At 39.5% G+C, this 50,874-nt stretch overlaps 1 protein-coding gene across 1 annotated transcript; it reads left to right on the plus strand.

Annotated features, from left to right (window-relative positions):
* Positions 1 to 30,730: 30,730 nt before the first annotated feature.
* Positions 30,731 to 49,108, plus strand: TMEM135 (transmembrane protein 135; the record flags this gene model as incomplete). The annotated part of the gene is made up of 9 exons (XM_009869953.1): positions 30,731 to 30,772; positions 32,258 to 32,404; positions 34,547 to 34,616; positions 39,704 to 39,871; positions 42,396 to 42,459; positions 43,106 to 43,182; positions 44,819 to 44,917; positions 46,453 to 46,520; positions 48,412 to 49,108. Coding segments are annotated over 9 exons (868 nt in total), but the record flags the coding sequence as incomplete, so codon positions are not given.
* Positions 49,109 to 50,874: the final 1,766 nt, after the last annotated feature.

Genomic DNA, 50,874 nt, shown 5'->3' on the forward strand with positions numbered 1-50,874 from the left:
TCCGAGTTTTGTGTCATCAGCAAACTTGCTGCTCTTATCCCACATGCGGGTCACTGATGAATATATTGAACAGCGCTGGTCCCAGCACTGACCCCTGGGGGACCCCACTAGATACAGGCTGTCAACTGGACTCTGCCCCATTGACCACAACTCTCTGACTTCTTCCCTTCAACCAGTTAGTGACCCACCTCACTACTTGGTCATCCAGACCACACTGCCTCAGTTTACCTGTGAGGATGCATGTTGCTCCTGATCCTCCAGTATGCTAGAAGACTGCAGAGTGGGCTTTCTCAGCTGTCAGTGAGTGAAGATCATGCTGTTCTGTCTAATTCCCATCTCCTAGCTTTTTTTGTGGTTGCAGCTTTTCATATTGAGATATGCTGATGCATCTGCTCCTTGGAGATACACGTGTCAAAAGTCAAAAACTTACTCTTAAGGTGGATGACTTCTCTTGTTGGGCTTCATTGCTTTTAAACTGAAACAAAACTCTTCTACATTAAAATCAGGTGGTTTCCTTTATCGTGTCCCGTGGATTAAGTAGAGCAAATGGTTTTAAGACTGTATGGGAAAGAAAGGAATACATTTCAATAAACGTGTACTGTGTTTTTCATTGACACTTTGCATGGTACATGTGCCAATTTGCAGGCTATAAAACAACTGAAGTAGAGATTTTAGTACAGTGTGTACACTATTAAAAATGTAACTAAGTAGTCTATAGAAACATAATTTTCTTTTGGAGATAAAACAACATCAGATATTGCAAATAGTTCATTGCATCTGCAGAATCAGTAAGTTTACTCTTTTGTAGAAAATAGTAACTTTTGAATATAACATGAAAAGATCAAATTTAATTTTCCATGTTTATTCACTTTTAGACATATGATACATAGGCTGCTGGAATTTCTTTAAACCTGTTCTTTCCAACAGTAAATCCTGTCCTTGTTTTAACAGATTGCCTTACATGTAGTGGATCCTGTTGCACAGTCTTCTCGAGGGAGGAAATGTCTTGCCTACAGACAAGAATTACAGCCGTACAATAGGGAGTATTTTTCCACCATTATCACTTTTCAGTGGAGATTCTTTTTCAGATACGTAACAGTGACTCAGTGAACCAGGAAGGTGTTTACCTGCAAGGTGATCTCTGGTGGTAACGGGAGAGGCTTTTGAGGGCTAAAATTTCAGGCGTCTCTGTCCAGAACCATCCCCAAAGGAAGAAAAAGAGGGTCTCCTCCCCTTCTTCAGGTTTCCTCTGTCAGTCACAAAGGGCTTTTGTCCTGCTGGCATATTGATGTGTCTGGGCTTTGGCTGGTGATCATCTTCCTTTCATACTTAAATGCAAAATAAAAGAGAGGAAATAGCTTCTGGTTCTCAGGCTTTGAGAAGAAACCACTGGTGGCTGCCGGGGACCTCGGTGTCCGGCTGCCCTGGGATGCCTTCTGCTGGCACCGGCGGTGCTGCCCATGGCCCGCGTGGCTCCCGGCTCCCGGGGCACTGGCCAGAACAAGGCTGATGTTACAAGTCAGATGATGAGAAAGCAATTGAGCTTCACAGATTCGATTTCTCTCTTTGATCCTGACTTTAAAGTGTCAAGGTCTGGGAGTGGTAGCATAGATTTCCGGCCACTTTAATCGTGGCGCTAAAAAGATCCATTCTCAGGATGTCGGGAATGGATTTCATTTCTGCAGGATTTCAGAATTATTAGATATATTTTGGCTATGTTTATCACCAAACATTACAGAAAGTTAGTTTTTTTCTTATTTAAAAATGTTTTTCTATAAGATTTTTATTGTGTGTATGCTGTATACTAAGGATTTGGCAGCTAACTAACCCTTTTGTGTGCATTTGAGACACTTTGTATCTTACAGACAGACTGGTAAGGGAGAAGATTTTAATAGCCTGCAGAAGGTCAGATACAGATTTGGGGCGTTTGTGGTCTTTGAGCCATAGAGTTCTGATCCAGTTCTTAAATCACAAGGCTCTCTCTTCTGCATTCCTGTTACTGGGCATCATTTAACTTTAAAACGTGAGGTGTGATACAGAATTGCTGTCAGAGAATTAAGATAGGAAGTAGGATAAAAGCAGCTGTGTAACAAGGTAGAGTTTTAAGATAAACACTAATTCAACAGCTGTGTTCTTCATTTACTTTTTCACCAGAATGGGGTACTTTTATGTTATTTTGGCTTTCTGAGAGAGTAGGGACATGCATTTCAGTTTCTGAATGTTCTCTTTTCTTTCTGACCAATTTTCAAGGAAAATGAGGGAAAAAAAGGGGTTGAACAAAAAACGGACTGCAACTGTAAAAGTTTCTATTTTAATTTTTTTCGTTACCTTATGCAGCGTTTTCCTGGCCAATGTCACATGTCAGTTAGGATTTGAGAGATGTGCTTTTGTAATATGGTGGAAATAAAGATGATTTAATGCTTTTGTAGTCTTATTTCTCCTTTTCTTTACTGTCCCAGCTTCTTGGCTTAATTTCTTCTTCCCAAGTGTTTCCTGTCAGTTCTTCCTGTTTTTACTGCTGCTCTATTAAAAATAGTTACCTACTTTTGCTGAGCTGAGGGATATGTCTGTGTAGTTGCATATTTAATGCAGAAAAAAACCCTCCTGGCATTAAAGAAGGAAAGAAGAGATCCCTTTAAGCAACAAGTACAAAACTTTTAAGAACAATGTGTTCATTTACAAAATGCATCTGGGAAAGGACAGTCACACCAAGATATACATAATAATTCTTAGGGAGTGGATTAGATTTCAGAAATCCCTGCCTGTCATTTGAATGTTACCTGTGTTGATATAACTGCTACAATCTTTTGTAGAGAGGCTGAGCTGCAGTTCTTGCAGACGCAATCATGGTCATGAAATACAAGTCCTAAACTAGTAACTCACACTGGTCACATGTTTCTGATTTGATAGCAGTCTGGGCAGAAAATCTCCGTTTCATGAAAAGCAGAAGGCAATTACATTACATTATAATCTGCATGTTTTGGCATGGATTTTAAAAATAAATAGTCTTTCTGTTTAGGTAAGGGTTGCACACAATTAAATATTTTACATGTAACTACAACACAACTTGAATATGTGTTTGTAGTCTAAAGACTACAGCCCCAAATAGGACTTTCAATGTATGACATATTTCATTTTAGAAACAGGCATATTTTTAATGACAGGCATTAGAAATACTTGGAATTCTGTTCCTGTGAGCTAATTGCTGACTAGAATAGGAAAATAAGAGCTACTTTGTGGTTAGATGCTTGTGGTCTTTCTTTTGGCTTTTGGCCCTAAGATAAAATGTCAAGGAAAAACACGCTAACGGATAGTGGTATCAATCAGTGTATCCTGGACATAATTTGAAGCCTGTCAGATGCCTGTTACTTTATAAACAGTGAGTTACATCATTCTTCTTCATTCTGCCTTCTGCTTATACATTATTTGGTTAGAGGAGTATGAATTATGTCACAGAAGATTTTCACAGCCATGCTTTGGTTCATAAAGTCTCAATTCCACAGAAAAAGAAACTGCTGCAAAAAAACGGCTCCTCCTGTGAAACTGAGACTTTCTGGGCCGTTTCAAATATTCTGAAGAGGGAGACATTCTTTATTCTTTTTCATAGAAACCATACTGGGGAAAGGTTTCTCAGCTTATATTTTTAGATTAAATAATCTGCCCTAGTCTAACCAGATCTGAGTAATTTAACAGCAAACTAATTCAGAACCTGACTGTGTTCTAACATTAATATCCAGCCATGGGTCTAATTGTCAGGCGAAACTATGCTTCAGAAATTCAGTGGCATATTTTTAATGGATTTTTAAGAAACTTGAATTTTACTTATGGTGTGAATAAAAGAATTATATAAATATATAGTAAACGTGGAAAAAAACCTGAAAAAGCATTGTTAAAACAGCTATATTAATAGTTGAGATTTTGCTCTAAAGAGTAAAAATGAATGCATTTTAGGTTAAAATTTGTGGGGATTACAGTGTGAATAATACCTTAAGGATATTATGAGAGATTTTTGTCTCTATAAATTTGAATGAAAACATATTTAATATTTTTCAATGAAATATTAAAGTAGTGTTTAGCCCAGGATGATATAAATGCCAAAAATTCTGGGATGATTCCTCAAATACACTCTTTGAAGACAGTTAGAAGAAAGAAGGAGTTGAATAACAGTGTGCATAGTTATTGGTCAAGAATGAATTGTGTCAAGTCAATCTGGCTTCCTTCTGTGAAGATAAGAAGCTTCATTGATTCAGAAGTAATAGAGGATATCTTGTATCTTCAGTAAGTCTTTAGACAGACTCTCATGTGACATTCTCATAAGCAAGGCCTCAAAGTGCGCTGTAGAAAAAGGCTCTTAGTTAATAACTGGCTGAAATACCCGAGTACTGAGTTTACTGTGAGAGTGCAAGTATCGCCCAGGGATAGTCAGTTCCATCCATAGTTTTAATATCAACTCTCAAGGCGCCATCCTGGTCATTAATAAAGGTGTTGAACAATGAGACTCAACCAGTCTTCCCATCTGTCTGGGTTTCTCCACAGACTTAATAAATACGTTTGGTAAATTGGAGAAATATTACCAAAATATAGGATGCAGATTGATGGAAGATTCTACACTTTGGAAGAAAGAATCAACTGTACAGATGGAGAATTTGGAGCCTCTTCCTAGGTCACAGCTCTTCATAGCAGAGCATAAGAGTTAGATTGCAACCTGAATATGAATCAGAGTATCAGAATGTGGAAAAAGCAATTATAATTGGGTCCAGTATGCAAGTGAAGTTAACATTCACCTCTCCTTAGTATCAGTAATATCAGCTTGAGTGACAAAATTCAGTGTATACATGGACAAATTGTGCAGAGCCCAGAGCAGAATGAGAACGATCAGACATATAGGGACCATATTCTTTAGGACACTTGAAATAATATTAAATGTTTTGTTTAGTCTAGAAAAAGTCTGGACTGGTAATAGTCTTCTCATGTATTCAGTGCTTCTCTAATGAGGAAAAGAAAGATGAATTCTCTCTTGGGTGAAAAATAAAAGAAATAATAGACTAAAATTGAAGTGAGGTAGGTGCAGGTTGGGAGTAGTTAATCTGAGAAACTTTCTATATTAAGTTATGTATCAATGGTAAAGCTGCAGTCTTTATTTTTGAATGGAGAATCATAGAATCACAGAATGGCCTAGGCTGCAAGGGACCTTAGAGATCATCTAGTCCAACCTCCCTGTCGTGGGCAGGGACGCCACCTCTCGACTAGACCAGGCAACACATGGGGACCGAGCGGGAATCGAACCTACGACCTTGGTGTTGTCATTGTTGTCAGCACCACGCTCAAACCACTGAACTAACTAGCACCCAGAATGGACTGTATGAAGTTCTGTTCCTACCTTCTGTAATTTTATTTAATTATTCTCTATAACTTGTGGTATAAGTGGAAGTGTAATTATGATTCTCTGAGACTGCATGTTGTTTCTGAACTCAGGAGGACTACTCAAATGGGCAAGCATTTGTTAATGGAGGCTGAATGGGTGGCATCAAACTAACATAAATTTTTATATTTGTATTATATTTTTTAAAATAACCAGATTTCTGTTGCCTGCAGGAACTGTTCGTGCACCTCAGTGTCTTTCTTGTACTGAGGGGCCCAAAACTGAACACGGTATTCAAGGTATGGCCTCACCAGTGCTGAGTCCAGTGGGACCATTGCTTCTCTAGTCCTGCTGGCCACACCATTCCTGATCGTTGGCTTTCTTGGCCGCCTGGGCACACTGCTGGCTCATGTGCAGGTGGCTGTTTAGCAGTACCACCGGGTGATTTTCTGCCAGGCAGCCTTCTAGCCACTCCTTCCCAAGCCTCTAGCGCTGCCGCGGATTGTTGTGACCCAAGTGCAGGACCCAGCTTTGTTGAACCTCACACAATTGGCCTTGACCCGTAAATCCAGTCTGTCCAGGTCCCTCTGTAGAGCCTTCCTACCCTCCAGCAGATCAACACTCCCACCCAACTTGGTGTCATCTGCGAACTTCCTGAGGGTGCCTTGATCCCCTCATCCAGATCCCTGGTAAAGACATTAAACAAAACTGGCCCCAGCCCGAGCCCTAGGGAACACCAAATAGACAGCAGCCTACAGCGCTTCAGGAGATGCTTGAAAGCAGAATGTAAAAATAAATAGGAGAGCTTCTTTCCGTTGGTTTTTCTGCATTTGTCACCTCCTGAAGCTGACATAATGAAACTGGAATTTGACTCATTCTGTGTTGTCACTCCATAGTACAGACTGACAGGTTGCTGATAATTTCTTGCTGATACATCTCTTCTCATGGGTGCAAACAAAGGGTAAGCCTGGCGTTGAAAGCCAGGCTTTCAAATCTGTTAAGATATTCAGAGCATTATTTGTGGCTTCTGATAAGAGTGTGAAAAATTTCACTGTGTTGTACTTGCTGTGACTTGGTGACAAGGCAGTGTCAGCTCAAGTTAAATCAGCACAACCTCCCCGAGCAGTACCAGTCTAGTATTATTAGAAATAATACAGGCTAAGAGCCTGCTGTAAATCCATTGGCTTCTCTAGACTGCTGTCAAAGCCGTTTAGCGTGTGTTACTAAGTGCTTGAGTTTGTTTTAATAACTGATGAGTATAAAGGGAAAGTGCAGGAATATTCAGTGCAGGAAATTCAGGTTTCATACCCAATATCCGTGCTTTACGGGTGTATAAGAAACATTTCCTTACGTTACCTGTTAAGCTGAAGTTGGAAGCGTGATCATTTACAGGGGACTTGCTGTCTGCGTGTATGCTCGGCTGTCGCTGGGAAGCACGCAGTGAGTTGCCCAGAGGTTGTTGCTGTGACTTACCAGAGCAGCCTGCTGATATTTCGCTGCGCTTCCACTCACTGTCTCTCAGCACATCCTTATTTCAGCCACATTTGATTCACAGACAGCTAATATTAATTTAAAAATATAAACCACTAATTTTAAAAATCGCGGTAAAATCATATACAGTGCACAATCTCGTGCATTTCTCTCATCTTAAATGGGCCTTGCAAAGAAATAGCATAGCAGCGATTAATAAAAATATGCTGAACATGCAACCTGGTACTCAGAATTACAGATAACACTGGGACTGATACACACATTTGCACACACAGGCACTCGTTGAAAAGCAGTTATCTAGGTTTCGATGAAAGGCATTAGAGAAAAAAATGAAGCATTTCTCAGGAAGGAAGAAATGAATATAAAATTAATTTTCTTTTGAGTGGTCTTAAATGTAGTCTCACTGAGTTATGTATCCAAACCTGAAAATGCCAGATCTTTCACCTCTCTTTAGATTCAAATTTTGAAGATATTTACAGGGAAAAGTGCATTTGCACTGTGCGAAATATTTTCTGTAACCAAGTAATTGTATCTTCTTTATATTAATGGCCAGGATTGCTCGAAGTGGTACATTAGATGTGAAATGGAGCTGTAAGGATCAAACTGAGCCTAAAATTTCATTTGAGGAAAAGCCCAGGGCAGGCAGGGCTGTGAACTCCGTTGTTCTGGAGGGGGCGAGGAGGCAGGTGGGCAGCAGAGCTCGTCCCACCCTGGGCTTTGCAGCACCCGCCTACCAAGTCAAGGTCAGGGCCAGGTTGGACGGGGCTTTGACCAACCTGGGCTGGTGGGAGGTGTCCCTGCCCGGGGTGTGGTGGTTGGAACGAGGTGATGTTTAAGGTCCCTTCCAACCCAGACCATCTGGTGATTCTGTGAAGGCAAGGTCAGGGACCCACTGAAGGCTGCGATGGAGCCTGGAGCTCCGGGTGCTCTGAGGCTGCAGGTTGCAGCTTCGGAAACGTGCCTGTGAAGCTCATTAAGGGGCCACTGTGTTAGTCCTGAAAAATGCTGATGGTCTCTGCCCTACATGAAGGACATGGGATGAGGCTTTTCTCTTGTGCAGAATAACAGGAAAAGCCTTTAACTTATTATTTATTTATTTGTTTGGAAAAAAGCCCACATTTATGTTAGTGAGCTCCTGACTGCAGTGATAGTTATTTGAGCTCTCTGAGCACTGGCAGTTGTAGTTACTTCCATTCGTATACGAGTTGTTTTTCTGTTTGTGTCTGACCTGCATGAGCTTGGTTTTGGCAAATTGAGAAAAAAATGCTCAAAGCCTGTTTGTCTCCCTAGCTACATACTACATACTACATCAATTAAATTGAGCTTTTCTGAGGTCAAGGATTTTTAAGAGTAGTGTTGTCTGATACAGTTAATTTATGAACTATTTATCAAAAAAATATCCCAACAAATTAAGACCTAGGAGATGATACTTTTAATATATTTTTAAAATTAATTTCATTTTAAACATACAAGCAACAGTGTGCAGCACCAGTGTAACTGCACAACTTGAATAAAATTCGATGTTGAAAGCCTGAAAGTCATCCAGCTGAGCACTGTGAAAAAACTAAATGTGTGTTCGAATTTTATATGGATTCTTCCAAGGTTATGAACATACATAGAAATTATTGTTCTGGAACAGATCAATGATTCATCTAGTCCTGCTGAGAAGTGCTGGTGAAGCATGCCAAAACTTAAATCAAGGTCTTGATCAGGATATCAAGTCTGTCACGCAATACTTAACCCAGCTGGAGACCTGGCAGCACAGCACAAATCACGGGTGAGTAACCTCTCCCCACCTCTGTCGTCCTCCGCCACAGGAGGTCTTAGTCCTTCATTAGCTTTAAAAGTCTCAGTGCCAGAAGGTACTTTCAGAGGAAATCCGTAATGGAGTGGTGGTCTTCTGGGTTGTGCCCAGCACGGGGAGCCCACCGCTCATGGGCAAAATGGGCTTGTGTAGGCAGGGGGGCCCAAAAAAAAACCCAGGTCTGCACCTGTACCCGACCTGCCCTCCCTGGGAGGGAAGGGGGCATCTCCTCGTTCTCGTACCTCTTCAGAGTCTCCAAGGAGTAGGAGTCGGACGTAAGATGGAAAAAGGGCAGCTTGTAGGAGGGAGAGAACTTGTGTCAAACTGCCCTGTGAACTACGAGTTAAAAAAAAATAAAATATTTTTTTGTTAAGTGATGTCCATATGTATTTCAGTCCTGCTAATTAACATGCAGGCCCTCTCCTTGGAGGAAGATTCTTCAGTAGTGACCTCAGGACGGCTGAGGGCTCCTCTTGCAGGGTGCAGCATGTCCTGCACACAGCTGGGCCAAACCTCACAGATCTGCTGTAGCTGCACGAAATAGGAGCAGTCTTCAGATGTGTGGCCAAGTCTGCCTGCAGTGAGGCCCCATAATATGTCAGCAAGTCTCCATATGGTTGGATGAACAGCTGGGCAGGGATTGTGCGTGTGAGTGACCCTCTCCTCTTGAAAAACTTTAAGGGATCTTCAGTTTGATGGAGTGCCTATTAAAATGTGATAGGGAGCACGTTTCTGAGTAGTCGGTGGTGTGAGGATTGTGATTCTTATATGGGATGGATGAGAGGAAATTTCCTTTTCCTTCTTGGAAGCAATTAGGAGAAAACATTAATAATGTTCTTGAAAGCCTGGCTGTTGTAGGTTGGGGAAATACGGAGGAAGCTGTGGGGAAGTTGTCCTGCTGGGGACAGACACTGGGCTACCCTGGATCCTTGATCTTGATACTTTGGGGATTTTTTCATGATTTTATGGCTAGATTCAGTTTTATTATTCATTTCTGCTTTGTCAGAGTTCTTCTGGCTTCAGCAGAGTTCTGGCAAAAAAATGTGATCTCACACAGCTGATTTTACAGATGGAGAACTGGCGCTTTTTTTTTTCTTTTTTAGGGCATGATTAAAATTAAATTTTTGATCTCTTTGTAAAGTTGCATAAAAACAGCACCATCCACACTTTTTATCCACACTTCCAGTTGCAGCAGTAGTTTTAATAACGTGATCCATTAATTTGTAATGAATAGACACAGGATATCGGTGGTGTACCCAGCAGTGTATGTAAGCAGTGTTGTCAGACACTACCTTGTGATTTTATTGTATAAGTGGATATAATTTATTAGTTGAGGAAAAGAAATCAGAAAAAAAAATATTTTGAAGATGAGCCAATTCATATATTCTTGGACATTACACAGACCACCCAGATTGGACAAGGTGCTTTATGCCTCTTTAATCTAAATAGATTTAACCAAGTCTTGAACTGCCTGCCTGAGTCCAACCAAGTGCCACACACTTAGAAAAGGAAAATCTCCCTTTTAATTTCCCTTTCTTTTCATATATTCCTTAGTGAAAGGCTTCCCAGCGAGTAAGCCTGATGAATTTCTGGAAGAAGGTCACAGCAAAAGATTTGTGTATTAGAAATGTGCTGTTCCTTGCTGAGAATTAGATTTACTTACTCTTGGTATAATTACGCTTAATCACTCAAGAATAAAAATAGGCACAATACTGCAATGCAATGGGCATGATCCTGCAGTATGATCCCTTTCTGAGCCTGTCTTTGTGTTGCCACAGTCTGGGCAGGGCATCTATCAGAAATTTTGATCCTCTAGTAAAGAACAAGCCAAAAAAAATGTGTGGAGGTGTGTGTGTGTGTATATATATATTTGTGTCATGGCTGATTGTGATTCATAAAAGTATTTGGTAAAGTTCAGTAAAACTTCACACTCTACCGTGTCACTTGGTAGAGTGGAGCACCATATAGTCTTCATTTAGAAAAAACTCAAATTTGGAAAAAAAAAAAAAATCAGGAAGAAAAGATAGGTTTCTCTCGTGCTGGGAACCTCATTTAGAGATGAACAATATGTGGATATCCCAAATATTCATGCTTTCTCCCATCTGAGAGAAGTAAGTAAATTTTTTGCTGGTAAAGGGAATAATACTGCCTAGATATAGATATTGATGAATTTTTATGTATAGACATTGACGTGCAAGCTGGTGTAATGTTTTAATTTTTCAGCTAACACTGGAAACTGAGACAGGTAGAGACTGAGGTGCAATTTATAATGTAGATTATATTTAGTTCATTATGGTGTTTGTATACACACCTGCAGTTAGTGTTTTGCATAGATGAGTTATGGGGCTTTTGATCAGGTCAGACATAAAGAGGTTGGAATAAATGATCTCTAAGGTCCCTTCGAGCCTAGGCCATTCTATGAATCTGTGAATCATAAAATATCATACTCACAGCTCAAATTATCATACTCATTAAAGCATTCATTTAGGACATTTTTGACGAACAAACTATGGCAGTTTTTTGTAACTTCATATAATTTCCTTGAATATTTTGCAAAAGTCAGAGCAGATCGCTGTAGTTCTGGTGTATCTGTTTAGAAAAATGTCTCATGTAAGTTTTAAAATGTTTGTTCGATGAAGTTTTAAGCAACAGTGCCATTTTCAAATGAAGCTGCTTTGTGCCTATGGAGCGAGACAGTCTGAGGAAAAAAGGGGGTAAGAAAATGATCTATGAGAGTCTCCAATTCAAAGTGTAATGAATTGCATTTAATATGCAACTTGTGAAAATCATATTGTGAACATATGTTAATAGAAACTTCCCACAAAAACAGATGACGAAATGTGAAAAAGATAAGGCTCCAGGAGAGTTTGTTTTTCTTAAGTGTATCTTTTTCACGTTAGCTTTTTAACGGACGTAATTTCTGTCAGGGGAGAGAGCTGTAAAAACTCACATATATTTGGTGAGTGTAATCCTGACCCCGCAGCCGTGTTTCGCCTGGTTTCCCAAGGAGGAGGGAGGTTTGCAGCAGTGCTGTCTTGTGTTCCTGCCAGCCTCCTTGCCAGGAACCTCTGATCCCGAGAGCTGCTGTTGGTTGTATTTGCAAAAGCATAAAGGTCTTGAAGATACAGAAAATTCTGCGCTTTTTTTGCCTTTTTTTTTTTTCCCATGACAGTAAGCAACTGTGTAGACAAGCCAGCTGTGGTGGTGATCACAGGCTCCCGGGTGAACCCCTCATCCTTTGCAGACCCCAGAGAATGGACGAGGGTGTTACATGTGTGGAATATGCTTGCTGTGCAGATTGCTGGGAAATCAGACTCAGTGGATATATTTGCTCCTGGAGGAACTTACTGGTTTAACTGTTAATGAAAAAAACAGAACTTATTTAACTTAATTGTTTTTAAACTCTTTGCTGCTCTCCTGTTGTTCATCCATAGCTGGAGAAGTTGAACGTGGATGATCGAAATGCCTTAAAACTTGTGTGGTCGATTGTAAATGACATTTAAAAGTCCTGGTATTTTTCTTGTCTCTAAAAAGACATAACTGTTTATGTGCACCCTTCTCAGTATAGCTTGCTTTCTTTTTAAAACTATTAATAGAAAAAAGGAAAAAAAGAGGATAACCATGATGTGCTGTGATGTGCTGGCAAGTTAGGTAGATGGCAATAAAATGCTGTCTTTATGAAGATACTCAAAATCTTAAGTTGCACGGGACATGAAAACTAATTCAAGATGCCAAATTTATTCAAGAATTGACCCACTTTCTCATAAAAATAATTCAACTCAATGAAAAACAAACAGAAAATGCTATGCTGCTTTTTATTTCATTGACGAGTAAAAAGTTGTTCCTCTGAAATCCATCCCCATGCTGGGAGCACACCTAAGGTCATCTTTACCTGTTAAACCCTGCGTCTAGTCAGGGAGCTGTAAAAGAAGTTTACAGAAACAGAATACAGGCTTCCCTGTGCTGACCCAGGGGAGGGAAAGGAGGCAGCAGCTTTCTGTGACAAAGTACGATCTTCTTTACAAGAATGTAGGTCTGTTGTTTTTAAATGTAAGAAAAAATCTGTGGATTTGTTTAGTGGTGGGGAGATATTTACTAAACTCAGAAAATGTTTAGTTCGGATTTTGACGGTTGAATGAATAAATAACAGTATTTTGAATGGAAGTTTCTGGTATCAAAACTTTGGGTGTACTTTGAAGTATCAAAGCAAACAGTTGATGACTATTGTTAATTCTTAATTTGAATGAATTTGGAATAACATTTCAATGTCAATTTTAAAGTTAAGTCCTTGTTTGCAACTGTGCAAATTCTGTGTATCGATGAGACAACAGAAAAATCTCGTGTACAAGCCTCAAACAAAAAAGCCTGGGCAACTTTAAAATCCAGTCAGAGAATCTGAATTCTCGAAGAGCGTAAGCATAAATATGAGAGAAGATAAAATACGTCTTTTCTCCATCGTCTGTCTCTACAGCTTCATTATACAGAACAGCAGCACGCTTTCTTTTCCTGCTCACAATTTTGTAACATGTGGAATCCTGTCCTGGCAAGGCGGGAGGTTTAGTGCAGAGGTGCAGGCTTACTCGGTCTTCTTCTCTGACACTGAGCCTGTGGAGCCTCTTGCATCTTGACAGGAGAAAAGCCGTTCTGCAGCCGATGTTATGGCAAGGCATAGGAACGTCTGGGTGCGTTCTCGATAAAAGAAAAAAGTCAGCTTGGTCATTAGAGAAAGCTAAAATGTGTCAGGCCAAATATGCAGAAGAGGGCTCTGTGGAGCCTCAACGCACAAGTATTCCGAAGCTTCAAGGCATGGGGTGCTTTGTCAGGGTTGTACCTCCAGGGTCGAGTCATCTCCTGGGCATCAGCTGTGTGTCAGAAAGCCTCTGAACTCTTGAGTATTTACACTGGGAATAGGAATACCCAGCATTTTTGAGGATTGCCTTCCAGAAGAATTTTTAAATAATGTTGACCTTATAAAAACATAAATTATAAAAATACCCAAACCCTATGGGAACTTTTTCTGAAACAGATCAGAGCGCACTGAAGCTATCTGTGATGCAAATTGCTTGTAGCCAACTTTCCTCTGCTAAACTTTCTTCTACATATTTTCTTCTGACCCGTAGGGATGGGTGAATCTGAAAATGAGGAAAGAATTAATGAAATACTCCAGTAGGATTTGGCAAGAGTAAGACAGCCGTTGGTAACTGTGTCCTTTCCAACTGTCCAAGTTTAGATGCTTCTGCCACTGCTCTTGAAGAGGGCATATCTCTGGGGGTTTAGACCTCACCGTTCTTAGTAGGATTAGAAATACAGCTAGAACAGGCTCTGTGATGGAATCCAGAGCTCTGATATGCTGGATTGGAGGTGGGACTTTTTCCCCTAAAACTTGACTGGATTCCATGAGTCAATTTTTGCCAGCACATCGTGAAACACATTCATCACTGATTGTCATATAACATTGTTTTGCAGGATAGAAATGCGCAGTTTTGTGTATTTTGAAATACATTTGTAAAAGAAATAGTTACAGTTAAAATTCTGAGCAAGTAAATGAAAAAAAAACCACATCCCAAATTGTCGGACTCCACCCTTCGCTCCATCACAGATAAATCAACAATGTAAAATATTTGTTTTTCTCTAGAACAAAGGTTTCACAGCTGTATTTAAAAGTATGTTGATGAGAGGTGATTCATAAAGTGAAGTAATCATTTTTATACAGTGCATTTGGCAGATTTCAGCCAAATTACACCATAAAAGAAATATTATATTTGACAGCAAACTGTTAAGTGATGTGAAATTTGAGAATGCAAACTGACTATCCAAAGACTTGTTTATGACTGTGCTGCTCTCTGATGATGCCCTTTTTTCCATATCCAGTTGTGGTCTGTATGTGTTTTTCCCATCTTTGTTGTAGATTTAAGCTTTAGATAAATTTCTAATGTCCTTTCATTGTGAAGTAAGTGATATTTGTTTGGTTAGGAAATAATCGGAGGCTATTATATTTAATTTGTCTGCTACAGCTTGTCTACTGCACAGAATTCTTACCCGTTAAATATAAAAGTAATTAAACGTAGAAAGTTTGGAGCTACCTTAAAGGTTTTTAAATTACATCCATTTTGCCTATTGTATTTCCATTTGAAAAGGGCATGTGCGAGTCACCAGACTGCTGTGTGTATAATGCTAGATGACTTTAAACTGTAACAAATAATTACAAGGATTTAATAGAATGGGGCAAAACCTCTTTATCCCCCTTTGCATGAGGCACTTGGGAGCAAAAGGTTGTGACCTACAGGGTCAAGAATACTGTGTGGAGTGTTTGAGGGTAGTTGATTTATCAGCCAGTCCCATTCAGTCTCTGCTTTCCCATTGAAGCTGTCCTGATGCTCTGCAATTAGCAGACACCAGTTACCAGGGATGCTGATGTTCCTTCTGGGATTTGTTTGTTTTGTTGCTTGTATAGAGTCCTGATTAGGGCTTATGAGTGTGGAATTCACTCGCAAGTGATTTATTTTCTATCTCTAGGATGGTTTCCAGCTGTTTGAGGATTTATTATTTTTTTCCTGGTAAATTGTGGTTTCAGATAGCAACCACTGTGGCAGACTTTGAGAAGTTAACCCATTCTTCTTGATAAACTTTTCTTTGTAGGATGAGAGAGTTTTATTTTCTACCTATTGTGTACTTTATTTCTTCTTTTATTCTCTTTCTCAAAAAAACAGTTCCAACTTTTACTGGTTTAAGCATTAAATGAAATGTTGATAGCAGATTTATAAGAAGCTATTGAATGAAATTAGAACTGAGGATGTTACCAAGTCTGCGTATTCTAGGAAACCCGTGGGATGTTTTACAAAAGAATGTGCCCTCGCTTAAGCTTCTCATTCAGAAATTAAACCCCTATTGATACATGGAAACAGACTCCTATTCATATGTTCCATATGATTTGTAGCATCCTAATCCTTGCCATGAATCCTTTCCTTATTCTCAGTATTGTAGACTGAAACACACCATTTCAAAACATGGCTTCTTCACATTTTTTTTGGAAAACGTCAGCTCTCAGTTGATTTCAGTTCTAATAGTCTCTTTTTCACAAGTGTCGTGGGTTTCCTAAATCCTGTCAGGGAGCAATTTATTTTTAGCTATTTAAAAACTTGTTTTCTATGAGTATATATTTAAAATTTGCTAGGAATCTGCATGTTTATACAGTTACATAATTTAATAAATCTTCTAAGTTTTTTCACTTTACTAATACTTACATTTTTTTTTACCTTCAACTATACATGTTTTGGGCAAAACATGTGTAATACTACTGGTTTTAGACAGTATTATATGCCAGTAGCCAGTGGAAAATGATGAATAAAATTAATCATTAGTAAGCACTTGGTAGGCTGAATGACCCTACTGCCTTTTTCATGTACTTAGTAATAACTTGCATAACTTTCTTGGCTTGTGATTGTTGTACTAACGTGAAGCTCTTGCTCTAGTTACGTGTGGGATTACAAGTGAAATTCTAAAACTATACTGATTTTTTTTGCAGTTGTCTTCTGCATTTTGTAACTTTATTATAAACATTCGGAATGGCAGAGGTCCAAGAACTGCCGTCTGCTATATGAAGCTTGTAAAATTGTTTACATAACAGTCATGAGTACATATTACAGTGGTAAAAAAAAAAAAGGCCAAGAACGTGCTATTAGAACTTGGATTTGTCTCCACCTAATTACTGCAAATTAAAAATTAAGCAGCCTCGTCTAATCTGCTTTCGTGGCTTTGCAGCAGCCTGTGAGTCAGCATCAGGTGCAGTGAGAGGAAAAGACGCGTTCTGGCTTGGGGAGAGATAGATGGAGAAATGTAATCCCCTGAAGAAAACTGTCCAAACGTCTGTAAACTGAACTTTTTCACTGGAAAGCTGTCAGAGCTGAAGACATAGTTGATGGTGCAAAACGTTTGGCTGCTGATTTTCTTCCTTTTCTTTTAATATGTGTAGTATCAGCAGGTCCAGTGTGCCAAAAATTTGCCTTTCTGTATTACACCCGTTCTTTAGTTTCCTGCATCTTGGTGCTTCTGATGGAATTAAAGGGACATGTCCCTGGGAATTCCTGTTTGTTTTCTCATTGTTACCAAAGCCTTATAAAGGGAACTCATCTCAGTAGCAAGATTGAGCCATAAAGTGTCTCCTGAGGCACGCAAAAGGAGCGGACCAACAGTTGCCCTGCTTAACCTGGGTGGGCACAGATGCTCTGGTCTGGAGGCTGTGGATGCTCAGAGTCCTTGGTCTATCAGTTACAGTTGACATTATTTCTTATGAAATGTTTTGGAAAAAGTGCCTGGCACAGGTAAGTAGAACAGTTAATTCCTATTGGCTGCACGTTTGTATCAAACACAGAAGTAGTGGCAGATGTACTTTTTGGCCTGTCTATGGATTTCACTACTAAGGCTGTTGGCTGTCTCTTAATGTGAAATAAAAGGACTTACACCATGACAGATTGTTTAGTTTTACCTCTACCATAAGGAAGCATCACTTTCTCCATTCATGTCCAATATTTGACTAACTTGTTCTTTAAAATCTCCAGTGATAGAGAGTCCATGACATCCACAATCTATTCCCATTCTTAGCCATTTTTATCACAAGATTTTTGAGTTTTTATTCTGAATGTAGCTTGATGTCATTTTGGTCTATTACTTTTTGTTCTGTCCCCCACAAATGCTGCAGAAAATAGATTATTCCCTCCACTTTGTAGCAAATTTATCCTCCCAGCTGCTTCCTTCCTTGTCTCCTTCTACCCCTTCTTCCCTCTTTTTTAGACCCAACAAGGCCAGTTATTTCAAACTTTCCATACAAATTACTCTTAATGTTCTCTTCTGGTTTCTCTTAAATGAATCCATCTTGAAGTGTGATACATGAGAAAAATTAGTTCAGCTGATAAACCTGATAAAGCCAGAGAATTAATTCAGTGTTTCTCAGGTCACAGCCTGTCTTCTACATCCCAGAGCAGCTTTTGCTTTTTATTCACTCTCCACAGTTCTTGTCCTGTGTTTGTGTAGTTGATTTTTTCTACGTGTATATATATAGTGCATATGCAATCGATGAATAGCATCCTGCTTTTTCTGAGCTTATCTCTTCCACTGGTAGCCCTTTTCTGCTTGGTACTATCTGCAAACGTCATAGCCACGTGCTTTTTGCTCTTTCACCTCTCTCACTGCTGAAATTAAGGAGTAGCGGTTATCCAGGAGAGGTCCTTGTGCAGAACCACTTTGTAGGTCCTTCCCATTCATCCAGAAGCTGCTGATAACTGCTCTCACTACTAGTCTAACCAGTTTTGTATTCATTCCAGATATCTGCCGTTAGATTATGCTTCTCTGATTGTTTTGAAAAGAAAATGTCACGTGCGTCGGGTCCAAAGCCTGAATCAAGTCAGTGGTGTATGACACATACATCTCTGGTCACAATATGTTGCCTAATGTCCAAAGGGTTTTGTTGGGGATTTTTTTTGTAAGTATGCGTTGATTGTCAGACATGTCCTCATGGTTGTCTTGCAGGTGCTTACAACGTCTGTTTATGTACGCTGGTTTCTCACAGTAGGCACCTTCCTCCTTAGGAAGCCGGTTGAATTGCAGCTTTGTCTAATGTCTCCTTCCCCAGACAGTATGATATTTATTGTTTAACTTCGTCTTTGCTAAAAATAGCTTGTCTAAAGCATCCCAAAGTTACGTTAGCGTTTTCGTTACTGCAGTCACACTGGTGGCTCATAATCAGACTGTAACTGCCCTCCTCTAGAAATGAGATGACTTGTTGCCAGAAAGATGAAGATTATGCTGCATATTTAGTAACTGACAAAAGCAGATGTGAACACATCACAAGTATGCTATTAGTTATGCTGGTTTCTCATGCTTATCCTGAATTTAAGCCTGAATAGCATCTTTTATTTTCCCAAAATAGCAATGGTTAGGCCTTATCTATTATAAAAGACCAACTTTCTGTGATTTTCCGATGGCATGTGAATTTTGCATGAGATAGATCACTGATGGAGTTCATTGCCGTTGACTTGGCACAGCAGTGCCGTGCAGTGCTTGCCTCGTTTTCTTTAATTATTGCTTTTCTTGATGGGACGAACTGGCCTGGGTCTAGCGTAACAGTGGCGCGGACAGGAGTGCTTCAGCTTGCGTTGTGAGCTAACTGTAGGTAGCTCCATGTGAGACTGCTTTGATCGTGGACCCTCAAAAGGAGTAGTTCAAGGGGACTGGAGTAAGGATATGGTCAGTAGCAAGAGACCCCAGTGCTGTTCTCTTGTAGGATACCTGACGGCCTTCCTTCATAATGATGAAGATCCTCATCTTCTGGAAACTGACCCTTTACTTCATATGTTGCAACAAAACAAGAACAAGTATGGAAGAAAAGCAAATATTCTCACATTTGTGCTTTTTATTGTATTACTTGGGAGCTTGCATGTATTTCTTGTTCACTGTTACTGGAGCAGTTGCAAAGATACTGGGTGTGATGATGGCTGTGCTTGATAGAGTGTAGAAGCTGATGAAAACTAGAGGTTGTCTGACCAAAAATGGGTCAAGTCATCAAGGATTTTGTGACATTTTTCTGTGTTTGCCTAGGCAAATGATTTGGGTTGAAACTTTGACTTGTAGAGGTAGAGCAGACTGGGGCTCTACTTTAGGTTCTGTCATGTCTTCATTTGGATAATGTTACCCAGCATTTCTGGATGACTTGTTTCTGTTTTGTCAGTGCAACTTACTCACCTTACCAAAGAAGTTTATGTTTTTAACGTGCAACTTTTGGCTTCCTAGTGTAGTGTCACATGTTTTCTGTCTCAGCTACTTGCAGATAATAGAAGTTTAAACTAGGTGAGAAATGATGAGAGGAGTTAATGGTTCTTTAAAATCTCGTAAACTGAACTGGGGCTATTAAGACTCACACTCATCTAATTTGGGAGCTGTTCTAGATTTTTATCATTCTCTGTATTTTTTTCAAAGGCAGACAGAAGCCCTGAACACAGTGTCATTTGCTTTATCCACTTATGTCAATTTATTCCTGCTAAAGTGTGCTTTACTTCTAGCTCCCACATTTGCATCAGGATAGCATATCATTGTCCTTCTGGTTAACTCCTGGAAGGACAAGGAGTAAAACTGCATCATTTTGATAGATACTGATTTCTATGGGAGTTACTTACACCCAGATTCACACAGCCTGAAATTTACTTAAGTGGCTTTATCTGTTGTGTTTTCTAGAGTTTTTTGAAGAGTTTTTTTGTAAATTTTGGGAAGTATTTTGCATTTAAAACTTTCTCTGCTTTTGTAAGAAATTCGATGGAGGTGAAACAAGGGGTAGTTAAAGTCCAAAGCGCCATTCCCAGTATCAGACATCACTGGCAACATCACCACAGTGCTGAAATCTGGTCAGTGGGTGTGAAATACTTGGTGAATCCTCTGTTTTAGGAAAAGGCACACGAGTTGTATTTAGATGCAATATTTTGGTGAAGCATTCTGGAAATGGTGAACCATCTAATTGCATACATATTTAGTATGTGGCACTGAAAAACAACGAAATATACTTTGTATATATAGGCTGTGTTAGCAGCAGAATTTCTCCAATATTATTTTCAGTGGTATAGTCACAGTATAATGTGGTTTTGAAGTGAGTGTGTTCTCTCATCTGTCAGGTGTCATGTCTGTGCTCTGCAAGAGAAGTACAAAAAATACTCTGTGATGGACCTTATTGCCCAAATTGGAAAGTAGGGCTAGTATTCCCTTGGTTAATTTTAATTCTGATTTTTTTTTTCTCTTATGTGTGAATGCAAAGAAGTTAACAGGTATCCAGAGCTCTCTGTACAGATGAAATGTCGTGGGAATTTTCTGTGTTTTCAGTCTCAAAATCTGAAAAAAACAACACTCCAACCTTAGAAAAACTACTCTCCAGTGCCTCTCCTAGAAGTTTTTTGTCTGTTCTGAGATGCAAACATGTACTCATTGGACTTCTCTGATTTGCTTGATTCAGTTCATGTGTTCATGCTTTGCATCTTGGAGATGCTAGAAATTACCCTGTGAAAAACGAGATAGTTAGTTGGTAATTTAATGAAACCCAGTCAACCCAAGGACTGGGACACTGTGATGGAGTTCAGACGTGGTGGCACTCTCGTTACGCTCATCGGAATTGGCCAGGCTTTGATACTGTCTCTCCGTAGTATCTGTAAATGCCTCTGCTGTATTTGCAGAACGAAATAATTGTGGTTTTATTGACCTTGTAAACATTTATGTCAACAGCAGTTAACTTCCTAGCAATATTTTTTGAAGGTTATTTTCATAAATATTCTTTCACTTGGTTACTTTAGTTAATTGTAGAATGAATTCCATGCTGCGTAATTATATTTTTCTTCATTTTTGGGGGGCATATTTTGTGTTTTACCTGGGTGATCACACACATTCTTGGTATGTAGACTTTTTTTTTAAAAGTTATTTGTTAAAAAAACACACACACCAAATTTGGAAGCATTCCCGATGTTCAGAAACCACATTTATGTGCTTACTAGAATAAGAAAGGACCAGAAGTTTGTCGCAGAGGTGACATTTTGCCCCTCAAACTATGACCCCGAGTTTCATTACTAGTGTTTCAGCTTTTGTCTATTTTTTTTTGTTATGCAATTTTCTATTTCAAATGCTGCACCTGGAGTGCAGCAGTGAAAATATGACCTATTTGAACAGCACTGCAGTAGTTTAAAATAGAACTATGCTGGAGTAAAATTTGGTCCCTTGCTAAAGTATAAGCCAACAAGGGAGTTACTCAGGAGTGAATTTCTGTGGTAGCACTGTGATTTGGTTCTCAAAATAGTGTTTTCTAAGGCTGTGCACAAATACATATTTACTCTGTGGTTCTTTGAGAACAGTTTTGATATTTTAGTGTATTTTCAAGACTTCCTGTGATACTTAGGAACCTCAGAGACATTGTCTACGCAGCACAGCATCTTGCTGGAGATCTGTTTGTAAACTCCAGGTAAGCAGGTAAATCTGCATGAGGTAGTCATCACAAAGAAATATTCTATAGCGAGAAATAATTAAGTTTCAGCAAACTTTGCAACATGATCATTTGACTTGGATGTGGCAACCAGCTGGTCCTGCTTATGGCTCAATACCGAGTTGTAACAGTGATTTCCACAACGTTCTGCCTTATAGACAATTAAGAGTATTTTGGAGTAACAGAGTGAAAATCCCACTTCAAGTCAATCCATTACTGATAATAACTCACTGCCTTCCCTCTGCAGCCTAACTTGGCAATGGCATAGGCATATTCAGAGTGATAGTTAATTTCTTTAAAATCTCGGTATAGCTTTTCATTTCATTATAAGTTTATTCTGATTATATATGTCAGTTTTATTAAATGTCAGAGATACGGGTAATATAATATAAAAATATAAAGGGATCAGCTCCTCTTAATCACATCTTCCCAAAATTAAATCAAAGCAAATGGCCAAACATTGCCCTGGAATCCAATTACAGGATCAGCTGCAGAATGCAAGTGTTGTACCCATTTCTCTTGAATGCTGGAGTTAATCAATCAGTCTCTATGAGAGAAGTTTAGCCTACTGAAATATTTAATCACCTGAAGATAGCATGAAGTCCGCTTACAGAAAACAATTCCAACAAGCTTAGCCTCTTTTCTCTTTCTTTTTTTTTTTTTTTCCCCAATCGCAGAGAGTCAGTAGAAAAAGCCAGAGGAGAACTTTGCAGTAGATGAATTTAGGACAGGTCTCTGTGTAAGATGGAATTGCTGCAAATGCCACCAGTATTTAACCTGAGCCAAACCCAGTATGGGTCAAAGATCATTTGCTTTTTAATCTCATAACAGTGTGTCCCCTTGGTGACAAACTGACTGTTCTCATTGTTCTAACAACAATGAGATGGCATCAGTGCAACCTCGGCCTCAGAGGTGGACATGGTTTTGTGCACACATCAAGGTACTTTTCTCTGTATCCTCATTTCCCTAGAGGCAATAAGACTTCCCATCTTCATGCCTTCGGGGTTTTTTTGCCATTTCCTATTTTTGTTTCTGTGCCTAATTTGGAGAGAGTGTTTGGGTTTTGCTGTAGCAGAAGGTTATTCTTTCTTGATAAAACACTTGTTAGAAAAAAGTTAAAATTGGGCAGTGGAAAAATGACATCACCTTCCAAAAATCAGCAAACCAATTGAACTCAACAGGTAAGTCATAGAATCATACAGTGATTTGGATTGGAAGGGACCTTAAACATGATCTAGTCCCATCCCACTGCCATGGGCCCTTCCAGTAGACCAAGTTGCTCAAAGCCCTGTCCAGCCTGGCCTTGAACACTTCCAGGGATGAGGCTTCTGCAGCTTCTCTCGGCAACCTGTGCCAGTGTCTTGTCACCCTCATAATGAAGAATTTCTTCCTAATACCTAATTTAAATCTACCCTCTTGCAGTTTGAAACCATTACCCCTTGTCTTATCCCTACACTTCCTCAGAGTCCCTCCTCTTCTTTCCTAGAGTTCCTCCACTTCTTTCCTGTAGCCCCCCTTCTTTATCCTTAACTTCACCATGTAGTCCACTCTTAATTTCTGTTTGCTGCTTCTGTTAGCTGTGTGAGGCAGGGGCTTTGGCAAAGGATTTTGAGGAGGCAGCATGGCCATCTGAGTGACTCACTTGGTGCTCCTGAGGCCACAACACAACGTTGTTGCTACACAAAGACATAGAAGGGCTGCATCTGGCTAAAATAGTAATAATATTAATTTTTTTCCTTGTCTTTAAGGTCTTTTAAGAGAAATTCAATTTACAGAGAAATGCACATTTCAGGAAGCACAAATCTCTGAAGAGTGTTATAAGTAGCAGGATAATTAACGTTGCTAGAAATCTCATTTCATATTTGGCATTAACACAAAAAACTTTATTTGCAATCAGAGGTGAAATATTGATCGATAACAGCTTTGGTTTACAGCCCTGAATCCAGTACTGTAATTTAACTTCAGCATGAACAGCTTTCTTTTCAATTGCAGTATCACATTCTTGCCAGAATTGCGAATTTTTTCTTCAAAAATGTAATTCCTTGGATTTACATGAAAGCTTATGAGACTACAGTTCACTGTTGACTACGCTGTTTGTCCTTTCCATTCACACTTTCTTTCCAAGTATTGTAAATGCTGCATTTAATATAGGTCTAGAAAAAATAATGTACTTCCTCTGCTGTGCTTCTTTTACTCTTTTCCTTGAATGTCGTTCCTACTTGCTCTTCTTTGTTCATTTACTTTTTTTTTTAAAATACAGTTTTATATTTGCTGCATGTAGTAGTCACAAAAATGTCGCCTTTTCAGAAGAACATTTTTTACTTCAGATACAGGCAAAAGAAATGTCATGGATACATTCTTTCTCTTTTTAGTTAAACATACAAAAGTTAAACCATCAATCTGATTTGGAAGCACAAGCAATGACACTTTTCAATGCCTTTGGATCCTAGCTGCATTGCACATTTAATAGCTTGGAGTGTAATTTTTGTAGGAATTTCTGCTACAACTCTTCTGATTCAGTTATTTTTAATCTGATTTCTGACATTTCTTCTAGAATGTACATGTTGTCCACAGCGTACAAGATCAGATTTTTTGGCTATAGTTACTCCTTTTCATAGCCTTTGGTTGAATACGTAAGTGTTGTCCACAGCATACAAGATCAGATTTTTTGGCTATAATTGCTCCTTTTCATAGCCTTTGGTTGAATACGTAAGACTTGTAAGTAAAGGTAGAAAGAAAATGAATGTTGAATCCAGAAAAGAGCACAATCAGAGGAGAGAGAATCTGGGTATTTTCCCCCTAAATTTGCCTCTGGATTTCTTCTGCACATGTCACGAGTTGTGCCTCATGGTCCCCTTGAGTCTCACAGGAGGCAGCTATACCGAGTGCGGCGGTGACGTTCTCTGCCTGTAGCTGTCACTGGTTCTTCTGGGGTTCTGTGGTCCACGGTGATGGAGCCTCTTTCCTTACCCTCATCAAGAAGAGGGGAAGAAAACTTTTTCCAAATTTTTTTCCATTTCAGTCCTGGTAAAGTAGAGGAAGAGAGGAAAGCAGGTTATTCCTGCTCCTGCATCATCTGGGAGAACTTGGGAAGGGCTAAACACAAAGCAAGGGCTTAGGTTTGATATTTGGGAAAATATTAAATTTAATGGCAGCTGTTGCATGGAATGGATTATTTGTGCTCTTCAGCACTTCCAGCTGCCTTGATATGATGATTGTTGGGTGTCCCTAAGACAAAGGATGGACAGAAATATTTGTGTGTCTGCACAGGGGATCTTAACTTAGTTTGAAGTATGGATCTTCTTTTGGGGTTGAGTTATCCTTCTGAGGTATGCAAATTTTAGTGTCCTTAATAGAGACAAATAAAGGTGCTTACTTGAAATGGCCGTAATTACAAACAAAAAAGCAAAAAAACCCACCTCGTTGGATATTCCATGTTAAAGCAACCTAGCCTTCTATGATGGGAACTTCTTGCACTTTGATCTCCTGTGCAGTGTGTAGCTGTAGGTCTAGAAAAGAAGTTCCTTTGTGGTTAGATGCCACTCAGCTGCAAGCAGTGGTTTTGATCCAAAGAGATTGCATGAAAATCCCTCTGCTTCCATGTAAAGTGCTGCAAATACAGATTTGATGCACTTTATTTCTGATAGGAAAATCTACAAGCAGAGTATGCTTTTATTTTTTTTCTTTTTTTTTTTGAAGAATGTGAAAGTCGTGCGTAGTTCCTGAAGTCAGAAGACTCTTTTACAAGCATATCTTTGTAAAGGTTTTTAGGATCCAGCTTCCCATAGATTTATCTACGTGAAGACCAAAATGTCTTTCTGCAGCCTCACTAAACCATTGACAGCTTGATGGATTTGGTCATTAGGTTTAGCACAATAATCATATTCTTTGGTCACTGAGAGGGATCTAGATAGTGTTCACATAGTTGGAAAGTTTAGCACAACTGAGTATTGACGAGTCAAAATAGATTTTGTGGCATGTCCGATTATAATTTTTAAGAATCATATTTTCCATTAAAAAATGAAAATTGTTGTTCTTCTGCTGGGAAAAATACTAGTGGTAGATATTTCTGAACAACCTTTGGCTTCAGTTTCCTTTGTCTTATCAGATTTGACTGGATTAGTTCTTATTTTATATCCAGAGATATAAAATACTTCCTTTTAAAGTAACTATTTTCTACATAATTACTTCCTCAGTGAGGAAGGTCTTAATAGTTTGGAATTTTTCGAGACTTTTGGAAAACCATCATTTCCAAAATGTGATTTTATGTTACAGATACCACAGAAACAAATTAGTCTCAAAACAACTTTGAACTGATCTTAAACTAATCCTTCCATTTCTCTAATTCAGAATGATTAAGTGTGTGTCCCAGAGTCTTGAATTGCTTTATAATCCTGTTTTTCAGTGGTGATAATGCTGCACTTTCAGTCTTGTAGTCACAGGCCACTTGATTAGCATGATAGAAAGTGTCAGCCTGTGAGCAGGTATGGAGAAGGTACTAAAGGATTTTTTTTAAGAAGAAGAAATGGGCTTTTGATAATAACTTTTGCTGGACAGATGGGAAGGGAAATACTTGCAGCTTGCAGGAAGAAAGAGCAAATGAGGAGATGGAAAATGAAGAAGAGAAATGGTTACAGAAGACATCTTGGAAAAATGACAGCTGTTGCAGTTGACAGCACTGGGGAGAAGATGAGGGAAGAAGGATAAGGATGAGAAGATGAGGGAAGAAGGATAGAAAAACAGGAGGAGGTAGCTATGGTAACCTGTCTGAGTGACTCAAACCAGAAAATGGATTAACCTCTCGAGTTCAGCACAGCTCACAAAGCAACATGGATAGCCTTTAATTCCTCCTAGCAAGGGCTGTAGCTGGTGTGTTCAGACGCGTTCACGTGTCATCACGATGATTCTCCCTTCTCCGTAGAACGAGACACCTTAACTTGGAAACATGCTTCCCCCAGCCAGTCCTTACGGGCAGATGTGCTGCGGTGATGCGTCAACACGTGTCCTGTGCTGGCCGTGTTTCCTTCCCACACGGCTGTAATGCGAGCTCTGCATGTAAAAATTTCTGGTTTACTCTTATGCTGAAGGATAACGTAAGCGATATGGGGGTGCTGTTAAACATGGCATATGTTGTTGCTGTGAGCTCCTTACCAGTTTGGTTGGTGAAGAGTGACTTGTTTCCTCAGAAGGCTCCTTGTGCAGGGTGTATCGCTTGGTCACGGAGAAAGTCTTCAGAAGACTTATGACAAGACATACTAATAAAAAATCCCAAAATGTAACTGTTGGCATCCGGCCTTACAGTTCAGTGTGGGAACTTCTCTTTCCCAGAGGATGGAGGGAGTGTAACCTCATGTACAGCACCTCTTTACATGCACAAACATAAATAATGAGTTAGTTCGTGTCTTGTTGGAAGTATCAATCCTTGGCTCTATTCCACTTTTGCTGTTTTCTTTATGAAAAAAAACAAATGCGTGTGGCCGTAAGTTAAATTTACGTTATAAATATGCACGATTAAAATCGACGCAACGTGCCAAAATTGTCCCAGCAGGGGAATTTGGAGAACCCAAATTTATTACTGTGGCTCCTTGATTCTTCTGCTCCTCAGGCTCCAACCACAGCTCTGGCCAAAACCAAGCTGGAACGGAGCAGAGCATTTCTCTACATGATCAGGTACATGGCGCCCAAGGGGAACAGCTGGCAGAGTCGCTGGTGCCGCTGGCTTTGTACCAGGGACAAATTCCACTCTGATGGGAAAATTATGCGCCCAACGGTGCTGCCCTTCTGCAGCCTGGGATTGGGTCCCGGGACATTCAGAGTGGTGGGAATGGTAACAGGGGTGAGCTACTCTGAGAACTGCTAACGTGCCCATTGTACCAGATCTTCAGGTTGAATAAGACCCTAAAACAGGCTTTTAATGCTCGATTGAGATTTTTCCTGTCTCAGGGGTATCTGCAGTGCTGGGCACACGTAATGCATCTTGCTGTGCTCATTTGCAGCTTGAATGGCTTGCGGGGGTCAGCGGCAGAGAGCAGGCTTTTTCACCCCTTGAGCGGTGAAGCATTGAGTGAAAGTTATTACTACCAATTAGTGGTGGCATTATTATTACCAATTAGTGGCTGTATGAAGCAAATCATTAGTCTTCGTGCAGTTATTAGCAGCCAGGTGTTGATGAAACGTGCCATGTGCAGCGAGCGTTGTACCTCGGCAATCGCCGTCGAGGTCAGTCACTGAATTTGTGACGTCCCTTTGCTGTCACAACAGGGGTTTTGTTGTGTGTCCCTCAAAAAAGAATCACAGAATCATAGAAGTGTGTTTGGAGTCAGCGAGGAAGGGTCTTTTGTTGCTTCCAGGGTTGTGTACCTACTGAGTGAATAAATAAATAAGCCAATTTCCGTTTCTGGACCCATATTATGACACCTTTGATATACTGAATTCATATGTAAAAAACAGAAATGAGATTTCCAGTTTTGTTACTTGTTGCTACTTCATTTTTAAGAGCAAAACTGTTGTGTCAGAGAGGGGAAAGTAATGGTGCAATTTGCTCCTAATCGAAAGTCTCGTTTCTTTAGGACTCCTGCTCTTGAAACCCTCAGTACACAGTATTTTCACATACACATTAGTTTTGCATAATGACTTCACGCTAGACATTTTAGACAGCAAGTAGCATGAATTATTTTCTTCTTAAGAAATATACTGCTATAAGTTAACAAATTCTTTATTTAATGGGAAGAAAATGGAATTATATCTGTAGCATTATGTCTGTATTGAACTACGTATTTAACTTCGGTGCGTTTTGCAGAGGGATTCATAGCTATATAACTATATAGAATAATAAAACAAGAAAAATAATAAAATTCTGATACGGCAAATACTTATTGCATAAAGTTAGCTTTACTTGTGTAACTAGAATAGGCATTAGAAAGATTTTCATGTTTCTTGGAGTAATGAGGAGGGGCTTGGAGTGCTATTTTCTCTTTCCGCGGTTCAGATGTCTTTGATTTTCAGTATTAGTGAAGAAAGGATTTGAGCGACAGCTTCTCTGAGGAGGGTTTAAAGCAGATGAAATGAGAATGGCAGAGGTGGGGTGGGTTTAAAGCAGAAGTGGGGATGATGGGGTGGGGTGGTCTCCAGCACTGGGTGGGTGGGGACATCTGGTGGTGCCATGAAGGAATCATGGAATATACAGCTGGAAATGCAGTTGCATTGGAGCGATTCAGGCAAAAATATCATTGTGCTCATACCAGAATTACTTTTTTGTTTTGATATTATTCTAGAAACACTCACCTGCAGTTTGTGTGTGATTTTAATTTCCTGGAAAGGAAAAGTAGAAACTAAGGCCCTATTCCTGAGCTGGCAGCTTGCAGGTGTAACGTGTCAAATGCAAAAGGCATTTAACCTACAGTCAGTTGTAGATTTAAAATCAAACTTGTGATACCAGGCTGTGGTTCTGTGGATAAAGAGGGTGTTTGTTCTGCCAGTGATTTGCTGTGATCTCTGAGCAAAGCTGATTTCATTTGTTTCAGTCCATCACTCACCAGTTGCTTAATACATCTTTCTGTCCATCGTTCTATAAAAGTGCTATGATAATTTTCAATTTCTGAATTCCATAGGCAGAAAATCATAAAAAGTAAAACGTTTAAATATCTTTAGTTTCAAAGTTCTGTATTAATTACAGTGACCAATTTTATTTATATGGTCACATATCCGTGACCAATATTTTGAGCGCAGTCGTGTTAAAAGAGAAACTCTTCAGGATTAATTTTCTGGTGCTGTGTGCAATTGTGCCTAATACTTATTTAGCACCGTGCACATGGTGACAAAAGAAAGTCCTTGGGAACATACCTGTTGAAGGCCATACGCTTGGGAGGAGTTTCCCAGGACGATTTATTGATGTGATGTCTTCCCAACACCACAGTGGACGCTTGCCTGCCAGGACAAAGCAAGACTTTCTTGATCTGTGAACATCTTCCAACTCATTGTGTCCTTCTTGCTGCTGGTGTGTATCCAGCCACGTTGGCCACGCATGGCGCCTTTTTGGGTGGTACCACGAGCTCTCAGGATGGTGGGGGCACGGGTGTTCCAGGGAGAACTTGGTCTCCGCAGGCAAAGGATTGTGCTCATCTGCTCCTGCTTACAAAGCTTTTGCGACTGCTGTCCTGTTTTCCTTTAGAGTAGATGTGTTCTTGAAATGATGGTGTTGCTAAGTTATTACTTTGTGCTTCATGTATCTTGTCAATAATGCATTTTTACCATGGTGTATTCCCCGTGCAATATGATAAAAAGGGGGAAAAAAATGAACACAAGTATCTGCTGTGTACTTGCTACCAACATGACACCGAGAAGTCTTCTGGGAAGAATCTTTAGCAACTGCAAGTTTCAGCTCCTTGCCTTGAACGCTGGACAGAAAAATGTCAATAACCTAAATCTTTCACAGCCAGTTTTGGACTTTCTACTGTGGTCATTATTCACACAAGGAACCCTGTAGTCTGTAAGGAAGAATGTATATAATCAAACTCAGAATCAGAACAACCACTACTTAATTGAAAAACTGGGGCTTTCAGCTTGGGAGACTTCTTAAAGTCACGAGCTGCAGAGATTGGCACAAAGTAGACCAATTTGTCTCAAAGTCAGAACAACTGTTCCCTGCAGCTCTTCACAAGAGGGTGGGTATTTTATTGAGGTCCAACCCTCCTTTCTCCTCTTGCAGTAACATTTATATTTTGTAAAACTCATCATGTCTTCTTCTCCATAAAGCAACAATTCTTTGTCTTATGAAGTATTCCCTTGTCACCCCAGTGGTTCTGTCACCATCCTTTAAAAATTTCTCCACTCTTGGTTTGGATAAAAGAGAGCAGTGCTGGCATTTGTGTGCTGTACCCTTTGTTTCTGAGATGTCCCAAGGCCGTGGTGACAACTCAGAAACTCAGAGATAGCCACAGAAGTTGTTACAGATGCCATTAATGAGAAGCCGGTGTTTATGCACAGCCCTTCTGCTCAATATTTAATGTATAACACTTTGTATTGAAGGCAGCCCATTATAGAAAAAAATGTTGGTTTTATGTTTCAGGTGCAAAGATGGATTGAAAGGATTTACATACTCTGCGCTGAAGTAAGTAATGTTTCTGTGAGTGTGTAGCTGCATTGTGTGTAAAGAGTGTTCTTAAGAAAAATCATGCTGTTGTAAAACCTTTCCAACTTTTGGGGTGTACAGCATCCGTTGAAGAAGGCATAATATGCTAGCAAGAGAGGAATCTTTTCGTATTTGGGACATTTGTTAAAGGAAATGCAGGCATATAGTTGTGTGGTTTTGATGGAACATTAATCTTTTTCTTAAACTGGGATTTGTGATTGCCAGTATTCTTCTGGAAGCAAATGGCTGCTGTGTTTTGGAGTTGGGTTTTTTTGGGAGTTTATTTGCTGCATTTGCAAAATGTTTAATGAATACAACAGCACCTGGGTAAAGCCTGAATTTGTCGCGTGTTCGTTTGAAATATCCCCAACATGCCACTAAACCTTATGTCTGCCATTGTGGTCCAGGCTCTCCTGAAATTTTCTTTGCAATGGGACCTTCTGGTGTTACTCACTCATTTGCTGTAGTTATACAGAGTTCTTCTGGTTTCATGTCTTGTGTTAGAAGCAGGAAGACATGTTATCCTTACCTTTCCCTTACACACTCTGTTTGTCTACCAGTCGGACAGCCCAGTGCATGGATGGTGGCAACTCAAGGTGAAGAAAAGAGATGAAATCAAGCTGTTGTTGGTAGCGGGAAATATTTTATAGAGTTTACAGCTATGAAACAGCCGTGGAATTTGATATAAGTTGCCAATAGTTAAATAATTCAGTCTGTAGTCCAGAAATACGGACATGAAACAGGCCTATGGCACTGCGCAGAGACAGTGCTTTCTGAAATCACCAGTTCACAGTCCCGTGTGGAATGACAAACCTTTTACACCGTCATCTCCCTCAGCAAGACTGCCACAGTGCAGCATAAATTGGATTATAGTGCAAAGTGTTAGGAAACATCTTGCTGTGGTGTCCTCTGTTGTCCTTGATACACAGTAATTCTACACCTAAGATGAACCCCGTTATATTGACACTGTCAACTTCTGGGTGAAGAAAGAAGGCTGAAGATGAAGCCAAGAAAAACAAAGTTGATGCTCTTGGTAGGAGTGAAAACATTTTGAAGATTTTACAAGATATTTTATAAAAACATCATACTAATTGTAGACCTTTGTATAACTCCGTTTTGCTGGAGATAATCGAGATATTCCATGGGCTGTTTTATTTTCCAATTTAGCATTTTTCCTTTGTACGAGAGATGAACTTCCTTAGTAATGTCCTTGTTCCGAGTTTAAAAAAATTCCTGGCAGCAATTGTGACCATTTTCTGAAGTTTAAATATATGTTGATGGATGTTGATCTTTTCAAATAGATACAATGTTTGGCAGCTGTATAGAATTCGTTTTCCTTTGCAGACCTGTGGGTAACTTAAAGCTTCTCTTAAAGACTTAGAGACTTATCTTGGACTTTCATGTATTTCTTTGTTTTACTTATATAATTGCTGTTTCATTCTGTTTTATTTTTTTTTCTTTCAGGTTTATTGTAGGGAGAGAAGAAATCCCCACTCATTCATTTTCACCTGAAGCAGTGTTTTCAAAAGTGGATAGAAAGATAAAGCGTTGTGAAAAAGTATCACAGCCAATGAACATACTGGCTATAACAAAAAAGCTTATGGACAAAATGTGAGTCAAAGAAAGTAAAATAAAGCAAAATGGATCATAGCTCATTTTAATATTTTTTTATGTTGTATTTGATAATGTTTTGTATTACTTGTGCTTTGCATTTAAGTGTTCTGCATCTCGTTTTTACTGGGTAGTTAGCAGTGACAAATGATGAACTCCCATGAGAGCAAAATTTAAGACCTGTATAGCAATGACTTGCAACGTGCAGTTGTCTAACAAGTGAGAGTAAATTCAATTGATTCTGAGTGGAAGAGCCATGGTTCTTTTTTTGGTAGTTTTCAACAAAACCAGCTCATGGCATGGTTCTGCTGGCACTAATAATGATACTGAGGAGAGGAAATTGCACAGCGGCAGACCTGGCTTAGGTCCCCATAAGCGACCATAACATCATGTTTTTTGAGACCTACATCCCTGTAAAGCATGAAAGGAGAGCTGCCTAGAAACAGGATTGACAGCACGGGGCCTGCCTCCACTGTCAAAAAACAGGACACTGCAAAGCAAAGAGTCTAAAACTGTTTTTCATGAGGTCAGAACTAGACATCTGAAGTTGGTGGGTTAGGTTCCCCACCCAGTCTACAGGATCTAGTTTATTGTCCTTTAACATGAGCTTGAAGAAATGATGTCAGATAGCTTTACAGTCTAATAATATTCAGATGATGTACTTCTGCTGTGCTTGACTTGTCCGCTTCAGGTATGTGGGGTATCACAAGGAATCATTTATATACAGGGAAGGTGGAATAAAAAATGGACTAGGAGTCTGTTCATACCACGCCTATGAATCCTCACTTCCATTGGTATCTCCAGGAGTAGTTTTATGACCAGAACTTTACCTGTTGACATGCAGGAGAGAAATGGGTCTTCCAAGTGCATTGTCTTCTCAAAGTACTGGTTTTTCTTCCTTGCTCAGACAGTGAACAAACACGAAGTGACCTCCATTCCTTGGTGACTTCCTATGATCTCCTGTGGTGTTTAATTGAAAAATAAGAGGCACGCCAGCAGTGGCTTTTCAGGCACATCTCTTGGGCAACAAAAGATGTACAAGGAAAGACAGCTGCAGCCATATACAGATACTTTTAGCTGAATTGCTTATACCTATTTTGTCTTAAATACCTCTTATTTGGTTTGCTGGAGATAGTTCACAGCTCTTCTGTTCATTAAATACAAGGAACAGGGGACTGTGGTAGAAGGGCATTTTTTTGTTAAGATTTTGCAACTCCCAAGTCAGACATTCAGAAAACTTTCAATTTTCAGTCCTAATGCTATCACAGTTTTCTCTTCCATATGGTTCTTTTCAGTATAATTGAGTCTAAATGCCTGTAACCTGATCACATTCTCATTACAATTTTTGCTACAAAAACTGACCTCACAGATGATTTATGGCCATTAGACTTTATAGTACACGATTCAATACTTCCAAGATATTTGACACAGTATGTAAACTGTGGAATTTATTTTGCATTAAAACTTAAATACTTGGCTGTAGCAAAATGTGATGTTTAGACCTGGTATGACATTACTTCTTTTAATTCTACATAGTGCAGGGCTAACAAGAGTACAGTCCACATGTCCCACCATCCCAAGCCAGTCTCTTTTAAAAGGTCAACGTCAAATTCTCAGTCTGAAGGAACTACACAGTAGAAGAATTAGCCCAGAAGTGACAGTCTTTTAACTGAGAGAAGTCTCACAGTGTACCTCTCTGCCTTTGCATGTTCTGCCTTGCCCCTCAATGAACCTTACAATGGTATGAAAGATGTAAGGACACGGATAGCGAGTGCTTGGTCAAATATCCTTCGAGAAACAAAGAGCAGAGGTGAATCGGGAAGGGTCACTCACATCTCCCTGTTGGCCACAGCAGAGAATTTGTTCTTTAATTTTGGATTTCTTGTGTAACATGGCAAGGGGCATGATCCAAATAAATGTGCAGACACTTCTTGCTGTACAACTAAAGTATTGTTAGTTTTTATTATCCTTTTATGGCATCGTAAAAGTTCACAGTGCCCTCCAATGGGTAATGGGGAGAATGAGTGGTGGGAAAAAAGCACTTTATGTATTTTTAGGCAAGAAAAATTTATGAAGTCTCCTGTCGGTGACGCTGAAAACAGCTATGAGTTAATAATATGTGTTTTCTTGTGCTTTTTGCAGGTGCGAACATGGCCCAAGGCATAGATGCTGTAAACACTATGGAGATAATTGCATCTCATATTGTATTAAAGTAAGTGCAAAGAAAGTTAGGTTGACAAACTCTGGCAAAGACAGGGTAAAAATATTCAGCCTGAAAAAGCATACGCTTAAGAAGTGAGGAAGGAGGCTGCTACTCATTCGTCTTCTGTTGAAAACGTGACAAGTCTGGAAACAGATTTTCTCAATTTAGGACGGGGTGGTGGTGGGGTTAAAGTTCTCGGCTCTTTCAGATGAGCCGTAGTGAATGAATAACATAAAATGTGTGGGAAAAAAATGGACTAGCGAGTGAGGAAGTCGTTTAACTATGTCATGCACTTCACGGCTGAGCCCACTTGTGGCTCCACCCGAAATCGAGCACCTGGAATGTGGTGGTTGGGCGGGCGGCGTGGCTCCAGCGCACGTGCAGCTGCGCGGGTCTGGCACACTGCTGCTGGCGCGGGGCTCGCTCCTCCCTTCGTTTATTTTAAGGGCTCAGGGTAACGAGAGATTGGACACAGTTGCTGTGCCCAGGAAGAGCTGCTTGTGTCCGGTGGCATAATTCATCCTCCATTATTAGTGTGATCAGCACATTTATTTATTTTTTTTCCGGAGGAGTACTGTGCAGGGATTTTGGCCAGCATTGAGTTGGCACAGGTGGTACCACCTGCCATGGCTGTTTTAGGAGTTGGTAAGGCTCCAGAAGATGCCCATCACTTAATAATTTAACCTTTTTTGTATATGGAGCAGCAAAAACAGATTTGAGTATCTTCAGATATTTTTAATACACATAACTTTCAAAAATAACTTTCTTTAAAATTTTATGTACGTTTTATGTTATCTCAGAAGAGCTTTGCTTAATTTGGCATAAGAAACGATCTAGCACAACATTTATTCATGTATGTTTATGAACGTGATCATTTTGTGTTGACCACTCTTTAACACTGCAGTATGCTAGCGTACCGCTGTGTGACATGGATGTAAGTTGCGCAGGAGCTGACAAGATTTGAGATGGTGCTTAAGTGTTCTGATGAATTACTATGAGAATATGAAGTAGGATATTCACAAATAGTTCAGGATAGTTATGTCACTTTTCTGGGGAACTAGGGTTGTTTAGCCTGGAAAAAAGGAGCCTGAGGGGAGACCTTGTCCCTGTTGACAGCTACCTGAAAGGAGATTTTAGTGAGGTGGGTGTTGGAAAAGACCTCTAACATCATCTAGTCCGACTGTCAACCCAACTTTATCATGACCACTAAACCATGTCCTGAAGTGCCACGTCTACATATATTTTTTGACCCCCTCCAGGGGTGGTGCCTGTGCCACTTCCCTGGGCAGCCTGTTCCAGTGCCTCACCGCTCTTTCAGTAAAGAAATTTTTCCTAATATCTAATCTAAACCTCCCCTAGTGCGACAAGAGCCCCTTTCCTCTTGTGCTATCATTAGTAATTTGAGAGAAGAGACCAACACTCACCTCACTACAGCCTCCTTTCAAGTAGTGATGGGACAAGAGGAAACAGCCTCAAGTTATAGCAGTGGAGGTTTAGGTTGGATTTTAGGAAGAAAAATCTTTGCCAAAAGGGATGTCAAGCAGTGGACCAGGCTGCCCAGGGAAGTGAAGGAGTCACCATCCCTGGAGGTCTTTAAAAGATGTGTAGATGTGGTGCTGAGGGACATGGTTTTGTGGTGGATCTGGCCTTGCCAGGTTAACTGTTGGTCTTGATGATTTTAAAGGTCTTTTTCCAACCTAAATGATCCTATGATTCTGTGACAATCCTCATGCATTCTGTGCTGCATGCTCAGCAGGCAAACCTATACGTACCCTCATAACACAATTTTACAAGCGCCATTAGAACAAAGAGATGAGGATTTTCATTAGAACACTCTGAGTGGAACTGGTGCTTCTTCTGCACGGAGAGCTGTCATAACCTGCCAGCAGCGTGATTGTGTGCCTGTGACTTCACAGGTAAAGAGCGAGATGATCTGACATTTATGGAATATATGAGCTTGAAATGCCTTGAAAACAGAAGAGTGACCAAGAAATAGGAGTTAGTATCAATGAATTACTCTAGTTGAGAGACCCAAATCTGATTCCAGATTGTGAGCTCCTCTGATTACAGTAGACCAGCCCCACACTACTCTGTCCTTTCTTAGGTGAATGGAAAGACATGTTAATGATGAAAAGAACAGGAGGAAAAAAGGGGGGTTACTCAGGAGTCTCTGTCCTCTTCACTTGTTTGTTCAGCATTTTTGTTCACATTTCATAAACCCTTATGAAAGGGATGAGAGAGGACAACCCAACTGCCAGTGGAGCTGAACTAAGGCTTCAACTGACTACAAATAAATTAAAAGGCTTTTAAATTAAAAGGCTTTTATAAGGCTTTTCTCTCTTTAGAGAAACCAATTGTGCGTTTGAACTATACTTCATTCTTGTACCAGTCTTGTATGGTATTTTGGTATAGGTTATTCTAGACTACAATTAGATAATTCAGGAAAATATCACTGAAGTGGCAGCCAGATCTTGGCATTTCATGCCTTTTCTGTGACTCTTATTTAAAGTTAAACCATGAGTGAAAATTTTGAGGGGGATATATTTGGATTTTTAAAGATCCGAAATTCTTATAGCATTTTCAGTTCTCTCTGTGGCTGTTCCTGAAGTTGATAAGTAATAACTGTCAGCTGACATGATTTGAGCATGTATTTGTGATTCCATATCTGTAAGGGAGCTTTCAAATATGATAATGATCTGATGAGCTGCTTATTGCCCAGATTTCCCCCGTGTGCTATATTTTCCCTTAACCTTGAACATTTTGCCTTCTCATTGTCATATCTATGCTTTGTTATTGCATGCTTTTTTTCCTTCTGTTTTATATTTAACTGCTACTGTACAGCCAGAACAGATTTTAAATATCTTAACTGATTAATTTTAAGTATCTTAACTATTTCCTAATATATTGCAGCAGGTTGGCTGAGTTTGGTATGTTACTGAACCCTGTGGGCACACACATGCTTTTCTGAATTTGGATTATAGCCAATATCTTGAATGTATTATTAACTTTTTAAGAAACCTATTTCTCAAAAGGAAAAAAAACCCCAAACAACACAGCTTTATTCAATGAGTTTTGCAGATGTATAGTTTTGCTGTGCTGCTGCTTCTGGCTGATCTGTGTCCCAGCACAAAAATCTCTGTGGAGAAATGGCTCTGGGCGCATTTATGCTTGTTACATTGTCCTGTGTATACTCTATCTTTTCTACCTCTGTTACCATTTGAGTTCTTTTTATGGAAGAGAAAACTTACAGTATTGTGCATTGATTATAAGTTGTAACACTTCCTATGACTCTGGAAAAAACCTGTAAGTGTGGTGTGGATTCATCTGGTTGACATGAGCTGACCAGAAGGTTTTTGTGCAATACTTACTGCTATGTGGTGCACATCAAAACTAAGCCTTAGTCTTTCAGTTCAGCGCTTTAAGTAGGGTAGTCATAAAAATAAAATCACAGATAAATTTGAGTGTTTCCAGTTGAAATTTAAATGTTTCCTAATGCAAGTGTTCCTCACCCCATCAGAGTAACCTTTCCTACAGCTGAGTGAAAAAGTCAGACATGTGGTACTGTTGTGTGTTCTCTGGTTTGGGACTTTGTTCATAACTGCTAGTTTTAGGACTTTCATTTTATATAATACTGCCTGGTATCACAATCCTTTTATTTTTTTTGGAAGACAAGGGCTGTGTACTTCACACTCAGGTACCTCTTCCTTTTAGAGGCGAATATACATTCATCGCAATTTTGTTGACATTTTTAACTACACAAAATTGACTGCGTTCACATCTCTGCCTTGCATATGTTTCGGTAGGTATTTTCATTGCACAGTCAGAAAACACTGAGTCATTAGCTCTTCAGTATGTAGAATTTACATACCTTTAAGAGCAGCAGAGTAAGAATTGGAAACTTTTAGTCCATAGCTACTGGTTCACTGGATGACACAATATATTTTCTTCCACTTGATTCTCATAGACCACTTCTTGAGTAGCAGGGAGAGTAATAGCTTCGGGAAGAGTTTATTACTGAATGTTTAACCATAATAAAATTTTATGAGCTCTGTGATGCATTAGAAAGTTCTGACAGAAGGAAAAATGTTTTGAGTTTCTGAGTTTGAAAGGTTGCTCCATTGAACCCTCTACCAGTTATTGCTGGAACTGGAATTGTCTCAGTGTCCCTGACTATCTTCCAAGAAGTGAACTGCAGAAATCATGAGTACTGGGTGCTTGCCTTATTTGCCAAGGGTGAATGCACAGATAGTTTTCAGATAAAGCATCTTCCAAACAAAAGAAAGGGATAGGTTTTATTCAGAATTACTAGAGAAGTTCAGCCATAGGGTAAGAATAATGTTAGGAAGCTGTGAAGGAAGTTACAAGAAATTGGGGAGAAGAATTTGGAAAGAGAATCTCAGTGTGGTTTTGTGACATAGTATAAAAAAATAGATCTGTATCCAAGGTGCAGTAATAAGAATAACTCATTGGAATTCGTTGGAACGCGTGTTATCCTTTCTCAGTAGCTCTGCACGTAATCTCCTTTCCAGTTTTGCCGTTTGTCTCGCTGCAGGCGTCACTCAGCCTCCAGTTGGGTTGGGAGAAAGTCCGTGAGCATGAGCCAAGCCATCAGGGTCAGTTTCTAATTCTCACACTTTCTGAAATTTAGTTTTTGTGGACATTTTCCTCTTTTAGTGCGTTCTCCAGACATTTGAGCGTAGAAGTGCTCTTTTTTTCCACCACATTACTTTCCTCTATATACCAATTTGTGGTTAAAAGCTGGTCAGTAACCTGGAAATGAAGTCATCAGGTTTATTTCGAAGGACAGAATTTTGGAACAGAAGAGGTTTAGAGTTTGTCCCTTGGGGCCTTTAAGATATTCACAGAAATTAAAGGAGAGTAAATTGTCTCTGATTTTATCACCTTTGCTATTTTACAGGGGAATCAGGAGGAAAAAAAGGGTCTTGACCTTGAAGATGGGAATGCATTTTCCTTAGTATCTGCGAAGCAGGTTTTAAGCCACTCAGTGTAGAAAATAAGTACTTCTATAGATGTTTTTACTTTTCGTTTTTCTGAATGTGTCTTTTGACCCCAAAATCTTTCTTTCTTTTCTCTAGGGCTTCGTTAGGATGTTTAGCATCGGTTACCTGATCCAGTGTTGCCTTCGGATTCCATCCACCTTCCGGCATCTGTTTACAGAACCATCCCGGCTACTTTCCCTCTTCTACAACAAGGAGAATTTCCAGCTTGGAGCTTTTCTGGGATCTTTCGTTAGTATATACAAAGTAAGCTTGTAACATACAGTAGTGATGAACGCAGTATTCCATGTGTTCTTTCCTATAATTTCTGAATAAACCAGATGGATTTTGCAGCACAGTATCAAGATCAGGAGATAGGCAGCACTTTAGAGACAGCCAATTCAGATTTCAAAGGGACTTGCTGTTACACGAGAACATTTTAGTGCAAATGCAAGTAGTGACTGCAGTAGCAGCAGTGTTGCCAGAGAAAAGCCATTTCCAGATTTTTTTGGCTCAAATATCCGGAATTCTTACTTGATGCTAAATAGCAGGAGATTGGAGAACATAATATCATGTGCAGCTGAGGAGACATTGCACTTACACATGAAAATCTACCCTTCGACACTGTTATAAGATGACAGATTGCAAACTGATACACATTCATACAACATTGTTGGAATTAATCTAATTATGTTTACTTATGCCAAGAGAGAATGTGACAAAGCACACACCCTAAGGGAAAGTATATTGTGTAGTGCAGTGCTGACGTGGCTTTAGCACTTTTTTGTTCTTAGTCACACATGTCATTTTTCAACTGCCACTTCACTTTGCAGAGTTAAGATAGTTTGGTATTATTCAGGATTAATATCACTTACTGATAATTAAAAAAGCAAGTGTAATTTGTAAGCAAAACAGCATTTCACTTGACCCAGTCAGATTGGGAGACAAGAATTTGTAAGGTTAGAGAGTTTAAAGTTTTTGATGGCAAGGTGAAAATGGGCTGCTCAGAGTTCGTTTGCAAACTAAGTTTTTGCTCAGACTTTAAGAAAAGAGCCTTTAGAGAAAACAAAAAATATTTAAATTGCAAAAGCTTTGATGATTTTGATGTCTTTTAAAAGCTCCAACTGCAAGGTGTAGTTTAGTTCTAGACATACTCATTTTATGAGGGTCACATGTTTACACTTCATTGTACTTGGCATATACGTTTGAGGCTGCACCTCGAATCTTGTGTTCGGTTTTGGGCCCTCATGAGAAGAAAGACACTGAAGTGCCTGAGCATGTCCAAAGAAGGGCTGGTGAAGAGTCTGGAGAACAAGTCTTATGAGGAGCAGCTGAGGGAACTGGGTTGTTTAGCTTGGAGAAGAGGAGGCTGAGGGGAGACCTTCTCACTCTCCACAACTATATAAAAGGATGTTGTAGTGAGGAGGGGGTTGTCTCTTCTCCCAAGTAAAAAACAATAGGATGAGGGGAAATGGGCTCAAGTTGCACCAGGGGGATTAGGCTGGATGTTAGAAAAAGATTCTTCATGGAAAGAGGGGTGAAACATTGGAACAGGCTGCCCAGGGAAGTGGTGGAGTCACCATCCCTAGAGGTATTCAAAAGACATGTAGACGTGGTACTTTGGGACGTAGTTTAGTGGTGGACCTGGCACTGGTAGGTTAATGGTTGTACTCAATGATCTTATAGGTTTTTTCCAACCTAAAAGATTCTATGATTCTACTTTCTGTTGTTGTTTGTGTTCCATAACTTCCACAGATTTGGGTTGCATCATATTTTTCTTTCAATCTGAAATAAGCGTGTATGGCAGCAGAGATTCTAGTCACTCCAAAAGACTGGGCCACGGGCAAAAGTAAGGAAATGCTTGGTACATTTTGAACCCAAAGGGACTGCATTATGGACTACTTTTAAAATAAGTCCTTTTTGTCCCTAAAAGCAGTCCAAAATGCCATTATAGGATAGTATCATCTGTACTATTAAAATTTCGTGTTCCACTTACTGTTAGTTAACGTCAGTAAACATGGTTTTGGCCATGCTAGCCTGCTTACCTTTTTTTAATTAGTTTAGAAGCTTGACTAGGAAAATTGACTGTCGTAATTGAAGTAATTGTCTTTTAATTTTAATGTATTTTTCAAGAGTGAGTTCATGCGAGGGCTACTGAGATGATTTGAGGACTGGGTCATACAGTGTGTGAGGAGAAACTGGGAGAACTGGGTTTTAAGCTGGAGAGAAAAGGCTCGGGGGAGTTTTTATTGCTACCTACACTTCTTGGAGCTGTGCAGTGGTAGGATGAAAGCTGAAATACAGGAGATTCCAAAGAAATCTAAGGAAACACTTACATCCAGTCTGGCCTGAGCAGCTGTGTATTGTTGTTTGTGTCAACAACAGGTTATTGTGTGTTTCACTGTGTCTTTTAATCATACACCGTTCTAACTTGTTAGATTAGTGTGGTCTCCTGGTTCCAGAATTTATGGGAAAAATCTCCAGGATTTTGGTGTGCAGTTGAAAGCAGACTTTATCATGAGAAAGAGCCTACAGCAAATGAAGGTGCTGTGAATTCAAGATTGATACTCAGATTGGATTGATCTGCTCTCTGATTTTGAAATAAATGGTAGTGAGAACCTGTTAATTGAAACACTGAGACATTTCAGGTACTGTGGATTATAGGTATTACTACATGACACTCTTAATTCATACTATGTGCTGCATTGCTACATTATGGAAGAATATCTCCAGCCAGTGTGTTATGAAAGTGAAGTAACTAGGGCCAACCCTGCTCTCTGTTCACTTGCAGGGCACAAGTTGCTTCCTGCGCTGGGTGCGGAACCTCGACGATGAGCTTCATGCACTTGTAGCTGGTGAGTCCATGACAAGAAGTTTATATCACCTCTGTCTGCAAACTTATCCGTCCCCTCGTTCCTTTTTCAGACTTTTGTCATGAAAACAGGACTGTGTACATCGAGGTTGTGTCCAAGGGGCGGTGGTGTTTCAACTAACTTCAAATAAAGAGTTGCAATTAAAATTGTGAGGCAAATTCCATCAAACGGTTTGGTTTTATAGTTAGCTTCAAGGACAATGTGTTACTGTATACACAAATGTGAACTTGTTCTTTATTTTCCAATCGTAGCGATGCAAGATAAAAATACCGACACTTCCATACGTGACAGAGTACATTTTTGAAAGAGTGGGCTCCACTGGATCCTAAGAAGGACCCTTTTGCCCTGAACATTGTGTGGAGGAGCAAGCCCTTCCCTGCTCTTTGTGCGTCTGTCACATGTTGGAAACTCGGAGGTCTCTCATCCTTGAGGGAGCTGAGCTACAGATATATTTCAGGCTTTCAAAACTGCCTTTTTCTAATGACATAAACCTTATTTTGATGGGGAGCAACAACTTTGTTGTAGCAACAGAAAGCATGATCTTATGCGGTGTCTGCTGAGCTGACATACCGCAACAGCAAGAGTAAATCACAATCTTAGCAGTACTTTTGTTTTCTAATCGTTACAGGATGTCTCGCAGGAATTTCCATGATGTTTTACAAAAGTACCACTATCTCTATGTATCTGGTGTCCAAATTAGTAGAGGTAAGATATTACCCTTGTAAGAGAGTTCTTCATTTTGTCTATTTTTTGGAGGCAGAAAAAGAAAATGAACTTCCCAGGCTTTGTTAGACAATTGTATGGCAGTGCTGTGTTTCTGTACGTGTGTGCCAAGAGGCAGGGCTGGTCTGTGGTCTCCTTTCTTTCTTATTTCCTTTTTTGTGACTCATTTTAAGAAGTCCTTTACCCACTGGTCTCCATGTATATTCTCCGTGAGTTTTTTTTAGTCTCCTGATAGCCCTTTGTTTTGGAGCTTTTGCAGATTTTCTTAAATCTCAAAGTTCCAAGAATGTCTGTTCTGCCAGAAACATAAATCAAAACTAGTCCTTAATTGCAGATTTATTGCCAAAAGCTACAGCTTAACTTCCTGCCTTTGTTCCCTAATTTTGGCATTCAGCAATCTAAGATAACTCAGAATAGCTTAGCTTTTAGTCTATAGCTGAAGTTGTTTGTCAGTGTGCTTCAACTGATTGAATTCTCAGCTTTGCAATGAACTTTGTTCTCATTACAGTTTTTCAGGCCTGATTGATTTCCACGAACTTGGTAAAATCAGGAACCTAGGGGGAAAAAAAAGAGTTTGTAGAGTTTGGGTATGTTGATTATACTTTGGTAATGAGCTTTTGACTTCTCACTGTGCTTTTTTTCCATGAAATCAGGACTTAGTCATGGTTATTTCCCCAGCAGCACCACTGGAATAAGTTGGGAGCATTCTCTTACTATGCCTCATCCCCAAATGACAAAGCTTTCTCCTGCAGACCTCGAGGGCCTCATTCCTTAGTGATACTTACCCACCTCTGTTACCAGAGCACAATTCATTTCAAAGCATTTAAAAAGAAGAATTTTTTTTCTTAAACATAAAATTAAACAGAGAAAGGGGAGATATACTCCGTTTATTCTTGCTTCTTGTAATCCTAGATGAAGCTCTGTAGGTAATTCACGTATCAGTTAAAAAAACAAATCAGAGTTATCCATATTGACTTTTAGAACACCAGTTGTAAAAAACAATATTATCTTGTATTGCTGATGGTTTTCTGTGGACTTTGAGACATTGTGGCTGCAGAGAAATAAGAAAAGTGCTGTGTGTTCTTTCTGTCTTTTTTTTTTTAAGTGTTTTCTTTTTTTTCTTTTTTTTTACTACTTTTATCATCTTACGCAAGCCAAGGGTAACTGACTAGAGGGGCGTGTGCTGCTTTGGAAGGTCAAGCTGTGCTCAGGAAAATAAACTTTACATGTTTTCTCAGAAAGAATAGTATGTGATTTCAAGCTGTTTAAGAACAGTGAATATTCACTTTGTTGGAACGGTTATTGCATTTTTCTTTTGCTTTTTAAAATGAAGAATTTAACGTAGCAAGCTTTCCCTTTTTTTATCTGTAAGATACGTACTACTCTTTTAGCACCCAAGCTGTTGCTAGGTCCTGTTCTATACATTGATACCCTCCTATTCTGTTGATCTGGGATAACTTCTATGAGCTCTCTCAATGTGTCACATTTCTGGACATAGACAAAAATGGTTTAGCATTGGTTAGTAATGTTGACATGTTACTTAGAAAAGGTAAAATAAGAAAAAGATAAAAAGCACCTTTGTTATGGTTTGTTTAGCATTTCTTGTTTATTTTTCCAGACTATATACTTCAAAGGCATTGAAGCAGGAAAGGTTCCCTATTTTCCTCATGCAGACAGCATCATCTATGCCATTTCTACATCAATATGCTTTCAGGCAGTAAGTATGGTGTTTTCTGACAGGATGTGAAGTTCTAGTTTAAGTCGAATGTTGAATGAAATGAGGAGTACAGTGACACAGACAAGGTGTCTGATGTAGGGATTCCAGAAGGATGCTGTGAGCCGGGCCTCCTGCATCCTGCTTTTGAGTGTCACAGTGGGAAGGTCATTTCCAGGACTCAGACTTTTCATATGCTTGTGGCTGAATACGTGATACAAGAATTGAATTATTTGGAAAGGATCTCAAAATGCATTGCCCGAGAAGATGAACATAAACGTATGGGCTTTCATAGGCTTACAAACAGACTGTTTCTCAAGGAGACAAATATTTTATGCTTTTTTAATCAACTAGAAGTTTTCACTTTTGGCTAAGTTTAATTTGAGTTGCCTATTTGAAAAAATCTGCAAAAATCAGTAAGAAAATCTGAAGTTACATGTTTGAAACAAGCTGTAGCTTGTTAATTATATGCCTTTACCCGTGGTTCTTTTATTGCTTTATCAGCTAGAAAAACTCATTTTCAGTGGTACCCGGATTACTCTGCTGTTCCACTACATCCCTCCATTTCTAGACCTTCTGCTGATACATCCCACTGGATGTTTTCTGGACCTTCCTAACTATATGTGCTTTTTATACCCCTCCAATGAAGAAAATATAAAATGACCCTAAAGCAGTCTTCTGCTGTCTCATGCTTAAGAGGACAGTTCCACTCCTCCTCCTTATTGCTCCCATATATTTGGGAATATCTCTCATTCTAGCATCAAAGTGAACTGATATTATGTGGGATGTGCCTGAAGGACTAGCAGCACTGAAATCTCCAAAATAATGTTGGCAAGGACCATCATATGAGACTAACAGAAATAAAGTTAGTATGAGGAAAGAGGAAAGGATTTTTCATTACTTAGTAACTTGTTGGAAAAGGAGCCAAAGACTGGAAATAAATTACTAGGTTTCTGAGGAAGGAAGGAGAAACTAGCTAAGGGATCTGTGCAGAGATGTTTGGTGCTCCCTGTAGTCATAAGCGACCTGGAAAAGTAATGGAATAGAGAGAAGACAAGGATTTTGGTTATATGACATTATTTAAGATATGTTAACATGAAGTATTAAAACTGGCTACGCGAAACGGTGGGTCACAAAATGCAGTGAGTGGGAGATAAAACAGCAGGTAAATTTGGCATCCACGAGTGCAAAATGATGTCTGTAAGAATAATAAGGATTATTGTTGCTTTCTCTGCAGTGAGATCTAGGTTATCTGCCACCACTTGTGAAAGACAGTCTTCTGGAAGGATCAGCTTGTGCTAGTGGTGGTGATGGAGAGCACCAAACTCAGCTGTGGGCGGTTTGTCTGCTGACAGCGCTCGACCTTGGCAGCTGATCCCAGCTGCTTTGGTCCATGAAACATGACAGAATTTAAAAAAAAAAATTGAAAATATCGCTGTATTTTCATAACTCTCACTTGACTGGTTTTGGCAACATAATGTTGATGCAGCTTTCGCCTGATGCTGTCAGCTGGCTCTGACAGAACATTCTCCTTGCAGGCTGTCATGGAAGTTCAGAACCTGAGACCTTCATACTGGAAATTTCTTTTGCGACTAACAAAGGGCAGGTATGTAATGAGGGGTGTGTTGTGACTTGTCTAAACACATCATGGATCACAGTGAGCTTTCTGTTCATTCGCTGTCAGCAGCAGGGCTGTAGGAGTACGTATGGGCTAATTCCCTGAGCGTTCACTTTGCTTTTCAAGCGGTTTCCAGTCTGGTTGAAGGTCTTTGCTGCTGAAGTGACAGTACTAGGCTTAGTCTAATGACAGGAGTAAAGACTTAAATCTGTTTAAGGCTTTAGCAGATGAGAGTTTTACTTGAAGGCTTTTTTGTCTTTAGTTCACTCAAAGGGTGGAATGCTTTAGAATTTCAGTGGAATATGAAGAATCCAGTAAAAGCTACACAGGTTAAAGAAATCACCGTACAGTGATCAGCAGGAGTGGTATTACTACCTGTTTAAAAGCACTACTGGAAATGTCAGAGTATTTCCTAAGAATACTTTGAAGATTGAATAGTTTTTATGAGACATCTATTTACTTGGGAAAGGCTTTTTTTTTTTTTTATGAAAAATTTTCACTGATTATAACCATAATTTTATATTGTAATATCTTACTGGATATTTTTCTCTTATTTGGTGCAGGGATCTAAAATTCTTACCTTTTAAAATAGACTTTGCTGTAACTGATTTACAAAAATTTAATGAAGTGTGCGCTACTATACTTTGGCAGAAACAAAGCGTAGATTAGTTTGTGAATGGGATTGTGTTAGGGAACACTTATTGTGACTGTAACAGGAGAAATGGGATCAGGGGCCAGGCCTGGGAGTGTGTTGAACCGTCCCTGCCCATGACAGAGTACACCCCGAGCTGGGCATGAGGTGACACGGGAAGTTTCATCTAAACATGAGGAAAAACTTCTTTACTGTGAGGGTGACAGAGCCCTGGCACAGGCTGCCCAGGGAGGTTGTGGAGTCTCCTTCTCTGGAGACTTTCAAAACCCGCCTGGACGCGTTCCTGGGTGATGTGCCCATGGCAGCTGGGGTTCGGACCAGATGATCTCTTGAGGTCCCTTCCAGCTCCGACAGCTCTGGGATTCCGTGGCCCCAAACACTGCTGGGCATCGTGAGAATCTTTCCTTGGGCTGCCCGGAGGCAGAATGCAGGCAGCCTCTGAGGCTGGGCAGACACGATGCCGGGGGTGACGTCTGCACTTTGGCTGCATTTTTCCCTCGTGCTAATCCTAAGATTGCTTTAGCTGAAAGAGAGGAGGGAAAAGAATTTCTGTTTTACTGATTTATTTTATGTAAGGTAAATCTTCATAATAGTCATTAGGACACTCTCAGCATGGTGGCAGATTCTTTTGACATTTCACAGGTCTTTCACTCAACAATTTTGAAGACTAAAGAGATGGAAATAGATTGTAGCACCCGTGAAATTGTTATTGGGCAGGCATGGCCAGAGTTTGAGAGGCTGAGTTGAGAAGAATGTGTATTTTGTTTTAGCTTTTATTTGTAAAGTTAAAAGTAGAATGTTACTCTCTCCTTCCCCTTTTCCACAAGTTGTGTTATGTAAAGTATATCTACACAAAGCATTATTAATCGGATTTTTCAATTTTATTTTATTTTTTAAATCTGCATTGAACAAGATTATAGATGTGGTGTTGGGGGATATGATTTGAGGGTGAGCTTATGTAGAGTAGGGTTAAATGGTTGGACTCAATGATCCCAAGGGTCTTTTCCAACCTGAATGATTCTGTGATTCTAAGATGAAAAACTAGTAGGCTCTGAACAGTGCAGGCTGAAGCCTGCATTTCAAAGATTTGGATAGTCTTTCATGAAGTGAAATAATATTGGTAATTTTATAAATAATTTATTATTTTAAAGAATATTTTGGAATAGTTTTATTTTTTCAGAAGTAAAGTAATAATTAGTTCATTCTCTCATGTCTCTTTGTTTTCAGGTTTGCTCTCATGAACAGGAAAGTTTTAGATGTATTTGGTACTGAAGCATCCAAGAACTTCAAGGATTTCACACCTAAGCTTGACCCAAGATACACAGTTGTACCACCAGAGCTACCGCTAGAGCTGTCTTGAAAACAATCGGTTATCTTGCCATTGAATGTGATCCGCCCTTTGTCCTGAAAGGTTAATAAACTTAACAGTCGTGTATATGGAGGAGGGCTTGGGCTCCACTTCAGTATTATTTCAATGAGAAATGCTTTTTCCCAATCAAAAATACTGAAGCTTTGCAGGAAGGTGCGGCTTAGTGATTAAGTCCCTTCCGCACACAGAAAATATTTCTGGATTACTGTAGTTGGCTGACAGTACAGTAGATTCCTGAATGAATTAGACAAATGAGTAATATATTTAGAGACGTGAAACATAAATATGCGTAATAATTTCAAAAATTCTGTAGTTCATACCAGTAGAATTTTTCTTGGTAAGACTAAAAGTAATTTTTAATTTACACAGGAAGGCAAATGGCATAGTTTAGGTCCCAAATTTTGCCTGATCTTAAAACCGTTGCAATCAGGTGAAAATGCCTCCTTGGCTTTCTAAATTGCGTCACTGATTCATCTCAGAAGAGACACCACCCACTCATTATTTAAAATAAGAGTGTTTTTACACGGCTTCGGTTGCAAAAACGGGGCATTCCTTCTGAAAAGAAAATGTGTATTAATTCAGAAAGCACATTCCAAGGCCGTGAATCCCGCCGGTGATACGGATACCAGACAAGGAAAGCAGGGAGGCAGCCCGGGGGGTCCACTGCGCCACCAGGAGCACCAGGGTGTGGTGGCCGGTGTCTGCCACGTGGAAAATGACAAAACCGTCAGAGGGAGGAATGAAACGTCCCAGCCTCTGCGATGGTGCTGGAAACAGCAGTTACAAAAATAAAAAAGCCAAGAACAAAAACAACAACCGAAAAAATTTCCCCAGAATATACCGAAATGAAATGTTTATTTTTAAAGGGCTTGACATTGTCACTCTAGATGGCATCGGGCTGTTTGTCAGGCTGCCACGCCAGCGTCCTTTAAAAAAGAACTGACCCCAGGGGTTAGACTGTTACAAGAGAACAGTTTTGACAATGTATTAATCGTGTCTTTGCCTTGTTCTTCGTGAAGAGTGGTTTTCCATCGGTCCCTCAGACAGCCGCACCTGGGGCAGTTACATTAAATTTAATGTGGTGCTTGGTGCAAATAACTACCTACGCAAAGTCTGTCTCGTTTTTACCCCGTGTGTATCTGCAGATAGTAGCTCGTGATCTAAAGTGAGATCTTGACATGCTAATTGCTTGCTTTTTTTTTGCTTTCTGAAGCTTTTTTTTACCTAGAATCCATTCAGGTGATGCTGAATGGTGTTCGTTATACTAGAATTTAATGAAAAGATAAACTATATTCATATTCAACTGAAAAGAGATGAGATAAGTCAGGGAAATTGCAGTAGTTTGCATGTATTTTATGAAGAAACAAAAAACCGAAATTGGTGTTTTATTGCAAGTCTTTGTCAGATAATGTGGATTAATTAATAAAATCTTTGTCTTGTAACACTGTAATCCAACCCCAGCTTTAAGCATATTTTAATTTCCATTAGTTCAATTTCCTATTGCCGAATATGCCATAATTTTTATCAGCTGTCATGACAATTCTACCAGTCTGTGCACAGAATCTGCTTCTTCATAGCTGCTGTAACAGAGATTCTTTATCACTGTTACTAAAGGTGCTTCAGTTGTCCAAGTTGGTTTGAATAAAGTTCTGCAAGCTAGTTTGTATGCAATATTTTATTGCTTGAAACGTTATATTAAAATTCCTCAAAAGGAAATAAAAACTAATTCAACAGGAACTTTTAAAGGATCGTAATAAGTTTGTAGTGTTTTTCCACTGGAATATGGTCTAAAATATTTGACCTTGTAAAGTCTGAGAAGTTATATATTTTAGGGTAATATGTTAGAACTCACACATTATATTATAAATACGTTCTAGTGTAACTGTATACCGTTCTTAAGCCTCAAGATATTTTATAGATGGATTAATTTTCTTCACTGGAATGACAATTGTGATTGTTTCTCTATTTGAGTTTAAAAAAAAAAATTCAAGTACTACATCTCAGCAGCTAAACAACAATTTTGTCTATGTTTTCTTGCTTCCAAAATTCACAGTCCTTGTCTCGGGTTACTTTCGTGTAATATAAAAAGAATTAAATTTTTTTAAATTATTTTTATTCAAATCAAGTATATGTAAGAGAAAAAAAAAAAGTCCTAATGTTTTTCCCAATAATAAACAATTGCTGCCTGAAAAAATGAGTTTTTCCGCTATGTTGTTGGTAATAAGCCATCTGGAGTCATCAGTGAAGTAATACTTGGTGGCGAAGGAATGCCAGGAGTGCACCTGAGCATTTAAATTGTGTCACAAAATAAAGTCCTGACA

This window comes from Apaloderma vittatum, unplaced genomic scaffold (assembly GCF_000703405.1).
Source record: "Apaloderma vittatum isolate BGI_N311 unplaced genomic scaffold, ASM70340v1 scaffold7175, whole genome shotgun sequence".
Lineage (NCBI taxonomy): Eukaryota > Metazoa > Chordata > Aves > Trogoniformes > Trogonidae > Apaloderma > Apaloderma vittatum.